Source organism: Lolium perenne, chromosome 1 (assembly GCF_019359855.2).
Source record: "Lolium perenne isolate Kyuss_39 chromosome 1, Kyuss_2.0, whole genome shotgun sequence".
NCBI classification, from domain to species: Eukaryota; Viridiplantae; Streptophyta; class Magnoliopsida; order Poales; family Poaceae; genus Lolium; species Lolium perenne.
Genome location: NC_067244.2, coordinates 160,423,515 through 160,495,118, shown reverse-complemented (window position 1 = coordinate 160,495,118; position 71,604 = coordinate 160,423,515). Strand labels below are relative to the sequence as shown.

The 71,604-nt window shown below is 44.4% G+C and overlaps 4 protein-coding genes, 2 long non-coding RNA genes and 1 pseudogene across 7 annotated transcripts in view; 4 read left to right on the top strand and 3 right to left on the bottom strand.

Moving 5' to 3' along the window:
- The window catches only part of LOC127334791 (polyadenylate-binding protein 1-like), a 3,432-nt gene extending 1,366 nt beyond the window's left edge, over nt 1–2,066 (top strand). The window contains exons 3-4 of the mRNA XM_051361333.2: nt 1,511–1,581; nt 1,863–2,066. Coding sequence (XP_051217293.2) covers nt 1,511–1,581; nt 1,863–2,066 — 275 coding nt within the window. The remainder of the gene's footprint in view (nt 1–1,510; nt 1,582–1,862) is intronic.
- Nucleotides 2,067–2,144: 78 nt separating this feature from the next.
- On the top strand, nt 2,145–3,155 carry LOC139832941 (uncharacterized). Its single transcript, XR_011747857.1, has 2 exons — nt 2,145–2,234; nt 2,873–3,155. It is a non-coding gene; the product is annotated as an uncharacterized lncRNA (long non-coding RNA).
- An 11,098-nt stretch (nt 3,156–14,253) lies between these two features.
- On the top strand, nt 14,254–20,053 carry LOC139829666 (polyadenylate-binding protein 1-like). 2 transcript variants are annotated; one of them, XM_071819468.1, is made up of 7 exons: nt 14,254–15,464; nt 15,595–15,810; nt 15,948–16,032; nt 18,254–18,324; nt 18,655–18,846; nt 18,930–19,021; nt 19,619–20,053. In XM_071819468.1, the coding sequence occupies exons 2-7, from the start codon at nt 15,691–15,693 to the stop codon at nt 19,662–19,664; spliced, it is 606 nt and encodes a 201-aa protein (XP_071675569.1). In that variant the 5' UTR covers nt 14,254–15,464; nt 15,595–15,690; the 3' UTR covers nt 19,665–20,053. The 2 variants fall into 2 exon arrangements, with proteins under 2 accessions (XP_071675569.1, XP_051196781.1); XM_051340821.2 differs by having other exon boundaries at nt 14,254–15,810.
- A 7,235-nt stretch (nt 20,054–27,288) lies between these two features.
- Nucleotides 27,289–36,152, bottom strand: LOC127310115 (uncharacterized; annotated as a pseudogene).
- Nucleotides 31,970–33,679, bottom strand: LOC139830714 (uncharacterized). The gene is made up of 2 exons (XR_011744015.1): nt 32,844–33,679; nt 31,970–32,659 (listed from the first exon to the last, which is right to left on the bottom strand). It is a non-coding gene; the product is annotated as an uncharacterized lncRNA (long non-coding RNA).
- Nucleotides 36,153–39,378: 3,226 nt separating the features above from the next.
- LOC127310120 (polyadenylate-binding protein 1-like) lies at nt 39,379–42,820 on the top strand. The gene is made up of 6 exons (XM_051340836.2): nt 39,379–39,541; nt 39,675–39,756; nt 41,280–41,350; nt 41,703–41,894; nt 41,979–42,070; nt 42,439–42,820. Exons 1-6 carry the CDS (start codon nt 39,419–39,421, stop codon nt 42,482–42,484), a joined length of 606 nt encoding a protein of 201 aa, XP_051196796.1. The 5' UTR covers nt 39,379–39,418; the 3' UTR covers nt 42,485–42,820.
- A 1,583-nt stretch (nt 42,821–44,403) lies between these two features.
- On the bottom strand, nt 44,404–46,377 carry LOC127310107 (uncharacterized). The gene has a single exon (XM_051340812.2). The coding sequence runs from the start codon at nt 45,693–45,695 to the stop codon at nt 44,712–44,714; it is 984 nt and encodes a 327-aa protein (XP_051196772.1). The 5' UTR covers nt 45,696–46,377; the 3' UTR covers nt 44,404–44,711.
- Nucleotides 46,378–71,604: the final 25,227 nt, after the last annotated feature.

Below are 71,604 nucleotides of genomic sequence, written 5' to 3'. Positions count from 1 at the left end.
TTCAGCTTATACAATTGGACCACAATACCATTTCAATCTATTTAGTTGCCTACAGTCTCCATTTGCTTGTGTATTAGCGCTTTGTTACGTCCCTGGAATGAAATCGGCTGGTGGATGCATGTCAGACTGAAACCCCCAGTTAGTTGGTGTCATGTGATTTGCGCGATTCGGCTCGTGGAATGCTGATGCTAGGTGATCGGGTTAATTTCAGTCAATGCTCAATAGGGTACTAGTTTCTTAGTTGCTGAAGAGTTCTGTGAAGCTGGTAGCCAGAACAGTTGAGTATTTGTAGGTCATGGGTGGGTGGATTTGTCAGCATTGTGCCTTTGTTCCTTTCATCTGCTCTGTTGGGTATGCATTTGAACAGTATCGTTTAGGATCATGGGTTTCTGAACAGTTCTGTAGAATTGAGTATTTGTAGGTCATGGGTTTCTGAAGAGTTCCTTTCATATGCATTTGTTTAGGACCGTTGCAGTGTTCTAAAAGGCTGTAGCCAGGCCGCAGGGTGACGGTGGCGCCTAATCATGGGCTAGGCGCGCAAAGAAGGAGGGTAGCGCCTCCGAGGCGGCTACGTGGCTGCCTTTTATAGTAGGTGTCCGCTAGACTGCAATACTAATTATGCATTAGTTAGGCTCACCTATTTACGTCGGGGTTTATGTTTCTGGTGTAGCTAAGTATTACTTCTTTGGCGCGCTTGCTACTCATGGGGTTTTTCTCTTTGGAGACAATTAGAATTTTATTTCTCTTCTATGGAGCATCCTCGGGGCATCAACCTCATCCTGGCATTCTACACATTTCCCCAAATGTTATTGGTGTCTTTACATGGAATTTTAATAGGGAAAATTAGGAAGGATATGCTTAGGTATCTGATTTGCGATAACAATACAATTCTTATTACTTATATGTAGCGCTGAAAATAATTTCATGATATATTTTGTTTCCCAGCTGGGATTTATTCGTATGGAAATTCTCATTGCCAAGTAATGCATTGAATATGACTGTTGTTTTAAATTTATTTTCAGCTTATACAATTGGGCCACAATATCAAACTTGTAAGCATAGGTTGCCATGGTGATGACAGTATGTCAATATTCTATAGAAAGCATAGTTTACTGATAATGCAACTGATGTTATATATGCTTGTGACTTTTTTTCATTTATTGTACTTGCTTACTAATGCTTCTGACACTTTAGGTTTAGAATGTATACATGTGCTGCATTTAAAAAGGATTGCGTGCACAATTAAGTGTTCGCTTCAGGTCTCAACCTTTTTGCATATTTACTCGATAAGTACGGCTCTCAATAGAAATATGGATGTTGGTTAAAGATCCTTATCGCCTTATCGGCATCCTCCTTCTTTAGCGACTGATTCTGTGTGATTTTTAGTGCCATGCCATTGTTTCATTCTTTTGAACCACCTTGATGCTTGAATGGAATCACTGCCTTCAGTTATCTATTAAGCTCGATAATCTTCTTACATATGGTTTACTCTTTTGCTCTGTTTTCCCAGAAATTCCAGCTGCAGAAGCAACAGAATGGGACAAGTCAGAGGTGGATGCTCGCTCAATCTATGTTGGAAATGTGAGGATTTCTTTTTTTTTTCCACTTATACTGAAGTAACTCAACCATTTCCACGAAAGACTTTCCAGTGTCCAGTAGCACACACGGCCAGAAAATTTTGCATTTGGCACGTCTTGATTTTATGTTTACCATCACCACTTATTCTTAGCGTTTATGCTATCCGCATTTGTTACCATGAAGACAAGTACTTATCTTGACAAAATATCTCAAATGCCATTGAATAAATCTTAGCTACTCCACTACAGCTGTTTTTAAGTAAACTATTTGCCACCTTGCTTCAGGTTGACTATGCTTGTTTCCCGGAAGAAGTCCAGCAGCACTTTAAAGATTGTGGAACTATAAACAGGGTTACAATTCTGACAGATGATTTTGGTCATCCCAAGGGATATGCTTATGTGGAGTTTGTTGAAGTTGAGGCAGTCCAAAATGCTATCCTGCTGAATGGTACCAAACTTCATGACCGGCAGTTGAAGGTTCAAAACTAGTCTTTTTAACACTATAATATACACTCACTATCATTTAAAGATATTAACATTTACTATGTGCAAATGTTTTCATATGTAGGTGTCCCCCAAAAGAACTAATATTCCAGGAATGAGTCACCCTATGGGATGGAGCCCATACCCTTATTATCGTTCCTCTCTGACATATGAGTAAGGAGTTTCTTCATGATGATATATCGCATTTTTTTAAGCTGAATTTTTTTTCTTAAGCTAATATATTGCACTTAGAATAACTTTTTAATGAAGATGGTTGTGTGCATCTATGATGCAGCGGCCGGGTTATTGCACCTTTCCAAAAACAAAAAAAAAATGCATTTAGATTTGCAAAAATCAAGAAACATGATAATGTGCATTTGGTCGGTCTTAAATTAGCATGTTTTCAATTATGACATGACTTAGGATTCATGGAATGTTGAGTTGTATTATTTTTGTAGTGACTGCTCCTAGATATTGATCTTTTCGATTGAATGGGTTATCCTGTAAATGTAAATATATCCTAAGCCTAGTCTTGAAATCAAAATCATCCCACTATTTTTTTTTTTGCATAGAGCAGAATGTCAATTTAAACCGTACAAAGCAAAATAAAAATATTTGAATAATATGACATGAGGAGGCCATTCTTCTAACGCATCCGATTAGTTGTGCTTCAAACATTCAGGGGAACTTAGGCCCCGGGGTTTCCTCTTTTCTAGAATTCAGCAAAATAGGGTATGAGAATTGGTGAAACATGGGAGCAATTCAAAAATAGTTCCCGGATGACCTTTCTGATGCTCTGTTTTTCTCTGCAGGAGGGTGCCAAGGTTCAGGAGGCCACCCAGGTACCAGCCCTACTGATTCTGTCGGGTCGCTGCGACTCTTCAGTTTCCAATGTGCCATCATACAGAAGATGACTATCCGTAGCTCCACCGATGTACAACCAATAAAGGAAAAGACTGAAAGACTGTGACTCGATGTTGTACCTCCGATCATACTAGGATAGCATCCTTGTACCTTAGGAATGACTCTGTGTTCCGAATTATCCTGTGATCAGTCGGTCTGGTGGATTCTATACCATTTCCTTTAGCCGTTAAATGAGTTTTAAGATTGAATTGTTGGTGAAGTCATGTATGTTGTATGTAGTCTGCTTGCTCTGATGAGTTCTAAGCAGTCGGATCCGAAGTGTTGAAGTGAAGTATCTGCAACCATGGTCAATATACATTAGTTGGTTCATGTTTTGTTGTCCTTTTAGTTGGTAACATTCCAGTCCGACAGCCTGATGCCTTGGTTGGATTATTTTGCTTTCTTTCTGCGAGAAGCATGGCGCTTTTCTGAGATCTCAGATTCAACATGCGCATGCCTCTTGTGTCAGCAGGACAATTGCAGGCTTACACGCAGCAGAACCCTCATGAATTCCCAAAGCTTACTTCTGGATTCTGGTTATGGTACTTCATTCTAAACCCTTAGGAATTACTTCTCTTACAGGTTTTAAAAAAGAATTATTTTCTTTTTTCGCGAATATGTAAAAAGCATTGTGTTTCGATGTATTGATAGAAAAGAAGATTATATGTACATGCCCAAGAGTGAACCAACACTATGTCATACAACTCAACCTAAAAAGCTATCTCGGGAGAAGTTGGCAAAGGCCCTGAGCACTCGCCCACGATCTTGCCTATGATTTTTAGGCTCGGTTATCAACTGTGATTGATGAGCTAGAGGCGGTTGCTGAGGGATGACCGTTGTCTTCGCATGAGATTGAACTTAAGAATCAGTCCAATGCGCAGATGGCGAGTCTTCTTCGCGAAGAGGAACTCAAATGGTATCAACGTTCCAAAGCCCAATTCATTTTGGAAGGAGACTCAAATACGCGATATTTCCATGGTATAGCCAATGGGAGACATCGGAAAAAATGTATTCACTCTCTTATTCAAGATGAAGGGTTGATTGAAGGTCATGAGCAACTCAAATCTTACATTACTAATTATTATAAAGGCTTGTTTGGTCCTCCGGATGAAAGTTCTTTTTCTCTAAATGAGGACTTAACAGCTGATATACCCCAAGTTCCTATAGAGGAAAATGGCTTACTAACTGCACCGTATTCTGAGGAAGAAGTGCAGAAGGCTGTTTTCCAAATGGAATGCAACAAAGCACCGGGTCCCGATGGTTTTCCAGCGGAGTTTTATCAAACTTTCTGGGATACTATTAAAGCGGATCTTCTAGATTTGTTCAGTGCTCTGCATATAGGACAACTATAATTATTTCGTCTAAATTTTGGTGAAGTAATATTGTTACCGAAAGTTAATGAGGCAGAAAGGATTCAACAATATAGACCTATTTGCCTCTTAAACGTAAGTTTCAAGATTTTCACGAAAGTGGCCACCATTAGACTTAATACGGTTGCAAATCATGTCGTTCAACCATCACAAACTGCTTTCATGCAAGGAAGAAATATCCTTGATGTAGTGGCGGTTTTGCATGAGACGGTACATGAGATGCATACTAAGAAATTAAATGGGGTTATTTTAAAATTAGATTTTGAAAAGGCCTATGACAAGGTCAAGTGGTCTTTCCTACAACCTCAAGATGAAAGGTTTTTCTCCTGAATGGCGCGCTTTAATAAATGATTTCATGTATGGAGGTAGTGTGGCAATTCGGGTTAATGATGACACCGGCCATCATTTCCAAACACGAAAAGGGTTACGCCAAGGGGATCCGTTATCACCAATGTTATTCAACATTGTGGCGGATATGTTGGCTATACTCATAGAGCGGGCCAAGTCTGATGGTCAGATTGAAGGTGTGATTCCACATCTTGTCGATGGTGGTTTATCTATCCTTTAATATGCCGACGATACAATATTGTTTATGGATCACGATCTCGAAAAAGCTCACAACCTGAAATTAATTTTGGCGGCTTTTGAGCAGTTGTCGGGATTGAAAATCAATTTCCATAAAAGTGAATTGTTCTGCTTCGGTGACACCCAAAATGATACAGCTCTATATACAGAGTTGTTTGGTTGTGGGCAAGGCCAATTTCCTATTCGCTATTTGGGTATTCCGATTCATTATCGGAGACTTACGATTGCTGAATGGAAAATAGTGGAAGAAAGATTACAAAAGTGCCTTAGTAGTTCGAAAGGTAAATTGTTGTCCCTGTGAGGAAGATTGGTACTCATTAACTCGGTACTGACTAACATGGTACTGTATATGTTGTCATTCTTCCTATTGCCAAAAGGAATTCTGCATAAACTCGATTATTATCGATCCAGATTCTTTTGGCAAGGGAACAGCGAGAAAAAGAAATATCGACTGGTTAAATGGAGTATAGTTTGTAGTCCCAAAGATCAAGGCGGGCTTGGAGTTCATGACCTCGAGGTCGCTCTGCTGGGTAAATGGCTTTTTAAGCTCCTTACCGAGGATGGGATTTGGCAATCTATTCTTCGGAGAAAATATATCGGCTCCAAGACGTTGTCCCAAGTGGTTTGGAAACCTGGGGATTCACACTTCTGGGCTGATCTAATGGCGATAAAGAATGTCTTTTTCCGTCATGGAACTTTCTCAATTAAGAATGGAGCACAGATACGGTTATGGGAGGATGCTTGGTTAGACAATGCACCCCTAAGTGAACAATATCCTGCGTTGTATAGTATCGTTCGTCGCAAAGGAGATATCATTGCCACAGTAATGGCTACCTCTCCCCCGAATGTGACGTTCAAACGAGTTTTGCTAGGACAAAGGCTTTTGGCATGGAATGCCTTAATTCAAAGGTTGGGGGATATTAATCTATCACCTGAACCAGATGAATTTAGGTGGAATTTACATGTAGATGGCTCTTTCTCCGTCAAATCTTTATATAACGCCATACTTCATTCTGATTTACCAGTTGATAATAATAAGAAAATTTGGAAGATGAAGATACCATTAAAAATTAAAATATTTGGATGGTATCTTCGTCGAGGTGTCATCCTCACCAAAGACAATCTTGTTAAGCGGAATTGGCACGGAAGTACTCGATGTGTTTTTTGTTATCACGATGAAACTATCAAACACCTCTTCTTCCAGTGCCAATTCGCGAGATCTATTTGGTCTGTAATCCAAGTAGCGTCTACACTGTATCCTCCGATTAGTGTGGTCAATGTCTTTGGCAATTGGCTTCATGGTATAGATCCAAGGTTCAAGTTGCTTCTTAGGGTGGGGGCGCTAGCAGTTATCTGGGCGTTTTGGCTGAGTAGAAATGACAAAAATTGCTCTTTATTGCAGGTTATTTACAGATGTACAGGTATTCTCCGTTTGTGGTTACCTCTTCAGCGCATGGAGAACCGAGACCTATTTACGGAGGTCTGTACACGGTTGGAGGCTACAACGAGGGATACTTTTTCCCTACATGGGTGGCAGCATAGTCTACGGATTGAAGCTCCATCCTTACCTTAGGCGTTATATGATTCATCGTTCCGATATGTATTCCGCCTAGTTCTTTTTTGCTTTGGCATCTTTTTGGACTTAAGACTATTAAACGGTTGTGTGCATCCTGGTTATGCAGAGGCTGGATGTAATTGCTTCTAAAAGTAATAAAGCATCCTTTATCGAAAAAAACATCTTGTCTATGCTTTGATCGTGTGGACTAGAGAGGTTAGCGAGGGCCTATCGTTCTCATGAATTACTTCTCGCCGAGGTATCCTGTATTTTCTGCGTCTTGTAATCTAACACTGCAACGCACTGAATGGTGCCTAGAAAATAAAATTCTTCTATGACTGGAACTCTGAAGAGAATCACGGTCTCTGAGATAAGCTGCCATGGTTCCTGAAGAGCCTGCCGAAGGATATAGCTGAGAGCGACAGGGCCAATTTCAAGGCGCAGGCCGCGGAGGAGATCATGCGGATCATCCAGGAGGCCAAGGCCCATGGTGACATGTCAAAGTCGTCAGCCAACGCAGCGCTGCTCGCGCGGACTTGGCCGAACTGCAGAGCGACGATGACGATGAGCCGGGAGCCGAGCAAGAGACCTACTGACTGAAATCTGCATCGCAGTGCACGAAGATGCGCCTCTGTAGCTGTTCATACATACAATCTGGAATACAGAGTACATTTTTTGAGGCAACAATGAGGCGCCGACCCGTATGATACGATTATGATACCCGTTGTAGGCCCACCTTTTTCGGCTAAGAGAGGGTAGTTTGTGGGAGAAGCCATCATCCTAGAAGCTGAAAGTAAGTCCTCCGTACTGGCGCTGAGTACATTACTGAACATTACATAAATCTAGCGTGCAAGAATAAAAGAAGATAAGAAACAACATATGGTTGTATGGTTAGGAGGATAGGGTATATGTGCGTGTACATGTACGTGTTATAACATCAAAATGAGTGATACGGACAATCTTTTGTGATTTCAATCATTCGGCTAGAAGAGCATACAATGTTGGCGGATAGTGGATTCAATCAAAGTACCAAACCACGGTTCAAAAATAAAACCACAAATAAATTTGTTTTGGTAATTGTTCATGCAATGGTATTATGATATGTTAAACATGCTTTCTCCCCACTTTATAAATAAAGCAGCTACATCCATACCAAGCTCAAGGTCACCGACAGAAACAAAAAAAAAAGTCTTTTGGACCAACAGCATAGACATAGGGGGTTATCTAAACTTCTTTCCCCAGACTAAAGGAAACGATAAGTATTTAAATTTGTGAGGTCTCAGACATTGATAAGTGTACTCAAGAGGCAACATTTTACCACTAAGTTTTAGTATACTATATGTTTAGAATATTTAAAAATTTAGTGTTCTGAAAATACTTTTCAAGACAAATATTTGCATATGATTTTCAGAATTCAAATATAAATAGTGAAAAGGTGTGGTCATTCGACATTTAAAAAGATCGATTAAAGGTGTGTTCAAGACTTCACTTTCTTAGAAACTTGAGGCATCGTACTGTTTATATATCTGGGTTTATACTTTATCTCTTTCTTTTTTCCATCGGGGGTCAAACTTTTATTCAAAGTTGTACAATGTGATTCATGCACACTTTGTTGATGTATATATATAAAACATTTCAAGAGTTTTTAAATATTTTGTGCCAAGTTTTATGCACTAGCTAAATCAACAAAAAATCCTAACTTATGAAAAGGGCTAGTGCAATCCACTTATACACTTCAACACTCACACTTATGTATGACGGGGAATACAAGTCAACATGTATAGGGACTCATAGGTAGACTCAAGAGGCCTTGTACGTGGTCCGGTAACTCACAGGTATAACTCAAGAGGCATATACATGGACATCGTGGGGCAACAACAATTTTTTAAAAAAATATAAAAGCCAGGACTCGAACTCGAGATCTTAGCTTATATCATGTCAACCTTCATGCACTAATCAACGCAACCAAAATTCTGAACTAATAAAAAAAAATAGTGCAATCCACCAAAACACTTCAAGATTTTCCACATTTATTTGAACAACGGTTAGCTTGATCTAGGGTATAGTAGCGAGTTGATGTTTGAACCAAGATATCACCTTGAGATTCATGCCGGGCATGGAAAGAGAACAATAGCCTATGCCCGGTTAAAACTTCAACGAAGGGCCGGCCCAAACGTTTAGTAAGAAAAATCTTGAATAAGCATATTCTTGGGAAGTTACACTTTTAGATGTTTTGAAAATTCGAGGATGAATAGAAGATTATCAAAACTTATGCAAATTAGGTCTATAAAATAAGTAATAAAGAGTTAGATGCAAAAAACACCAAGCACCTCCCGATCACTCATAATTGTCTTAAGGTGGTCGTAGGACCTCCGATATCTTCCTGAGATGGATCTGAATCAACCCGTAGCTGGTTAGGTGATGCTAAATATACAAATGTAAGAGATCAAGATCCCAGACCCGACTATTTGCAAAAAATATTATCTCCAAAATCGATGTGTGCTTGCTTGGTTCTTAAGTTAAGATCAATTCACACACAAATTTCTTATATTAGATGGGACCCATGAACAGAAGGATGTTTTCACATGAATTATAAGGGTATATGCAATAGCTGAAAGTAAACTCAGGCCTCAATGAGATCAAGGTCCTCCCATATAAAATAGGTTTTGGTAAAAGATTCTATCTTTGGTTGCAACGGTAAAAATCGGTGATATCGAGTTTCAAATAAATTGTGAAATCTCTGAAGCCATAAGCGGCACAACATAAATATTCTTCACGCAATGTTGTTAGTTCCAAATGGAACACAAACACACTGGGATTTAATGTAGGGTCATTGAGTCAATCTAGAACCTCTCCTGGTAATTCTGAACTGAGATTTAGTTGGACCAAAATTTCAGATGCACCACACAGGTGGATTAACATAAATTATGCTCATCACTAAAAATAGAACCAGACACATATAAACAATCTGATAAACACCCGCGCTCAAGATATGCGCAAGACCAAAGAAGAACATGGTACAACCGAACACAATAAACTAGGACTATGTAGAACAACAAGAAGGACGATTTGTGTAAGAACGGGACTCATCCGGTATCGCCAAATTCCAAAGCACATCACCCAGGGAAATTGTAAAGGATAGGGATCGTAACTCATGACATGGTGACCATTTTTGGTATACCGGTTTCGACACCAGCATGCTACAACTGAAGCTCCACGAGACTAAACCAGCTTAGTCCTGCTAAGTTTCGGCCCTCACAACATAGTCTAATCACGGTACCTCTAGTATAAAAAATGTAACACCAAGAATCACAAAAATTATGTCTTGAAGAGATTTCAAAGAATATTTTCCGAAAAAGTGATCAATCCCTAACTGAGCAACATCAAGTTTCACACACGAGCATAGATATTACCAATTTTTTCATATTCAAGTGATTCTCACGACCATGAAAACTGGCAAAAATCCATCACTTATCTTGTAGCTTCAAGTTTTCTTTCCGCTTCATCTTTTTCATGATTGAAAACCCCTAGTTATATCAGTAAATTTGGCACAAAACACTTGTGCCCTCAATTTCTCGCCATAATAAGGGTGCACTATATGCACTTTCAAGGACACACAAGAAGTTACACTAGAAAAAGATTGTTAACAATTCACTGAAAACTATAAGAGTAATGTTGTGACTGTCGATGTTGAAATTGTATCGATCTTAACATAAATTGGGGGACCACGCGATACTAGAACCCCATCGAACGACTTCAACAGGATGGATGAGACGTGAGACATAATTTAATGTAAGTTGGAGTCTTATAACATATGTATTTTTTAATTTATTTGGCATTAAATGTAAGTGTGGTTACATGCTTTTAATCTAAAATGTTGTTTGTTATAATCGACTACGATTATTCAATGTTCCAATCATCTGCATCTTATAATTGTCATTACAACATGCACAATACATATTCTTGAATGGGTGTTTATGTATGAAGCCAGTTCTTTGCCAAGTCTCATAAGGACTTTTATGTGAAAAGTATAATATGTGCATCACTTTGCTTTGACGAGAATGTTATATTGCTAGTAAAAGTGTGAGCAATTTAATCGTGTCTACAACTTTGATACTATTTGTAAGGTGATATTTCAACAAGGTATATTACACAGCGTAGCCAACAGATAAAAAGATACATAGTCTACAAAGAGATGCAATTTGTAGGAACATGTACATGCTCTAAGATGAAGTTATGTTTGGTACTAAGCTGGATTAGGACAAACAATTTTTTTAATCATATTTTCCCATTTTACATTTGTGTACCTATTTTCCTGCAGAGGATTCTAGATTAAGTTTGGCCCAATAAAGTTTAGAAAACATAAACTAAGACCATATCAGTGAACAACAAAGACATACCTTGAAACTTCACTAGTTCATCTCCTTCTAGGCATTTCAAAACATGCCAACAATTTTTACTCCTCCTTGCATAAGGTCTGAGTGTTGTGTGGTCCAACAGATCATTGAGATTTAAGTTGCCTAGATCGAGGGGGTAATAATAGACTTCCACGAACAAAGTTGTGGATTTGAAGAGTCAATGTAAGCGAACGAAGGGACTGCATCCATCATCCATCCTAGACACTAGCTGGCGGTTACATTGAAAAAAAAGGAGCTAACTCACAAGAGTGAGTTTTTGAAGTCATCTTGCTAGACTAAAATGTTGCTGATCCATCATTATGGTGGCTTACACCACAAAATGAATCCTGTGAGAGTCATCATGAAAAGGGACCATCCACACTATGGCCTAACTGACATTCATTATAGCCAAGATTAGCATAATATGGAGAACCTTTGAAACTTCTTAAAACAAAGAGACGTACATAACCAAGATCTGTTGCCACCGTTCTCACAGTTGATATCAAACTGAAGTTGGAGCTCTATGCGTCCTCTCCTCGTGTAGAACATGATCTCCCTTTTATTAGCGATGACACGTGAACACTATCTCCGTAAGCAATTACATAAAAGCATTATCATATTGTGTTGTACATAGTCATATGCTTGTGGTAATCGTTCACTACTCGCACAGAGGCATGTAGATATATAATTAGCAGATCCAGAAATGGAATACATATGATAGTACGAGTAGTTTTCTTCTTGGGTTTAGCCAAAAAATTCTTCTATTGGGCTACACATAAGACTTTAAAAAAACTCATGTAGATCCCACCTATAATATGGGTATCCGTAGAGCTAATTTTGTACTTGTGCCAGCCCGTAACTTAACGGGTACCTGCTCACAAATATGTTGGGCAGAAAATGCCCTCCAAACCCATGTGCAATAGATAACCGTGGATACATCGATTCACAGATCGATATTGTTGTCATCCCTATGTTTTAGATAGAGTAATCTTGCATCTAAACAAATTTCGTACAAATAATATATTCACCTGTACTAGTAGTATGGCTTCAAAAATACGGAAGAAAATCTTCCTCAAAATAATATCTTGTGTTTTGTTGTATTACTCGTTGTGCTCATGTTCAATTTATTTTGTTTTCATCTTTTGGGTGATGGAAATAGTCAAAAATTATGAAATTACACAAGAATATGACAGTACATTACTCATCTAGTATTTATTATGGCCGAACATAGGTTTTATTCGGTCAATTTGGTGAACTTGTAATCTAGTGACATAATAAGATAAATGTGGTTACTTGTGCAATGATTATTGTGTGGATGTACATAGTGTTGTTATGTGGTCGAAATGTAAGATGGAGTCTTGTAGCATATGCCTTTTGTGGAGCTGGTTGCTTTCAATCTAAAATTAATTTCCTTTTTTATCGACCGTGATTGTTTTGGCAATTCTCATTAGAGCACTAACAATATATAAGAAAATGAGTTTTAATGGGGAAATTTTGTGTGCAAACATCGACATGTTCTGGGCTAGGGTTGCATGTAATATTGAGTTGGATTAGGATAAGAAAGTTTTTCAATCAGATTTTTTTTTATCTTACCACTTGGATACAATTTCCTATTTTTTTTATTTCATGCCTATTTGTCTGCAACATGTTGTAGAATAAGTTACGTACAATGTAGTTCTTCAATCCCCAAATAGCTTGATCATTGCATAAGGCACAAGTGTTGTGGTAAGATGAAATATGTCGAGCTTGAGTGCATAATAATGAACTTCTACAAAAAGAAGTCATGGATTTGTAGAGTCCTTGTAACTAGATAAGGGAGTGCATCCAAATGTCAGTTGGCATTTCTCGAGCAAGCAGAGAGAAAGGGAGCCAACCCAGAGGAGCGATCTCCTAAAGAGCCATATGGTCGATAAAACACCTTCCCACCACACAAAGAATATACATGTTGGATTCATGGCAATAAAAACGACCATCTAGACTATGGTCTAATTGACGTCCATTGCAAAACTTCTCACGGTCAAGCAGTGGCGGAGCCATGATAACAACACAATGTTGTCAGTTTAATGTTGTGTAGTCAAATACATGTATTTATATAATTTATTATTATTTTTTGCACACATTTATTATTATTTTTATGTCAGTTTAATATGGAATGTCCCCAATGATTTTATCTTTAACAAAAAAAAGTTTCCCATCTTTTCTGCAGGTTATTCCACTAGTTACCCATTGGGTCCATATGTGGTCTTATCTTCAGCCGGAGGATGCGCGCCTGGACATGGATATTGGGTGCAACCGCTTGACGGTAGCAGGGGATATATACAGCCGGTGCGGTTGGCGTACTGAAAGGTGGCTCTCATGAAGATCTTGTGGCGGCTTGTTTTACTCTTTATTTTTAGATGGCTGATCCATGTGAAAACTTTATGTGATCCATGAATTGGTTTAAGATTGTAACTCAGACCTTTTAAATAAGTTTAATAAGAGGTCATATGCATCAATTGATGTAGAGGCTGGGGTTTTCCCCTTATCGAAAAAAAGTGTGGCTCCACCACTGCAGTCAAGACCTTACCGACTATCTCCCAGTAGACAAGAGAGTGAGCTTGGAGCTCTGAATGTCACCTCCCGACATAGAGTTGATATCTCTTGCATTACTAATGAGACACGACATATTATGTATTTAGGAAATTACATAGCAGCCTTGTGTTGTCCAAATTTTTATGCAGGGGCGGATCCACATGCTTCTAAAAGGGTGGATTAGATATGGGGCAGCATTTTACATGTTTCTAAAAGGGTGCATTAGATATGGGGCAGTACAAGATGTGCACCTCTAAAAGTAAGCTCGTAACACTATCAAATGCACAGTTTTTCAATATGGACACAATATATATTTACATGTGTTGAAATTTCAACTCCAAATTCAAAACAAACAAAAATAACGAATCTGCCTATGTGTATCACAAATGTAGTACTGTACTATTCAGTCTAGATTTGAATTTGGTACTCTCTCCGTCCATAAAGATGTCTCAATTTTATCTAAATTTAGTGTACACGTATATCTAAATTTTGATAAAGTTGAAACACCTTTTTATGGACGAAGAGAGTACTATATATTTATGCAATGATTTGTCTTTTTGTTTTTGTTTCTTGAGATTCGAGTGAAATCTGAATGTAAACTTTTATTTTGGTACACATATACATGGTAGATGTGCATTTTTTATAGGAAAATACTTCGGATCAGGCGGAGGTTGCATCGACACGAACCTCCGGGTCGACCGCCCACCACGTGTCCCTTTCGTGACTGAACGACCACGTCCACCACAAGGCCATGCCAACCTTATCCTCCCGACCTCTCCCTCATCCCCTTCTCTTGGTCTTCATCTAATCTCACTGCTCGCGACGCCCGCGCCTGCACGCTCGCCGCGTCGACGCCGGCTGTCTCTCTACGCTTTAGCGCCGCCTCCTCTCCTCCTCCAGCCGGCATGGCGCTGTCACTGTTGAAACAGGCGACAGTGCCTCTGCCATCTCGTAGGCGTTGCTGCCCCAAGCGGCAGTGACCTCTTAGGAGCCATTGTCGGCGCTGCCTCCTTGCTGCCTATATCAAAGCTCCGAAGAGTCGCCGTTGATGCCGCAAGCTGGCGACGCCGCAGATGCTATCAGCCATACCTCATGCTGCAAAGCTTGCGGCGATGCGCCACCGGAGCTTCAAAGGTGCCTCGCCGTAGCAGTAAATGTGTGTTGACAGTACTGCATAAGTGAGTCGGCGGAGATGCAAAGGTGCGCCGCCGTGCGCCACCGGAGCTGCAAAGGTGTGTCGTTGGACCTGCAAGCAGCGAACGCCGGAGCTGCAAAGGTGCGTCGCCGGAGCTACAGGCGGTGACGCCGGAGCTACAAAGGTGAATCACCGGAGATATAAGCGGCGCGCCGGAGCTGCAAACGGTGAACATCGGAGCTGCAAAGGTGCGTCACTCTAGCTGCATGCGGCGAACGCCGGAGCTGCAAACATGCGCCTCCAGAGCTGCAAGCGATGAACGTCGGAGCTGCAAAGGTGCCTCACCCGAGCTGCATGCGGCGACCGCCGGAGCTGCAAAGGTGCGTCGCCGGAGATGCAAGCGGCGGACGCCGGAGCTGCAAGCAGCGACCGCCGGAGCTGCAAAGGTGCATCGCCGGAGATGCAAGCGGCGGACGCCGGAGCTGCAAAGGTGGATCACTTGAGCTGCATGCGGTGAACGTCGGAGCTGCAAACATGCGCCGTCAGAGCTGCAAGCAATGAACGTCGGAGCTGCAAAGGTGCCTCACCCGAGCTGCATGCGGCGAACACCGGACCTACAAAGCGACGAACATCATCATTGTTGGAGCCACCTCCTTGCTGCAAACCCACCGCGCGGCGCCGCGCGCGGCCCTCCGAAGATCATGCGCGGAGGCACACATGGGCTTCCTGCGCTCGAGGAGACGACGGCCGGACTGTCTCCTTTTTACTCTGCAATCTGGTGCGGTGCTAGGATCCACCCACGTGGGAAGAAAGCGACTTGTGCCTCTGTTCTAATCCAACGGACGCGAGCGCTCCCTTTAGAGTGATCAGACGGCTACGGAGGCGGAGGTTCGGGGCTTTCAAACCTCCGAAGGATTATCAGCGCTCTCCTTTTTTATATGCCCTAATCTTTTTTCCAGATCTTTTAACCATGCTTAAATGCGTTTTTACCTATATGCCCCTATATCTCCGGAACCAGCCCAAGCCACGACAAGCAACAGCAGCTAGTCATCACCCAGACAAAAAAGTTACGCAAGAGAGCAGCACGCGAACCAGCGCTTGCGGCGGCGGCGAGATGGCCTCGGGCAATCGCACCACCTCCGTCGAGCACGGTTCCCAGATCCACCCTTCCTCCGGGGACAACGGCGGCGGCGCGTGTGGCACCGGCGGATTCAGCCTCTCCTCCGAGAACCAGGTGCGCCTTCGTGCGTGTTTTTTGCGTTTTGGAGCTCGCGCGTAGCCGGCCTCTTGCCGAGCGTTTTAGGGATTCGAGTTCCTGGGGAGTTCACCTTGACCGATGCTCACGAGGATAGGGTATGGCGGTGTGTGCAGGAGATCGAGGAGATGCGCAGGAGGCTGCGGCAGATGGAGGAGCAGGAGATACTGCTACCCGCCGCCACCGCCGCCGCGTTCCATGGTAACCTTTCTAGTCCACCGTCTCCATTTCCTTGCGTAATAGCGCTTTGTTTCGTCCCCGGAATGAAATCGGCTGGTTGCATGTCAGACAGACCCCCCTGTTAGTTGGGTGTCATGTGATTTGTGCGATTCGGCTCGTGGAGTGCTGACGCTAGGTGATCGGGTTAATTTCAGTGATTCAGTCAATGCTCAATAGGGTACTAGTTTCTTAGTTTCTGAAGAGTTCTGTGAGGCTGGTAGCCAGAACAGTTAAGTATTTGTACATCATTGGTGGGTGGATCTTTCAGCATTGTGACATATTGTTCCTGTCATCTGCTCTGTTGGTTTTTACCAGTAATATCGATCGTTGCGGTATTCTAAAAGGCGGTAAGAAGGCGGTGGGGTGGCGGCGGCGCCTAATCATGGGCTAGGAAGCCACCTAGGTGCGTAAAGCAGGAGGGTGGCACCTCGGAGGCGGCTGCGCGTCTGCCGTTTATAATAGGAGTGTACTGGATTTGCTATACTAATAGTGCATTAGTTAATTAGGCTTGCTTGGTCCCCAGCTAAAATAAGGATGTAGCTAAGTATTACTCTTACCATCGTTGCTGTTTGGCGCGCTTTTCGCAACTTGTTGGGTTTACTATTTGGAAATGGTTAGAATTTTAGTTCCTGTGGCCAACTATACTATTCCACTTCTATGGAGCATCATCAAGTCAATACCTCATCCTGAATTCCACATTCTCAAAATGTTACTGGTGTGTCTACGTGCAATTCAGCCTTCCGCCGGTAAATTAGGAAGGATGTGCTTAGGAACCTTATTTGTGATAATAACGCAATGCTTATTACTTATATAGCACTGAAAATAAGTTCATGATATACATTGGTCCCCAGCTGGGATTTATGTAGTATGGAAATTATCATTGCCAAGTAATGCATTTAATATGATTCTCTCCTACAGGAGCAGTGTCTCTTTTAAAATTTATTTCAACTAGCAAAATTGGGTATCAATACCAAACCTTTAAACATAGGTTATCATATGGTATTGAGTTGATGTCAATGTTCTATAGAAAGCACGGTTTATATAAACTGTTCATGCAACTGAAGTTAATTCTTCTAATTTCTATCATTGGTTGGTGCTTGCTTATGCTGCTTCTAACATTCTACTGACTGCGAAGAAAAATATATGATGATCTGGTTTAGAATGTACACATATGCCCCATTTGAAAATGATGTTGTACACAATTGCGTGTTCGCTTCATGTCTCAACCTTTGCATATTTACTTAACAAATAGGGTTATCAATAGAAAATGCTGTTTAAAGATCCTAATTGGCATCCTCCTTCTTTAATTCCTCATGTTTGGCGCGCTTTTTTCAACTTGTTGGGTTTACTATTTGGAAACGGTTAGAATTTTAATTCCTGTGGCCAACTATTCCACTTCTATGGAGCATCATGAAGTCATCACCTCATCCTTAGTTCTACATTTCCCCAGATGTTACTGGTGGGTTTACATGGAATTCTGTCTTGAACCGGTAAATTAGGAAAGATGTGCTTAGGAACCTTATTTGTGATAGTAACACAATGCTTATTACTTATATAGCACTGAAAATAAGTTTGTCATATATTTTGTTCCCCAGCTGGGATTTATAGTATGGAAATTGTCATTGCCAAGTAATGCATGTACTCCGTAATACGATTCTGTCCTACATGCGCAGTGGGCACTGTCCTATTTTAATTATTTCAGCTAGCAAAATTAGGTATCAATAAAGGTTACCATATGGTGTTGAGTTGATGTCAATTTTGTACAGAAAGCATGGTTTATGTAAACTGATAATGCAACTGAAGTTAATTCTTGTAGTAATTTTTATCATTGGTTGGTGCTTGCTTATGTTGCTTCTGACATTCTACTGACTGTGAAGAATATATATATATATATGATGATCTGGTTTAGAATGTACACATATGCCGCATTTGAAAATTGTGTTGTACACGATTGCGTGTTCGCTTCAGGTCTCAACCTTTGCACATTTACTTAATAAGTAGTGTTATTAATAGAAACATGGATGATGTTTAAAGATCCTAATTGACATCCTCCTTTTGTGCCTGATTCTGTATAGTTTGTGTGCCATGCTGTTGTTTCATTCTTTTGAACCACATTGATGGCTGAATGAAGTCACTGCCTTCAGTTATCCATTAAGCACAATAATCTTTTTACACGTTTTGCTCATTTGGTCCATTTTCCCAGAAGATCCAGCTGCAGAGGCAACCGCATTCGACAAGTCAGAGGTGGATGCTCGCTCCATTTATGTTGGAAATGTGAGTATTTTTTTTGTATTTTTTTACATACTTATACTAAAATAATTCAAGCATTTCCATGAAGGAATTTCCAACCAGAAATTTTTGCAGTTGTCATTTCTTTTGGCCAGGACTCGATTCCAGGAGAGCGCTTTTAATAAATTCTTGACTGTTATTGACACTTTCTTTCTTTATTTTACCATCGCCATTTCATCCTGGTGTTTATTGTATCCTCATTTGCTCTTTTGAAGACAAGTACTTCTCTTGAAATTCATTTAAAACAGCATTGATTAAATCTTAGCTACTTCACTACTGCTGTTATTAACTAAACTATTTGCCACCTTGCTTCAGGTTGACTACACTTGTTTGCCTGAGGAAGTTCAGCAGCATTTTGAAGATTGTGGAACTGTCAACAGGGTTACAATTTTGACAGACAATTTTGGCCATCCCAAAGGATATGCTTATGTGGAGTTTCTTGAAGTTGAGGCAGTCCAAAATGCTCTCCTGCTGAATGATACAGAACTACATGAACGTCGGTTGAAGGTTCAGAATGCATCTTTTAAATAATATGCACTCTCTGTTATTTTGAACTTCTAACGTTCATTGTGTTTTTTTTTAATATGCAGGTGTGTCCAAAAAGAACTAATATTCCAGGAATGAATCACCCTAGGGGAAGGCGTTCATATGATCCTTATTATCCCTCGTATCCAACATATGGGTAAGGAGTTTCTCCATGAAGATATTAAGCTGAATTTTTTTATGAAGCTAATATATTGCACTTGGAAGAACTTTTCAATGAAGATGGCTGTGCGCATCTATTGATGCAGAGGCCAGGTTATTGCCCCTTTTCGGACAAAACAAATGCATTTAGATGCGCAAAAATTAAGAAACTTGATAATGTGCATTTTGTTGGGCTTAAATTAGAATGTTTTCAATTATGATGTGACTTAGGATTCATGGAATGTTGAGGTGTAGTTCGTAGATATTGATCTTTTCTATTGAATGGGTTATCCTGATTCCATTGTAAATATATCCTAAGCCTAGTCTTGAAATTAAAATCGTCCCAGTAATTTGTTTGAATAGAGCAGAATTTCATTTGTAAACGGTATAAAGCAAAATAAAAAGATTTGAAGAATATGACATGAGGAGCCATTCTTCTGAGGCATCTGATTAGTTGTGCACCAAACATTCAGAAGAACTTAGGCCCTGGGATTTCCTCTTCTCCAGAATTCACCAAAGTAGGGCCCGAGAAACATGGGAGGAATTCCGAAGTAGTTCCCGGATGACCTTTCTGATGCTCTGTTTTTCTCTGCAGGAGGGTGCCAAGGTTCAGGGGGGCACCCAGGTACTGGCCGTACTGATTGTGCCAGGTCGCTTTGACTCTTCAGTTTTTTGGTGGCGAATTTCCAATGTGCCATCATAGAGAAGATGACTATCCGCAGCTCCACCAATGTACATCCGATAGAGGCAAAGACTGAAAGACTGTGACTCCTTGTTGTACCTCCGATCATGCTATGATAGCATTCTTCTGCCTTAGGAATGACCATCTGTTCCAGACTATCATGTGATCAGTCGGTCTGGTGGATTTTATACCATTTCATTTAGCCATTAATGAGTTCTAAAACAGAATTGTTGGTGAAGTCATGTATGTACTCTGCTTGCCCTGATGAGTTCTAAGCAGTCGGATTTGAAGTTTGTAGCGAAGCACCTGCAACAATGGTCAATATACATTAGTTGGTTCGCTTTTTCTTGTCCTTTCAGTTGGTATAAGGTTCTAGTCCGTTGGCCTGATGTGTGCCTCTCCTAGATTTTCTGCTTCCTTTCCGCGAGGAGACATCCCATTTGTCTTGAGATCTCATGATATGTTTTTTCGATAAAGGGCGCTTCATTAATCAAAAGGTTTAAGCATTACACCCAGCCTCTGCATAACTAAGATGCACACAGCCGTTTAAAGTATCAAAAAGATCAAAACAAAGAAGTACATAGTCGATAGAAAGATAAACGCTAGATAAACCGGCATAGCCTAAAAAGCCTGAAGACGCCTATTATGCTGCCACCCATGTTGGGAAATAAACTCCTTTGCCGTGTTCTCCAATCGTGTAGACACCTCCGTACAAAGGTCGCGATCCTCCAAACGCTGGAGTGGCGACCATGAACGGAGCAAAGCCGTAGCGCGGTACACAACCTGCAAAAGAGAAGAATTCTTGTCATTAAAAACCTTGTCATTTCTACATAGCCAAAGCGACCATATAACTGCAATCGTGTCCATCCTGATAAGTGTTTTATACCTAGTATCAACCCCGTTTAGCCAGTTGCCGAAAATGTTTGCAACGCTACGGGGAGGGTATAGGGTAGAACCTATCTGAATGATTGACCATATAGACCTAGCAATTCTACAGCTGAAGAAGAGGTGTTTTATTGTCTCATTTTCATGACAGAAAACACATTTCGTACAGCCATGCCAATTGCGTTTGGCAAGGTTATCTTTAGTGAGAATCACACCCCGACGAAGATACCATGCAAAGACTTTTGTTTTCAGAGATATCTTCATCTTCCAGATGGATTTGTTATTAAAAACCGGTTGACTAGGTAAGATTAAAGCTTTATACATGGAACTAACCGAGAATTTACCATTCTTGGTAAGATTCCAACGAAATTCATCGGCCCCCTGAATCAGCTGGATTGAAGCTAACCGTTGTAGCAATTCATTCCATGAAGCCAGCCTGGGACCAATGAGATCACGCCTGAACGACATAGAGGGTGGAGAGGTTTCCATCACCTTCTGTAAGATATCTCTTTTATGTCGAACAATATTGTACAAAGCGGGATATTGTTCTCGAAGAGTAGTTGCACCCAACCACCTATCCTCCCAGAACCTTATCTCAAACCCATTCCGAATGGAGAATGAACCGAATGGGAAAAAGTGCTTTTTTGTGGCCATGATGCCAGCCCAAAAATGCGAATCACCAGGTTTTCATAGAACCTGAGATATTGCTTTGGAGCCCACATACTTTTTCCGCAATAGTTGTTGCCACCGACCATCCTCAGTTAATAACCTGGCCAGCCATTTTCCAAGCAAGGCCCTGTTTTTAACTTCAAGATCATGAACTCCAAGCCCACCTTGATCCTTTGGTCGGCAGACAACACTCCATTTGGTTAACCGGTATTTTTTCTTTTCATTATCCCCTTGCCAAAAGAATCTTGATCGGAAATAATCCAACCTTTGCAAGACTCCTTTGGGCAATTGGAAGAAAGAAATCATATACAGTACCATATTTTTCAGTACTGAATTTATGAGAACCAATCTTCCTCCAAGGGATAATAATTTACCTTTCCAACTACTCAGGCGTTTCTGGAGTCTTTCCTCCACAATTTTCCATTCGGCTAGCGTGAGCCTCCGATAATGAATCGGAATGCCCAGATAGCTAATTGGAAAACTCCCGAGGCCACATCCGAAGAGCTCGGCATATTGGTTGCCATCGTCTTTAGCCTCACCGAAACAGAACAATTCACTTTTATGGAAATTTATCTTTAGACCGGACAACTGCTCGAAAGCTGAAAGAATTAACTTCAGATTCATTGCCTTGTCCAAATCATGATCCATAAATAAAATTGTATCATCGGCATATTGAAGGATAGATAAGCCCCCATCCACCAAATGGGGAACCACACCTTCAATCTGGCCATCAATTTTAGCCCTCTCGATTATAATAGCTAGCATATCCGCCACAATATTAAATAATATTGGAGATAGGGGATCGCCTTGCCTCAACCCTTTTTTTTTTGTCTGGAAGTATCTACCAATGTCATCATTGACTTTGATTGCAACACTTCCTCCAAAAACAAAGTTATTAATCAGAGCACGCCACTCATCAGAAAAGCCTTTCATCCTGAGTGTTTGTTGTAGAAAGGACCATTTAACCTTATCATAGGCTTTCTCAAAGTCAATTTTGAGTATTAATCCATTCAACTTTTTACGGTGCATCTCATGAATTGTTTCATGCAAAGTGACAACACCATCTAGGATGTATCTACCTTGCATAAAAGCAGTCTGAGATGGAAGCACCACATGATCAGCCACCGAATTCAGTCTAATAGTCGCTACTTTGGTAAAAATCTTGAAGCAAACATTTAGAAGACAAATTGGTCTAAACTGCTGAATCCGTTCCGCGTCAATCACTTTTGGTAAAAGAATGATCTCACCAAAATTGATAAGGAATAGATCCAGTTGACCCAAATGAAGTTCACTAAAGAGATCCATTAAATCTACCTTAATAATATCCCAGAAGCTTTGATAGAATTCCGCAGGAAAGCCATCCGGTCCTGGTGCCTTATTGTGTTCCATTTGGAAAACCGCTTTCCTAATTTCTTCCTCGGAGTAAGGAGAAGTCAGAAGCGCATTTTCCTGTGGAGACACTTGAGGTATATCATCAATCCTGGACTCGTCCATAGAAATATCAGATTCCTCAGGGGCACCAAACAGGCCCTTATAATACGAAGTAATATAGGACTTTAGCTGTTCATGACCTTCAATCACGCCCTCTTCCTGGACTAGAGAGTGAATGATTTTCTTTCTGTGTCTGCCATTGGCTACACTATGAAAGTATCTCGTATTCGAATCTCCTTCCAACAAAAATTGGGCTTTTGATCTTTGGTACCATTTGAGTTCCTCCTCCCTTAGTAGACCAGCTAACTTTGCGTTGAGTTGACTTTTAAGTTCAATCTCATGCGTAGTCAATGGTCGTACCTCAGCGAGTGCCTCTAAATCATCTATTTTCGATGATAGGCTGAGTTTCTCTTTTTTTAGTTTCCCAGTCATGTGCTTAGTCATGTGCTTAGACCATCCACCAAGGTATCTACGCATTGAGCGTAACTTATTGTTCCACCTTTGGATTGGAGTGTTCCCAGCAACCGGTTTGTCCCATATAAACTTAACCATATCAGAGAAACCTTCCCGTTGTAACCATCCAAGTTCAAATTTGAACGGACGTCTACGCATAGGAGATGGTGCCCCTGTTGAAATTAGAATAGGGGCATGGTCCGACAAAGCCTCTATACGAGGCAAGACCCGTACCGAGACCAGAGGGAACTTTAATTCCCAATCCGAGTCCATTAGTACGCGGTCCAACTTCTCGTAGGTAGGCTCTGGGAGGCTATTGGCCCAAGTAAATTGCCTCCCAACCATTGAAATCTCTCTTAAATCCAAGCTGTCAATGACGGCATTGAATAAAAAAGGCCAATGTGTATCGAACCGTCCCTTGCTCTTCTCCTGTGGAAAACGAAGCAAATTGAAATCACCCCAATAATGATCGGGTGCGGATTGTCCTTCGCTAGGTTAACCAATTCGCGGAGAAAAGCAGGTTTTGCCGTGTCCTGAGCAGCCCCATAGACTGAAACCAAGCTCCATATGAAATTATCGGATTTATTCCGGATGTGAAGCTTTATATGAAAGTCACCACCGGAATTATCCAAAATTTCCATAGTAGAAGTTCGGACCCCGACTAATAGGCCCCCAGAACGTCCTCGGGGTGGGCGGGATACCCAAGCAAAGTCTTCCCCGCCTGAAAGGCGATTTAGAAAACTTGTTGAGTAATTCCGCTTGCCCGTCTCAGAAATGGCAATAAAGTCTAAAGCATGCTCCCTAATGCTATCGGCGATGTGTAAGTGTTTAGCCAAGTCTTTTAGACCTCTGCTATTCTTAAACATACCAATCATTTGGAAACAATAGGAGATTTATTCACCTTAGCCTTTTTATTTGGCCAAGCATTTCTCTTAATAGAGGATGATCTAGATTTACGTTCCGCTGCTTGTAGTTCAATGCATGAACCAAGCGCCACGTCATCCAAACCAACCTCGGAAACCTCTCCAACTAGATGCGAGAGAAGCTGTCCGTCTGAGACGGAATACACTTCCTCATCATCATCGTCGGAGACAACAAAATCAGGCTTACTCGAAATCGTAGGAGTAAGTTTGATTCTATCAAACTCCATACGTCTAAGAGCATTCGCCGAAACAGAAATAGCATTAACGGACTTGCCCAACGAAACACCCACTTTGCTAAGATTTGCAAAAATTAGTGGTGTTGGGAAAGTTAAAAAAGACTTTGAACTATTATTTATACCTGCGAAGTCGAGGTTCGTAGCCGCCTTACGCCTCATCGCCTTAGCAAGAGAGTCCTCATCCCACGCCGCAGCCCCATCAGGACCCACACCGTGGCGTGCACTCCGCCTAGACGGCGTTGCCACCCCAGGCCCGGCTGGAGCCACCTTCCCCTTCTGACGGGTAGGGATCGGGGCCACGAGCCCTGGCCCAGAAGGTGTCGAAGAAGAAGCTGTGCCCGCCAAGTTGGCCATGGGAGGGGGTGATGATGTCGTAGAGCCCCCTCCAAGACCAACCAAGGCCGCACCGCCCCCCGTCGCATGAGTAGCCGAAAGCGGCGAAGCCGAAGGGGAGGATGTAGCGGGTGTAGAACCCTCCCCGCCAGCCATAGCCGCAGCATAAACATCCGCATGCACCTCCTCTAGAGCCCCCACGGACACCATTGCCGCGACGCAACGGTCGCGAGCAGCTGCCGGCGGGACGCCCGCATCCTTGTCTTGCCCCGGCTGCACCGGGCAAGACGAAAACCGGGAAGCAGCGACCGCCACGCTCCCAGCAGCCACGGAGGCAGCCGCATGAGGAGGGGGCGGAGCCACCTCGTCCCCACTGGCCCCCGGTGTCGACGAAGAGGGGGCCCAGGAAGGTGGTGAAGCCGACGCACGTCGCGACGCTGAGTGGGTCAGCCGTCCCAACGTGTGGACACGACCCCGAGCCGGCCTATCCGACCCCGATGACCCCAACGCCGAAGGAGTACCCTGCATAAGAGGTGGCGACTGTGGAGTAGCCATAGATAGAGCCATGTGGAGGTCCTCTGCAGAAACAAGAGGCCGAGACTGTGTAGACTTTCTCTCAAGACCAGGACTGAGTACCCTTAGCTTGGCCACCATCTCTTTATCCAGAGGGGTTTGCGGATTGGGGTTGAAGGGAGTGACCGCAAAACTCGCCGTCTGCACACCCCCAGTACCCCCAGAACTGGAACCACCTGTCTGAGGCTGCGGAGTGACAACCGCTGGAGGCATAAATCGTGCCTCAGATGTGTCCATAGCATCATCATCAGGTCCATTACCGCTGCCCCCCTCATCGCCATCATCCTTCTTCACCCACACAAGAGGAATAAAATCACCATCATGCACAAAATCAGCAGGCTCCCGACGAAAACGAAAATCAAAACCTTTGAACTTGACCAACACATCAGATTTAACAAACACATCTGAGTCTTGTAGCAGCTTCTGTAGAACCATGGAATCCAACATGGCCACCTGGATGCGGACAATCCCCTTGCGTCTGAGAGTGGCAAGGCCTACATCCACCGTCTTGCCCACCAAGGACCCAACAGCCCACAACCCCAAGAAGTGACGCACACTATGAGGCACCCCATCCACGTGAAGCCAAATCTTCTGGAGCTCAAACTTGTGAGGTACTTCAGCGGATAACCATTTGGAAATAGCTAAGGTAGAGCCGAAACCTGGAACCCCAACCTGAATGCCATCAACTCTATCCAGATCCGCAAAAGAAGGCAGGCTAACCAGAAACTCGTTCTCCCCATTAGGCACAGCTTCCCACTTCCAGTCCTGACGACCAGAACATCGCCTCGCTACCTGCTTAGCAACAACATCAGCTGGTACCTCATCTCCAGAAGTGACGATCCTGGCAACCGGAGACTGACTGGGCACCAAGTCATCATCAACCACGGAATCTGGCAACGATGTGAAATAAGTCTCAAGTGCACCCGTCCCCAAAACAAGTGCGGAAGGTCTGGGAGCTCGAAGAACTGGGCATCCCTGTGTCGGATGGGCACGCTTGTCACACACATAACAATAATGCTTCACCTTACAGTCCTTGGACGCATGGGTATCCGCTGAGCATTTCCAGCACCACACCCCTTTCTTGCCCTTTGCAGCATTATTGACCACCGTCTCTACTGGAACTACCACCGGCTGCGCAGGCACAGCCGTCGGTAAAGGCTGCGGCTGAGACGTAACCTGCTGCTGCTGAGGAGCCACAGGAGGCCCTGCATGCGGAGGCATGTACTGCGGCATGAACTGGCCCGGCTGAACAAAACCATGCGACTGAGGGATGGCTACCGACACCCCGGCATGTTGCGGCATGTATTGAGATTGATACTGACCCTGCTGAAGAAAATCTGCCCTCGGCACACCCTGACCCTGCGGCACAAACGCAGACTGCTGAACACCGGCAACACCCTGTTGAGGAGGGCCCTGACCAACTTGCACTTGAGCTGCTGGTTGCGCCGCTCTCTTCTTCTTATTCTTCTTAGGCTTAGGGTTAGCCCCAGGTGCAAACACAGCAGGCTGCTGCAAAGCCGGCCCGTACCCCTGCAGATGTTGAGGCAGCTGACTCTCATGCTGCCCACTTGGAGGAAGGACCTGTTGGGGAGCCATGAATGCCGGCGGCCGAAACGGAGGTGGCCTGGGCTGCTGCACCGGTGGCCTTGGCTGCAACGGCATGATAATTGCAGGCTTACAGACAACAGATCCTTCATGAATTCAGATAAGCTGCTGGTTATTGTACTTTATTCTGAACCCTCGTGAATTTACTTCCTGCCGAGTTCACCCAGCTGCAGAGCGATGATGCGAGGAGCCAGGGTGGCGATGAGGAGTCATAGATGCGCCATGACCAGGGGAGCGACCGAGAGGTACAGACTACTGCTCTCCAACAGCATTCATTAGCAGGTTGCGGTGCTGGCCATCTCCATGAGCGACCTCATCACAGCCACTCAGCCAGCCTCCTCCGTGCTGGCCTGTCAAGCTGTTCATGCAGGTGCAGCTGTGTAGCTGTTCATTACGGTTTGCTGAAACAGCAATAAGGTTGGATACCTGGCGCTGTGTACATTACTGAACATTGCACAAATTTAGCAAGAAAGAATAAAAGATGACATCCCTGGTTGGATTTGATATACATGATCATGTTCCAATCAAGTGATACCCAGCTGAATCAACATGTCACCTCAGAGAACGACATCAATCACAAGGTTGAAGATCTCAACAGCAGTTTCTACTTCCTTGCACTATACGATCAGTATGCATATGACAAACAAAATTCGGGCCTTCAGGGTTGCAGCGACAGACACAAAAAGAACCTACAGCTTAACAGGGTACCAACCACCACGTTCTTTAGCACGCAGCAAGCGATTTGTCAAAAAAAAGAGTGAGACCTCACACTCGTTAGTCAAAATGCTCTCCTCAAAGGAACACATGTGCTTCGCGATATTGTACTTCTAAGCCGTTCTTCTTATCAGCGTGAGATTCTTTCAATAATCTCAGAGCTTCCCTACACATTCCAGATAAGACGATCAGCAAAAGATCTGAAATGCCTGTGGAAGTAGACCAAACAGGCAAATGGAACACAATCGTGAAAAGCATTTCTACATATTATTGATGTAGTAAACAAAGGTTCATGCAAAGATATGAGATATGCATATCTGCACTGTACAAAAACAAAATACTGTACTCATTTTTTTGTAACACAAGTTCATTTATTTCATTGTGTTTGTACAGTTTCGACACACTACATAACTTTATATACATTGCCATAATAAATGAATCATGAAAGCGATGCAAGTTAATACTCTGTACTATATATCACAACAAACTGGACTTTGAATAAAGAAGGCAGCTAAAGTAGATCAAGTATGCTACCTTAACGCCTTCTCAATTCCAGTAAATCCTGGCTTCAATTTGAGACCATCAAGAAATGCATCGCATGCCTTCTCATACTCCTAAGAATAACGATATAGAGTTGACTGGATCGTCAAAAAGATTTAGCAATAAGATTTAATCAAGTACGAAATCGTGATTCCTTATCACCTGTAGCTGCACATATGAGTAGCCCTGCAGCCAGCATGGATGTGCAGAGTCAGGTTGCATTGTCCTGCAGAATTGGGCATCATTTAAAGCACCCTCTCCATTGCCCACATGAAGCCGGCAAAAACCCCTATTGCCAATCAAGATCACATCTAAATTTTCAGTATTAACCATCATAGCCTACAGTCAACAAATCAAACAAACGATTACATATCTTCTGAAAAATCTGCATATAATCGTCAGATTTCTAGGACAAAGACTTGGTAACTAAATGAATGAGATATACATGGTACCAAACAACAAAGAGAACCTCTTGTATCATGAATAACCAGATAAATCACATATGGTGTCTCCTTGAAAAGTGAAAACAGTTCAAGTCAAAACTGCTGTTGGTGCGTATGTCAAGGAATTATTCTCATCATGTTCAGCAGAAGACTTGAAGACCCAACTGACGATGTGGTTCTCCAATTGTGAAGTAAGCCCGGCTAATTATGCAGCACACGAACTAGCCAAACTGGGCAAGTCTTGTATGCCCAATCACGTCATGTATTGGGAGAACGAATGTACAGCAGAGATAGCTGGTTTTGTATCGGGCGATTTAGCCCTGATGGTTGATTAATAAAGCTTTGCTTTACCACCCAAAGAAAAGGAATTTCTTTGTTCCCAATTGTGTCATTTCTTTATCGCATGGGATGTTTACACACACACACACACACACACACACACACACACACACATCTACAGTTCACAAGGTAAAGCTAAAACCTTCAATTCTTGCTCGTAAGTTCCAGTATGAGGATACCCAACCCAAACATACTATCAAAGATTTGAAGATACATCCCAAGAAATATAAGAAGCAGCGATATGGCATACTAAAGCAAGCTATTAAGATTTTGTATAGAAGAGGCATAAAAAAGTAAATGAAAAAAAAAAAGATACCGTTCGATCATCTGCCAGGCATGAGCTGATCACATTTTCCCATAATTGTCATCATTCCATGAGGACATTGGACTTCCCCTTATAACAGGGAGTGCAAATTCAAATACTAAATGTAACCATGAAAAACTAACATGACAGATCATTTTATTATTTCCTCATTCTAAACGATCTACTACATGATATACTATTTTTCATTTATGATCGAGTCTTTGTACCTAACCTTAACCAACAAAGCCCAACACTACCCAATTCCCAAACTAAAACCACTGTGATGCAAGCGGTCATCATGATCCACCATGGTCTCAGTGAAGGACCGTCTTAATTTCAGGACATATGCTCAGACGGTTTCTGAAAGTGGTGTGGTCATATTAGCAGAGAAGTGGCCAGTGTAGGCTTGTGCCAGGAACCTGAGTGCTCATTGATTACACTGTGGTGCTATCAACGCCACTTTGAAGTTAACACTGCTCGGAGATGTCAATATGAAAGTCTTACAAGGCGGGTAATCACTCCAGCGATGACATGCTCAAAAGCAACTTCATTGTGCAAGCCCGCAGGCTTATTTGTGCTGGCACTAACAAGGGCACCCCATAGTTTTGAGTGTCCATGAGCGGGCCTTGTGATACATATTTGTTCCTTGGGCTATGCAATACAATTAGCTGATCATGCTTGCACTCCTCTCCTTATATCAAGAAATACAACATTAAGAAGAGTGGGAAAATACGAGTGAAGAGAAATAAAGCAAATGTATAGTTTACCGGAGCATCCATAAATACATCAGATAATGATATAAGCAATTGCAATAGATACAAATGAGACAACAATTGTACGGGAAAAAGAAATGAACTTCAGGAGAACGAATAGTGCAATGGCATACCATGTTATAGAATTTTAATGCCGCATCGTAGTCCTCTTTATCCAAAGCTTTGTTTCCTTCTTCTTTTAACTTAGCTACTGACATTTTAGACAAAGGGTTATCCTGACAATTTAAATAGAAATTAAGCAACCTCAAGAGTCCAGACATTTATGTACAAAGAACTTACAATGGAAAAGATATATTTTCAGATTTAAACGTGTTATAATTTCACTTATTTCTTACGATTGCATGTTATCGTAAATAAGCACAAATTCAGGTACCACATTAACCCAAACCCCAGAAGCTCAGCTTCATGATTACATTTGTCATACTCTGACACATCCCACAGGATCTCACTGTATGCATCATTCCTTTCTTATTTTTCTTCATAAAATTTTCATGGCGCATCACAATTTTGAATGGAACGCCAAAAATTGAGAATGTCATCTAGTGTCAAAAATAGAAGTTTTATAGTTCAAAAGTGTGAAAACCATAATTCATGAAAAATCCAAGATCAACAGTCTTTACATATGAGGAGATGAATATTTAGTTTCTGGCCTAGTTTCATTCAAATTTACTTAGGACTATGGCACATAAGTAAATATATTCTAATATGCCAATGATGCTCTTGCTCATACCTCCAACTTTGGCTCTGACTTTATATAACTAATTATTCCATCAACGCTCCAATCATGTACAGCTTCAATACGAGAAGTAGTAACTTCAAACAGGATCTCGACATCTTCACGTGTACCAAAGCATGCCGCGATTTGTATTGGCAAGTGACCAAACTGTTAAGGAAAAGAAGATGTATATCACCGATTTATTCGGAGGAGAAATAAATTAACAAAATAGCCACATGCAAGGTGTACATGGACAATAGTATGACCAACAGTACTCCATTCATGCCACAAAGTAGGCCATAAGATGAGTTTGTCCTTATCCATAAGGCAGTGCACATGTCTATATAATCCAGCAAGTCCCTTTTGTCATAAACTATTGACTGTGTGCATCCTAGATGCAGAGGCCAGGAGTTAACTACTTAACTCATCCATTATCTAAAAAAACAGGCAGCAATTCCTTAATTAACTTTTCATCACTAGCATTTTTATAGTATCTTTATTACTAGTTGACTAATTGTATATTACCTTTTATTTTCCTTTCTACGTCTTGGTTTGTGTGGTTTTTGTTGGGCTTCATCTCTATCCTACATCAACTTGATTGGGACTAACGGTTTTATATACAAGACATATTATTTGGAAGATTGAAAAAGAACATGTTTTCCATTTCACAAATTCAAATTAGAGGGGAAGAAAAGGCATTTAAAATTGGCAGGGTAAATCAACCAAAATTATTTCTTTGAAATTGTACTAGTGCTAAAAATATTGATGGGTTCTCGTTGCAAAAGATTTGATCTTCAAGGAATGAAAAGGTTAGTAGGTGACAAAGTATCAGCAGGCATGAAATTGTAGTACTCCCTCTGATCCAAATTAATTAATTTGGATCGGAGGGAGTATTACAATTTGCATGCCACTACTACAAGTTTACCTGACTGAGTTTACATTAGTCCACGTAACCTGAGTTATACATATAATTTAGATATGACTCACTATGGGACTTGTATTACCAAAGTTTAAGCATGTGCACCAAACCTGAGTTAACTATTAGTTACATACTAGGAAAATGCCCGCGCGTTGCTGCGGAAGAGCAAAATATGTTGACACTAACACAGAAAATAAAAATATTCTCTAGCAAAATTTTAGACTAAGCTAAAGTTTTACATAAATAAGAGAGTTTGTAATATGGCTGCAGAAAAGAACTAAGATCCTCCCCATTCCTTTACACTAAAGCTTTTGTGCGGAAGCGCAATCAACACTTGTGTCATGGCAGCATTACTAACTCCATACGTGCGACGATCTACATTTTTTCTAGTCACCTTCTGCTAGCAGCCTTTATATAGCAGTCACCAGAAAAGATGTTTATTTGGTTCCATATCGAACACTTAGCACCAGCCCAATCTGTTGACCCATTCAATTACAAAATACAGATGAACATATATTTCAGAATCTAGAGCCTAGAAAAATTGGATGGTACAACAATTTCGTAAAAGCATTCTCAACGATGGAACAAATGCATCATCATTATTATTGTCGTCACCACTATTATCGTTGTCATTATTGCTATAATTTGCTTGATCAGGCATAATTATCCCAGCAAATCCGATCCAAACATGTACAACATGGCACTGTTTCTCTGGTAAGAAGACGATGTTGCAGAACGCGACCGTCTCCAGGAATTTAGGAAGTAAATATGCGATGCAATCCTTGAACAGAGACTTCATGGCATCGCCAGTGCCTCGGCGTCAAAGGCCAACAATGGCTCGTCGTCGTCTTCGGTGAGCATCTACTCCAGCAGCTCCTGCGCGGCGGTCTTTATCTATTGCCCCGCCAGCCCGCTAGCAGAACAAGAGAAAGATGGTGAGTCCTGCGCCAGGTCGATCATAACGGGCGCCGCTAGAGCACATGTCAGCTTTGAGGATCTCCTCGTTGTCAATCTCATCCCGCGGGCGAACTCTTGGTAGTCGGCACAGCGACAGCTTTCCGGAGGCAGAGGTGCTTGGCCAGGAGCATGCCGTGTGCGCCTATATCCAAATTTCAACAAAATCCCACATGCAAAATTAATCTAAATAAAATCTAACACATTTTTTGAATTAGTTAATCACATCAAATCTGACCCACCCGTACCTTCTACAAAACAGCCTCTCTCTCTAAGCTCCAAAGTACACATAATAACGAAAGCAATGGATTTAAGATATGGATACTTGCCTGCTCTGGGCAAAGAACACGGACATTGACTTTTTCCAAACAGATTCATCAGGGGAACCAACGCGGACAGACTGAAGAATCAGGCGTCTGCAACCAAATACAGCCAGCAACTTCAATACATCTGGCCGCCTTCCCCTTGCCCTGTTTCCTGGAGAACATCTGACGAGCGTTCCACATCCTGTTTTCTGCACAGCTCACCGGCGACCGAACCCCTCGCCTGGACGAAAATCTCGGCTCGCGAGACTCTGACCCGAGATCTCAGCTTCCACTCCGTCTCCCGGCCTGCAAGATCCTGCCCCGGCTAATTCCACCTGATGGGGTCCCCTCTGTGAATCAGCGCTCAGCAATCTAATTCTCCGCCGCGAAACAACGCGCAATCCGGCGAATTTATGCGGTTGAATTGGTGGGGAATTTTCTAGGTTTTTCGTGGGAAGCGCACGCGGAATAGAGGAGCTATATATAGGTGGATTTTCGTGAAGAGAAAGTAAGAGATTGGACGGAAATCTATCGTGATCGATAGCAATCGTGTTGGGTACGAACTCAAGGAAAGGAATTCCAAGTTTAGACGACGGACGGGAGAAGAAGGGGAGGAGCGAACCGGTACATGGCATCTGCCCGTATTATGTATTTTAGTGGGAGGGCAAAACCGTCTAAAAAAAGTTGGACGAAAATTTTGGCAGAAACCTTAGCTCCTTTATTATTAGGTATAGATAACTGACTATGGGACTCGTTCTACCAAAGATTAAGGATGGACAATGCTTAGATATTTAATGTTACACCCACATGTGTAAACAATCAACCATGGTGTGATTAAAATATATGCCGGTGAAACACAAAACTTACTTCATTCCGAACATTGGGATCTGCTCATCTGCACCAGCATCCAATAGGGTCTTGAGGACGTCAGTTAGGCCATTTCTTGCAGCAGCTTGCAAGGGGGTCGTAGTACGCATACCCTTCACATCCGCACCAGCCTAGCATATAACAGAATCGTAGATTGTTCCTCTGAGTAATATGTGTCACAATTTATCTGTCCACATTTCGCCAAACTGGGATACATTTTCAGCTTAACGCATAAGATGGAGCCGTACCTCTATCAGCAGGTTTACACATTTCACTGAGTGACTACACATAGCAAGCATGAGAGGTGTACTGAAACATCCTACAATCTTGTTACACTGAAAAGAGATGCAAGTAATTAGCACACCTGATAAATGACATTATCAGATACATAATAAAAGATAATATGTGTATGATAACAAAAAGATGAGACCATGTCAGTGTGACAATGAACCCTAGTGAATCAAAGAAAAATAGGGTAGTTGGTGCAGAATTGCAAAAAAGAGATGAGGAAAATTTACATTATCAACTTGCTTGGGAAAAATGCTTTGATGTTGTTGTTGATCAACAGTTCAACATGACAATATTTGGTGGCGTATCATTCAGTGCATCACTAGCGAGTTCTTCACTATTAGTATTTAAATCCATATGACAACCAACAACTCTTCCGAGATAGAAAGATAACTAAGACTTATGGCCTGCTTGAATCACCAATTTCCCGTATTTTGGGTTATCACATCTGAAAAACAGGCCCAACAAGAAATACATGGGGACCTTCACAGTTGTGCTTCGGTACACCATACAGCGGAACAAGTTCAGAATCCGGGTAATGTGAGCTTTCTTTTTAAATGTAGAACAGTTCGAGTTAGTGAGGTTCTGTTTTTTGCAACCAACTTCGAGTCCACCTCCCAACCCCATACAAGTTTGACCTTTACTAATCAATGTGTCCCACAACACCACCATTCGCCTTTGCTCCCTTTTTTGTATTGATGCTCACACCTGTTGCCCTCCTTGTTCTCTAGCTCCCTTGATGCTCCACAGATCTTTGTACTGAATCTAACCATCTCCAACACTTAATCCTTTTAGCATGGCCATAGCAAGACCCACAAGCAAGAAAGCTTCATCAAGTAGATCTTATATCCAATATGATAGGACACCAAGTGCTGATCATTTCTTAAACCATAATTATCCATTTGTGGGACTTATTCCTCTATTCTCTGATATAATTAGAAGCAGTAAATGTGGCTATTTGGGTGGGATATTTTGGGGTTGAAATATGTGAAATATCAGATTCCCAAACAAAATGCACAAGGTCTATCTTTATTACAGGTGTAAATGAAATGAATCTTGTATTAGAAATTTATTAATGTTTTTCGGTTCGGTCACAAGAAGGGTAAAAATGTCCAAACAGATCAATTAATTAAGCTACTTCTTGTCGGGGCAAGTAGTCCACATACAGAAACTGCATCAGAATATCAGTGGTTCAGCACATGCAAACATCGATCTTGAAAATTTGGACATGGAGATAATAAAGGTGGAGACAAGAAAGAAACTTCAATGGAAATGAAACTTTAGTGGAGGTCTATATATGGAAGGTGCTATAAGATAATCCTTTTCAACCTTAGAAGGTGAAAATATGTGTACATGAGAACGTAATACATAGAAAGGGCCCACGACTCTCTGCTTACTGCAGAACAACATGTACCATGAAAATAGTTTATCAGTATCACTTAAAATTTTGACGGGACATGATTGTGCAACCAACTAATGAGTAAAAGGAGGAAGTTAATTTAATTTCCGAATGTTCACAACTCTCTGCAGTTCTCCAGATTTCAGAGAAAAAATAGCAAAATACTAACTAAACTTATCTTACTGTCAAGATTCAACAAAAAGTAAAATGGAGAAAGCAGACGGACAAAGATTGTCAAATACAACTGTGAGAAAACTATAAAGAAACATAGAATGGAACTTACATCTGCATGGTGATCCAACAAAATCTTCATGGCGCCATCCTGTTTATGGATAGCAGCAACATGCAACGGTGTTCCATGCTCTGATGCTCAGTAGAAAACAGATCGACATAGGCGCCTCTGGAGAGCAAGAGTTCTACTACTTCACAGTGTCCTGAACAAGACATTTGGAATGTAAATATAATAAACTACATGAGAAATCCTTTTATCCACAATTCTTCTATGCTCCACTTCAGTTCTTTCGACTCATGACAACTGAGTTGTGAAACGAATCAATTCTACAAAACCATAGATCTCTACCTACCTTCACGGGTGCCTTCCGCATATTCTATGTCAGAAAAACTATTATCTGTACTTTCTACTCTAGCACAAATACAGAAATCTAACTCCTGCAGCTGAAATCACTTGCAATGTGTTTTGTCTCTATTCATCCGCCAAATGAAGACACCATAGTATATGAACATTTTCACAACATTCATCATGTTGATGACTGTAATGGTCACAGTATAATACATGTGAATACCAAACTAGGGGAGAGAGAGAGAGAGAGAGAGAGAGTAGAGATTAGATGATTGCCTGCTTTGGTGGCCTCATGGAGAGTAAACCCTGTTTCGTCGACATTATCTGGATTGGCGCCGTGATCAAGAAGATACCTGACAATATCCAAATCCGCGCGTCCACCTTTACAAGTAATTGCCCAAACCAGAGGTGTTCTACCTGTCAAGAACACGAAAAGGGGAAGCTTTCGCATTTGCATCAGAACAAAGAAGTGAAGTTCTCTGTGCATATATTCAGTCTTTGTATATGAAGGTAGCATGTTAACTGAGAGAGCAGACCCACCGTTTATGTCAAGGGCATCCACATCCACCCGGACATCCTCGACCAGGTACTCGCACACTTCCGCCTTCTTGCAGGCGGCGGCAAGGTGCAGCGCCCCAACGCCGCGATCTTTGACGGATTCCACCGCCTCCGCGAGGCGGCCGCGACCACCGTCGAGCTTCCTCGCAGTCCCTGCACGTACGTATGTACGGATCGATCGCCCCCCCCCCCCCCCCCCTAGCAGCCAGCACAAATCAAAAAAAAAATTAAAAATCAGGGACGGCTCACACACCACGTACGGCCAGAGCGAGGAGAGGTGGGGGAGGGGAAGAAGCGTACGCTCGAGGAGGGCGAGGTCTCCTGCGGTCGCCGCGACGAGGAGCCGCTTCTGTGCCGTTCCGAGAGCTGCAGGGAGCGGAGAAGCCGACCGAGTGAGAAACGGTGAGGGTTTTCGGCGGCGGAGGGGGAGGGGAGGACGGCGGAGAGGCGCTTACCGTGGCCGATTTCGTGGCTAGGGCGCGCCATGGCGGCGAACTGGGAGCGAGTTGGTAGGATTTGGGGGTTTGAAGCGGAGAAGCGGGAAAGTTTCGTCGGAGTGGAGAGGGAGAGTGGCCGGGGGACTGCAGATGGGAAATTTCTGTCTAGGGACTAGTTGGCCATGAAATTGCTTTTCTTTCTCTATATTAAAGAGTGAAATTCTACTTTTTTTTACCTTCTAGATATGCGTTTGTGACATTATTACCACGCCGAGTGAAAAATTGTGTAGATTATCCCTTTTAGAAGCATTGGACCCCTTTCTAATGTGTGTCTATTAGGAAAGTAGTCAGGTGATCGTCCTCGGAATCCAAAAGTATTAAGACAATAGCGAGGAATGGACCATGTGGATGAAATAAGTCATCGACATAATCATGGATGGTACCCTACTATATCTACGCATTTTGTCGCGCCACATTGACGCACCATGCCTATCCTATCTAACAATTACAGATAAAATGCTAAACTGAAGTTGAACCGTGTGCAAAGTCTCCTAAAACTGGATACTTTGGTAGAAGTTCTACTAAATGGTGTAATATGTGTCACAAATACATAATTATAGGGTAAAAAGTGGAATCCAATCCTGTTAAACATATATGAGCATAGTTTTTTCTCCAGTTCAAAATAATTACTTAAAAGTGGATGTATCTAAATATATATATATATATATATATATTGTTTTCGTCCGATTCAAAATAATTACTCAAAAGTGGATGTATTTAAATAGATACATTTCCACAATTATTTTTATATATGAGAATGAAATATATATTTTTTTTGGCTTAAAATAATTTCCCAAAATAGATGTTCATCTTTGGATAATTATTTTAAACCGAATAGAGTAGGTAAAAGATATAATGGGCCATAAAAATGACCCACTAACAAGAAAATAATCTACCTTTAATCTTTTTCCAGTTAAAGTGGCCATATAAAACAGGGGTTGACTCTTCTAGAAGAGTCCCTCATACTACTAGATATGTCACCATATATTCATACGTATGCTAGTAATTTTATTTTGAAACACATAAGAAATATTTTCCTCAAAATAATTGCATGTGTTTTCTTGCATTGCCTACTCTGATTTGGTACAGTATTTTGTTTTCTCTTTTGTGTGATGGAAATAGTGTGAAGGCAGGAATTACAGTGACATTCCATGACACTACATTATTCATTCGGTATTTGTTGCGGTCGGGCATAAGCTTTATTGAGTAAATTTGCAAACAAATAAATTATGGCGGGTATCTGAACTTGTCGGCGGGATTCGATTAGGTCATCTTACACATGAAATATGTGACTAAGATCACCGAAGATGACCGTCATGCGCAGTTAACGGTATTTAATGATGGGCAGTAGTGTATCTAATAGTCGCGTCAAGACAAGAAATTTGTAGTACATAGGGTTTTTCTTTTTGCAAAAAATGTCATTCCTCTCCGCCCTTCCCTGCTAGCATGATGCCATGGCCACAACTGCTCTGGTAGTGTTCCTGACGTCTGAGCTGGTCTCCGTAGTCACCACCCCTAGTATCGGTTGTGCCTCCATACCTAGCACCTCGTCCTAGGCAGAGCTCCAGCTGACAAATGACCTAAATCTATTGTTGTCGCCGCCAGGAAGGGTGTCCACGATGGAGCTCTGTCTAGGAAGGGCGATAAATGTTGACACTTTTTCTAAACAGTCGGTTAAACTTTTTAAAGTTTGCATTTGCGAAAAAACTATATGCATCCTATTTTGGGAAGGAGGGAGTACTTAATGATCACATTTTTTTTCTATTTTTACATTATTGACACGACATATATTCACCATGTCTTAAATTTCAATTCTGAATTCAACTGACAACTAAACGAATAAAATGTCAAATAATAGTACCAATGTGGTATTATTCGATCCAAATTTGAATTTGGTACTATCTATATATACTGATTTGTTCTTTTTATTTTTTGAGCTTTGAGAAGAATTTGAATGTAAAAAATTTAATACCTTGTAGATATCCATCGTGTGGAATACTACCTCCATCCCAAGGCTTAAGGCCTGTTTTTTTTTCAGAAATTCAAACTATGTTAAGTTTGACTAAGTTTTTATCAAAAATCATTAACATGAAAAGTACAAATCAATATCATCAGATAGATAATGAAATATATTTTCATATGGTATCTACAAAATATCATATTTATTCATAAACTATTCTAAAATTTTGGTTAAATTTTACTTCGTTTGACTTTCTGAAAAAAAATACTCCTAAATGCCCTAATATTTTCCCAAGAGTTTTTGACCATGCCTAAATGCATTTTTTGTTGACCAATATGCCCCTGTATCCGTAACCAGCCCAAGCCACGACAGGAACGACAGCAGCTAGTCATCACCCGGACAGTAACGGAAGAGAGCAGCAAGCGAACCAGCGCAAGCGGCGGCGGCGAGATGACCTCCGGGAAGGACAATCGCGCCTCCTCCACCGAGGACGGCGAGATCTACCCTACCACCGGAGACAACGGCGGCGGCGCGAGTGGCAGCGACGGATTCAACCTCTCCTCCGAGAACCAGGTGCGCGGTTCGTGCGTGTTTTTTGCGTTTTATAGCTCGCCGCGTAGCCTCTTGCCGAACGTTTTAGGGGTTCGAGTTCCTGGGGTTCATCATGTCCGATGCTCACGAGGATAGGGTATGGCGGTGTGTGCAGGAGATCGAGGAGATGCGCAGGAGGCTGCGGCAGATGGAGGAGCAGGAGATACTGCCCGCCGTCACGGCCGCCGTGTCCCATGGTAAAATCTATTTAGCAGCTAGCATCGTCTCCACTTTGCTTGTGTATTAGCGCTTTGTTTTGTCCCTGCAATGAAATCGGCTGGATGCATGCCAGACTGAGCCCCCTGTTACTTGGGTGTCAGACTGTCATCTGATATGTGGGATTCGGCTCGTCTAATGTTGTCGCCAGGTGATCGGATTAATTTCAGCCAATGCTCAATACGGCACTAGTTTCTTAGTTTCTGAAGAGTTTCTGTGAGGCTGATAGCCAGAACAGTCGAGTATTTGTAGGTCATGGGCCGGTGGATCTTTCAGCATTGTGCCTCTGTTCATTTCATTTGCTCTGTTGTTTGTACAAGTAATATGCATTTGAATAGCATTCTTAAGGAATAAGGATCGTTGCAATGTTCTAAAAGGTGGTAGCCAGGCAGGGGTTTCTAAAAGGTGGTAGCCAGGCAGGGGTGGCGGCGGCGCCTAATCATGGGATAGGCAGCCACCTACGCGCCCAAAGTAGCAGGGTGGCGGTGTGGCGCCTCCGAGGCGGCTACGTGGCTACCATCTATAATAGGGTTCTTTTGGATTTGCTATACTAATGGTGCATTAGTTAATTAGGCTTGCTTGGCCACATCATGGATTATGTTTGTGGTGTAGCTATACCGTTGTCGTTTTGCGCGTTTTTCGCAACTTGTCGGGTTTACTATTTGGAAACGGTTGGAATTTTATTTCCTGTGACCAACTATTCCACTTCTATGGAGCATTATCAAGTCATCAACCTCATCCTGCATCCACATTTCCCCAAATGTTACTGGTGTGTTTACATGGAATTCAGTCGTTAGCTTGGTAAATTAGGAAGGACGTGCTTAGAAACCTGATTTGTGATAGTAACGCAATGCTTATTACTTATATGTAGCACTGAAAATAAGTTCATGATATATTTTCTTCCCCAGCTGGGATTTATTTGGCAATTGCCATTCCAAGTAATGCCTTTAATTAATATGATTCTGTCCTAGGTGTGTGTCGTGTGCAGTGTCCTATTTTATTATTTTCAACCTGCAAAATTGGGTATCAATTGCAAACCTTTAAACATAGGTCACCATATGGTGTTGAGTTGATGTCAATGTTCTATAAAAATCATGGTTTATATAAACTGATAACGCAACTGAAGTTAATGCTTGTAATTTTTATCATTGGTTGGTGCTTGCTTATGCTGCTTCCGACATTCTACTGACTGTGAAGAAAAATATACAAGGGTGTGGTTTAGAATGTACACATATTCGGCATTTGAAAATTATGGTGTACACGATTGCGTATTCACTTCAGGTCTCAGCCTTTGCATATTTACTTAATTACTACAGTTACCAATATAAACATGGATGTTTTTAATGATTCTAATCGGCATCCTCCTCCTTTTGTGCCTGATTCTGTATGCCGTTATTTCATTCTTTTGAACCACCTTGATGACTGAATGAAGTAATCACCTTCAGTTATCGATTAAGCGCAATAATCTTTTTACACGTTTTGCTCATTTGGTCCGTTTTCCCAGAAGATCCAGCTGCAGAGGCAACCGCATTCGACAAGTCAGAGGTGGATGCTCGCTCCATCTATGTTGGAAATGTGAGTATTTTTCTATTTTTTTCTACTTATACTAAAATAATTCAAGCATTTGCATGAAGGACTTTGCAATATCTAGTAGCACACAGTACCAGAAAGTTTTGCATTTGTCATTTCTTTAGTCCAGGAATCTGGATTTCAGGGGAGCGCTTTTCATAAACTCTTGACTGTACTGAGTTGACACTTTCTTTCTTTATTTTACCATCAGCATTTCCTCCTGGCGTTCATTGTATCCTCATTTTCTCTTTTGAAGACAAGTACTTCTCTTGAAATTCATTTAAAACAGCATTGAATAAATTATAGCTACTTCACTCCGGCTGTTATTAACTAAAAATTATTTGCTACCTTGCTTCAGGTTGACTATACTTGTTTGCCAGAGGAAGTTCAGCAGCATTTTGAAGATTGTGGAACTGTCAACAGGGTTACAATTTTGACAGACAATTTTGGTTATCCCAAAGGATATGCTTATGTGGAGTTTCTTGAAGTTGAGGCAGTCCAAAATGCTCTCCTGCTGAATGATACAGAACTACATGAGCGTCGGTTGAAGGTTCAGAATGCATCTTTTTTTTATAAAAAATGCACTCACTGTTATTTTTATTTTTTAACATTAACTGTGTTTTTTCATATGTAGGTGTGTCCAAAAAGAACTAATGTTCCAGGAATGAATCACCCTAGGGGAAGGCGCCCATATGATCCGTATTATCCCCCTTATCCAACATATGGGTAAGGAGTTTCTTCAAGAACTTAGATGTGCAAAAATTAAGAAACATGATAATATATATTAAGTTGGGCCTTGGGCGATGTATTTTCAATTATGATACGACTTCGAATTTATGGAGTATTGAGGTGAATCGGTTTGATCTTTTCAGTTGAACCGTGGTTTATCCTGATTCCATTGGTAATTTAGCTTAGGCCCAGTAAATTCTTTTGAATGGAACAATATTTCAATCATAAATCGTATAAATCAAAATCCATGGGGTCCCCTCTTTTTTAAATTTTACCAAAAATAATGCCTGAGAATTGGCGAAACATGAGAGAAATTCAAAAATAGTTCCCAGATGACCTTTCTGATGCTCTGTTTTTCTCTGCAGGAGGGTGCCAAGGTTCAGGAGGCCACCCAGGTACTGGCCGTACTGATTCTGCCGGGTCGCTGTGACTCGTCAGTTTTTTGGTAGCGAACTTCCAATGTGACATCATACAGAAGATGACTATCCGTAGCTCCACCGATGTACATCCGTTAGAGGCAAAGACTCTAGAAGACTGTGACTCCTTGTTGTTGTACCTCCGATCATTCTATGATAGCATCCTTGTACCTTAGGAACAACGCTCTGTTCTGAACTATCCTGTGGTCAGTCGGTCCGGTGGATTTTATACCATTTCCTTTAGCCGTTAACGAGTTTTCAGATTGAACAGTTGGTGAAGTCATGTATGTACTCTGCTTGCTCTGATGAGTTCTAAGCAGTCGGGTCTGAAGTTTGCAGTGAATGGTCAATATACATTAGTTGGTTCATGTTTTGTTGTCTCTTTAGTTGTTAAGATTCCAGTAGGATGGCCTGATGTGTGCATCTGCTAGAGTTTTTGCTTTCTTTCTGCAAGATAGCATGGCGCTTGTGTGAGATCTCTCAGATTTGACACGTGCCTTCTATGTCAGCAGGTTAATTGCAGGCTTACTGGCAGCAGAGGAGTTCGTTTGTTCCCATGAAGATGATGCTTACTGGCAGCAGAGGAGTTCGTTTGTTCCCATGAAGATGATCGAATGGTTACGGTGCTTTGTTCTGAACCCTCATGAATTCACATATAAATTGTTAACAGTTCAGAACAACAGATATTAACATACAAATTAGTTACAGATGCAGCTTGCAATTTTTATGTTGTCTTTGATGTTTAAAAGCTTAATCAATCATGGCTTTGGCGCCTCTTTCAGTCGTAGAAATTTCATACGAAAAGCAGTCCAGTTCCCGCAACAAACATGAAACATACCCGCAAATCAAAGTGGCCCTCAATTGCCTTCAGGAATTACAAAATTCTCAGATTACACACAGTTCATATCTACCACACGCGCACAATCATCCATTACAAACTCTCTGTGAGTAGAATGATGACTACCACTATCAAACCGATCATAACAACATCAGATTTGATATCTGGAGCCCTTTTAAGTCAGCAAGATAATTGCAGGCTTTTACTGGCAGCAGAGGAGTTCGTTCATTCCCATGGAACTGATCTTCTGGTAATGGTGCTTTGTTTTGAACCCTCGTGAACTCACAAAGAAATGTCAGTTGGTTCATGTTTTGTTATCCCTTTAGTTAGTAATGTTCCAGTCCGGCGGCCTGATGTTTGCCTGTACGGCTCTACTGCATTTTGTACTTTCTTTCTGCAAGAAAGCATGACGCCTGCTTGGGCCTGGGATCTCAGATTTGATATGTGGAGGCCTTTTATGTCAGCAGGATAACTGCATGCTTACAGGTTTTGGTTTCTTCTCATGAAATTGATCTTTCTAGTTTATGGTGCTATGTTCTGAACCCTCGTGAATTCACAAACAAATTTTAAAGGTTCAGCGAACAGACATCCACTTATATTGGCTGCAGCAGCAGGTTTATCCTATCATGGTTTCAACGCCTTTTTGATTCGTAGAGATTTCAAATGAAAAGCAGTTTAATTCCGCAGGAAACATACCCGTGAATCGAATAGGCCCCAATTGCCTGCAGGAACTACTAGCACTATCAAAACAATCACAAAAAACAGTAGGTGTTTAAGCAAAGCAATCCATTACAAAATCTCCACGAGTAGAATGATGACCACCACTAGCAGTCTAGCACTCTCAAAGCAATCACAATAACAGCAGTCAGCAGCTTTAAGAAATCGAAGAAATGATATTTGGAACAAGCTAAAGCTGGAATATTTCCCCAATTGCCTGCAGGAACTACTAGCACTAGCAAAACAATTACAATAACAGTAGGTATTTAAGCAAAGCCATCCATTACAAATTCTCCGCGAGTAGAATGATGACAACTGCTGGCACTATCAAAGTAATCACAATAACAGCAGGCAGCAGCTTTAAGAAGCCGAAGAAATGATACTATTTGGAACAAAGCTAAAGCTGAAATATCTCCCCACCATAAACAGCAACTGAAAACACAACGCTGATTACAACTGAACACTTCTAATCTTCCTTCCTGTCCACAGCCATATCCTACACCTACACATTCTTTCCCCTTCTTATAATTATAAGCATATCCAAGCACAAGAAGAGTAAAAAAACATCACAAGTCATGAGCTGACAACAGGTTAACAAGCAAGCCAGAGCCAGAGCCAGTAGACATCATCAACAGAGAGTTGAGCTGAATGACCGGAGCTGTAGCTATTAGTCCTCGTCCATGGCAGCGGCCGAGGAGGAAACGAGCTTGGCCCTCTTGTGGTGGTGCTGGTGCTTACCGAGGAAGGCCTCGACGAAGAGCTGCTGCGCGTCGAGCATCGTCTGGGTGCGCTTCATCTCCGCCTCCATCCTCTCCTTCTCCATCTGGAGCGAGAGCTCGAGCCTGCGCTCCTCCATCCTGAGGAAGCCCTCCCCGACGGCCCTCAGCGCGGAGGCCACCTCCGCCATGGCCTCCGCCTCCGGGTCCTCCTCCGGGTCCGGCTTGGCGGGAAGGTGGTCACGCGAGGGCGGGGCCCCGGGCCTGGTGCGCGAGCCCTTGGGGATGGTGAAGCGCAGGCCGCTCCCGCCCCCGCCGTTGGAGATGAGCCCGTGCAGGCTCCGGCTCCGCCCCGCCTCGTCGGAGGAGGTCGGGGAGGAGAGGAGCGAGGACGGGGAGGCCGGGGTGGGGGTGGAGGAGGGGTTGTGGTGGCTTCGGGGTCGGATCTTGATGATGGGGTTGGCGCTGGGGTCGTGCGCGCCGGTGCCGCCGGCGAGGTCGTGGAGGAGCGCGAAGAAGGGCCACTTGGGCCCCTTGGAGCGGCCGGCGGAGCGCGAGCGCTCGGCGCGGTACCGCTTGCGCAGCTTCTCGATCTTGTGGCGGCACTGCACGCCCGACTTGTAGGTGGCGGTGGGGAAGCGGCCGCAGCGCGCGGTGACGGCCCCGGCCACCTCGTCCCAGTCCGCCGCCCGCAGGTTCCCCTTCTTGAGCGCCTCCCACTTGTCGCGGTAGGATTCGATGAGGGCGAGGGTCTCCTCGTGCGTCCAGCAGGGTGGGGGCAGACGGCGGCCGGAGCCGATGGCCAGCCCGCCCCCGCCGGAGGAGGCCGCGGCCGCCGCCGCGGCGGCGGCGGCGGCGATGCCCGGCGCGGCTAGCGGGGGGAGCTCCGGGGAGGAGGCGCCGTCGTCCTGCTTGAGGGATGAGGAGGAGGACATGGTCGTCGTCGGCGGCGGCGGCGGCTAGGGTTTGGTGGTGGAGATTGGGAACGGAGGAGGAGGGGGAGGTGGGGAACCGGTCAGGGCTATAAGGAAGGAGGAGCGGTGCGGTGGAGGTGGGCCGCGCTGGCTCGGCCGCTGGCGCGGGGTGGGTGGGCCGCGCGCGCGCGCGGTGAAGGACCGGCTGTGGAGGGGAGGCGGCAGCCGCGTGGGCGTGGTGGTGCGGTGCGGTGGTGGTGGTTTTTGCTTGTGGCGGGGTTTGTCGCGTCGCGGCCGCGGGCAGGTGGGCGGGCGGCGGTTAATGGCACGAGCACGGGGGGCCTCGGGGGTCACCGCACCGCACGGCGGGCCGTGCCGTGGTGGGCAGTCGAGGCTCCTTCCAGGCCACCACCACCACCCACCGCTATAGCAGCCCGGCGCGGCCGCGTGGCCGTGTGCCGTGTAACCTCCACCTCCTTTCCTTTCCCTCGGCGGAGGCCGCGCCCGTTTCCCTTTCCTTTTTCTTTAATCCAGATTTCGGATTCCAGCCAGCACCGCCGTGCCCATCCCATGATTGGAGAGGGATTCCCATCCTCTCTCTCTCTCTCCCGGCTTAATCATTGGACACGGCGGGGCGCACCGGCGGGCGGCGACCACGTCTACCCACTGCGCCTTGCCGTGGCTGGCGGATCGGCTTTCGTCGGTGGGTGGCCAGCGTCGCACTCCCACGACGGCGACAGCGACAGCGCCGGAGCGATCTGCGGTTCCGGCCGCCCGCTGCTAATCCCTCTCTACAATTCTCATGTCTTCTGTTCAATGTTTTGACAATCACGAGATATTTTCTGCTTCCTCTTACTTTTTTTTTTAGAGCAACCACATATTTCATTAATCAAACACCAAGTCAACACATGTGGAAACTAAAAGACAAACCGGGATAAAATGATTATCCTGAATTTGCAGATAAAATCCTAAAAGATCGAGAAATACAAAACGATCCCTAGAATTTCCTGCAACCACCGTAGCCAGCGGCCGCCGTCGAAATCCAACGCCGCCGAGACGAACGCAAGAAGAGACGCCGAGCCTCCATCGTTGCAAGATCCAAAAAAACACCATCGCCAACGAGGCTTTGTGAGTCAATGAACAGGCCTGCTGCAAGCAGCGAGGCATATGTCGATGTGGCACGTCGACCGGGGGACGTCCCCATGCTGTCTTGAACCAAGATACGCCGCCTTCCATCGATGAAGTCGGAGAAGAACGGCATAACCACCACCTCCGGACCAACATCTTCGCTCCAGAAGAACCACCTCGCCTCGGTCCCCAGCGCCGTCGTGGACAACGACAAACGCCAGTGACACGTCGAGAAACAGATCTGCCAGATCTGAAGAACGGCGAGAAGACCAAGCTGCCGACCTGAAAGATCGACAAGCACACGTTGCCAACAACTCCGAGACGCCGCCGTAAAGGTCGCCGCCGGTGTGGGAGTGAAGTTGTGGCAGATTTATTTGCCCGGGCGCCACTCCCACCACCCCAACGATGCACCATAGGAGACAAAAACTAACCCTAACTACTTGCTCGTATAATTCTCGCGTTTTTCTTGCTTCATGTGCTTTTTAATGGCCTCCTCTATTTATCACTATTTTCAAATATGCATGATTTTCAATGTGGAATAATACATATTTAGCTGCTTTATTGGGAAAATCAAGTTCTTTTATAGTTTAGAAGACGAGTCACATGGTTTCCACACGAACGAAGGAAAAACGACTTATCACTTTCAAACGAAATACTTACAAAGCAGATCATGGAGAAAAAAAAAATCTTTGGTTTATGATTTCATGAAAGAAATCTTTGCTTTTCAAACGGCGACAACTATGGCTTGCCGCCAATCTCTACGTCTTCATGTGGTCGTCGTGCATCAGGAGATCTCCAGCGGCGCGACGCAAAGTAACCGGGCCGTCTGTGGAGACGCAAACCTGCCGCAAATATGCGTCAGGTTTTGCGTCTATGCGGACAATCAGCGGGCGCGCAAAGTGTCCGCTCGCGTCTCCACCGGGCCCGCCTGGCAGCGAGTCTGCATCGAGGGCATCGCTTCGGCGGTCAGAGCTTCCGCGTCTGCGTCGCAGCCTTCGTCATCAATGGCGCGGCTGCCTGTTCTGCACGCGCACTGGCGGGCGGCGGCTGGGCTTCTGCGTCGCCTTCAATGGCATCGTATCCCGCGCGCGGCCGCCCTTAAAAGACCACCGGCCGCGTTTCTCCTTCCCCCACACCTCCACTCGCACCACCACCGCTGCAACGCCATGGGGAAGAAGAACGACTTCGAGGCCTCCGGCAGCGGCAGCAAGAGGGTGCCGCTCCCCGTCACGCTGGGGAGGCTAATGCACGGCAAATGGTTGCCGTGCTAGGCCTGGTCCGGCGTGCAACTGCCTGGCGGATGGCGGCTCAGCTGCCGCCGGGTGCCTATCCCTCCAGTCCCTGCCCGCGGAGATCCGGCGAAGGAGGCGGTACCTGCCGCCGGACCTCCTCGCCGAACCGGCATACGCCATCGACTCCGACAGCTGGCGTACGTATCTGTCGACCGAGACGGATAAGAGAAGAAGGGCGGGCTTCATGGGCGATATGGATTTTCCCTTCGGGGCTGCACCGCCGACTCGTACACGAAGATAGGAGGCACTGAGGCGTCGTCAGCAGGCGCCGACGCGCGCACAGCACAATGACGATGATGGTCGCGACAACCACGACGACGACGCCTACGCCGCCTACGACGACGAGGACGACTACATCGAGGCGCTCGCGTACCATAACGAGGAGGTGAAGGACGACAGCGACGACTACGTCGCGGCCGTCTTCCACGAATGGCAGCAGGCCGTGGCGGAGGGCCGCATTTTCGAGTTCCCGGAGAACATAACGGACGACGAGATGGCGAAGCTCGGCGTCCTCGTCTCCGAGAATGACGCGCCTGTGCAGCCACCGCTGCCCCGCTACGCCACCGGCATCATGCCACCGGGCCTGTCGGAGGATGAAGCCCTTCGACTGGCACTACAGGACTCGGCGGCGCCACAACCGCAGCCCTGGGCGCCTCCTCCACCGCCGCCACAGCCGCAGCCCTGGGCGCCTCCTACACCGGCGCCACAACCATATCCCTGGGCGCCTCCACCGCTGCCACAGTCGCAGCTCTGGGCGCCTCCACCGCCGCCACAACCGCAACTCTGGGCGCCTCCACCTCCACGTCATATATATGAATTTGAATGTTGTCATGGCACAAAAAGTTCCCGAAGGCATCAACTTCAATGGATTTAGGGTTGCCTAATCTGGATCTGATGTGGCTCCGTCTCACAAGATTCATGGCACGCGAGTGCGAATCGGCGGCGGATGGCACCTCTGTTATTAGTGGTGACATGCAGGTGAAATAGAGTTTGTGATCTTTGTTCATATCGATATAGTTTTGTACAGATATACCAAAACCAGATCCACATCCATATCTATTAGCATTGTTGTTCACGCAGGTATCGATGGGCATGATTGTTGCACCGAATCAAAGCTAGATGGATTTCCGGGTATCCATGGGTTTACGCACTATGTACATGAGCATAACAATATTATTTTTCTTAGAACAACGTTACAACATCAGTTCAACAACATTCTGGAGCATTTCAATATGAGAATTTTTTCACTACTAATAACATATTGACAACAATATAAGCCCTACATAAGCATTTTAGCAATAATTATATGGGCAATGCATATAGGAGTACCAAAGCAGCAATATTTCTACCATGTAGTACTTAAAATGTTAATTCCCATGTCAACCCGATATCCATTGGATATCCACGGGGTGGAACCTCCGTCCATGCCCACCCCATGAGTTAGCGGATATCCGCCCCATGAAATCCGTTGGCGTAACCAGACCTCCATACTCGTGCCTATTGGGATGGATATCCAGGGATACCCCTGAGGAAAAGAATTGAGTTTCCACCGAGCTGGAACAATATGCTGATGGTTCTAGTAAACCAAAACTATCATTTTTTAGCTACTTGGCTTCCTTATTCCTTTTTTAACAAAAGAAGATTTAGTTACGATTGGAAATAAACTTTTTTGTATCTTCAACCATAGATCCTTTACTCATATTTTAAAAATTGGAATACTTAAATCCAATGCAAAATTATGCTTCGCGACTCTGTACTCATAATCCAATTTGTATTTTGGATGCAATTTCCATGAGTCTTTGGATACAAATCGCGAGAATGTATATTCTTCCTCAATATGCTATTGAGAGGAAAAGGATTAAATCCTTTATAAGAACTAAAGTTTTCATTGGAATAGAAAAAACTTAAGGATGCCTTAAGTATATCATTTCAAATTCAGTTATTAATAGAACGAATCACACTTTTACCACTGAACTATACCTGCTACATGTAGATTCTGATATAAACAGTACCCTTTGTCAAGCATATCCAAAGGTTAATGACACTGAGCCGTTGGTATTTCTACTTGGATCGCTAGCCTTTACTTTAGGATTTAGATAGCCCATCCCCTTGGGTATATAAAATAGTTACATCTTTTCTTACCATGCCAATAGCTTCTAAATCAAATATATGTATTTCAATTAGGATCCTATTCTACGGTTACGACTACAATGATCATTATTTACTTTGCGAGGACGTAAGTGCGCGAGACTGCTGTATTGAATAGTTTTATTATTCCTCCAATATACATACACCATGGGATATAGGAGGTAACACTGTCCCTATAAATTCCTTTTTTCCTTTCCTTTTTTGTTCAATTCTAAACAAAAAAATTGTGGAAGATGCCCCCCCCCCCCCCCCCCCCCCCGCTTATCATGAAGTCTGAGCCGTAGAGAAAGTCTATAGCTTGATAGAAGTAAGAACCACAGAGTCATCAGTTAAAGAAAAAACAGACATGACCGACGGATTTATCTGATGTTAAAGAAGATCCTAAAAGTATCCGGTTAGTCGATTCTCTTCATGTATCACTTTCCTCTCTCTCCTTTTTTCCACTAACTCAATTCTAGTTTATTGGATTCTTGTTTAAAAGAATCAAAATAGAACTAAGAACACATAAAAAAGAGCATAGAAGATCAAGACCATTACCAAATGTTCCCCCCAAGACTCATATTGGGTATCTATTCCCTTTCTTTTCCCGTTAGGATCGGAAATCTTAGAAATCTTATATTTTGCATATCCATATACCATTGAATTCTTAGGGTTCCAGAATATGCTTATTTTACTAGTCTTCGGAAACGGAAAACCCTGAACCAAGAAGATTTAGGTATGTAGGATATGATTTTTTTATTGTGTCCACTCTTTCTTCACGTATTTTATTATATAAAAATAAAAAACCTCTACTTTAGTTTTGAGTTTTGTGCAATTTGTGCAAGTTATAAGCAAGATTTTGGGCTCTCAAGATTTTGAACCTTGTCACGACTAAACTTCTATATATCGATATATAGATATATAATCTCTACATCTCCATGTATACATATATTATGTACATTATGCACTAGATCCATAATGGAAATCAAAGTGGCTATTTTTTATAATAAAAAGCCCTTTTAACTCAGTGTTTAATAAAAAGCCCGTTTAACTCAGTGGTAGAGTAATGCCATGGTAAGGCATAAGTCATCGGTTCAAATCCGATAAAGGGCTTTTAAAATTAGTGGTAGAGTAATTCCGTGCTAAGACGTAAGTCCTCGGTTTGAATCTGATAGAATACTAGTAGGGAAAGGCTCATCTGTGGCGCATCTAAATGCATATTCTGTGGCGCACGGGTGGTGCGCCACAGAATCCTCGCCATAAAAATTGGCGGTTTTCTTGGTGCGCCACAGAAACAGGTGCGGCACATAATTAGTTACCTGTATACACGATTTTGTACTGCTTGCTATATACATACATGTTATATACAATAATATACATATATTACATATGTTATATACAACAGTATACACATATAATATAAATAGCATGTACATTGCACATCATCATCACATTACTTAGAGCCCGATCGAGATATACATATAGTCTTGATTCATACAAATTTTTACATACAAGTCTTAATTCATACAAAGTTCATCATCTCGAGATACAAATAGATGATAGTTACTACGAGCATCATCGCGATGAAAGTGGTCTTCATCCGGTTCCTCCTCTGATCCCTCCTCTCTCCTGACAGGCTCGCTTGCACCGCCCCCGAGTGTGTAGTGACTAAAATGGAAGAAATACCAAAATATACGAAGAAGGTCAACACAAATAAGAGCCAAATAGGATCGAATAAATAAATGCCTCATACATTGTTGGTCAAAAAGATATTAACATTTAGGGATGGCGTAAGTGAGGCCAAGTTCGATGCACAAGAGTTTGATATTTGTGCCATCTTACCAGGCTCACTTACGCCACCCCCCGGAGTGTACGGTGACCAAACACTCTAATCATCGGCACTATCTCGAAGAAAGACCAAAATAAACGAAGAATTCCAACTAGGATCAAATAAATAAATGCCTCATACATTGTTGGTTGAAACAAATATTAACATTCAGGGATGGAGTCAGTGAGGCCAGGTAGGATGCACAAGAGATTGATATCTGTGCCATCACACCAGGCTCACTGGCTCCACCCCAGAGTATACGAGTGACCAAGCATTTTAATCATCGGCACTAAAATGGAAAAAAGACCAAAGTTAATGAAGAATGCCAACTCAAATACGGGCCAAGTAGTATCAACTAGATAGCATATGCCTCATACTTTGTTGGTCTAAATAAATATTAACATTCAAGAATGGTGTAAGTGCGGCCGGGTAGGATGCACAAGAGATTGATATCTGTGTCATCACACCAGGCTCGCTTGCACCACCCCTGAGTATACAGGTGACCAAACATTCTAATCATCGGCACTAAAATGGAAGAAAGACCAAAATAAACGAAGAATGCCAACTCAAATACGAGCCAAGTAGTATCAACTAAATAGCATGCCTCATACTTTGTTGGTCGAAACAAATATTAACATTCAGGGATGGGGTCATCACACCAGGTTCACTGGCCCACCCCAGAGTGTACGGGTGACCAAACATTCTAATCATCAGCAAGGAGGATTTGAAGGATTATTTCTCTCAGCCTTGAACAGCGGGGTTGTTCACAATCATCATAGAGAATTAAAAACCAAGTCATAGTATTTGTTCTTAGTTTACAAATTTGTGCCTCAGCCTATGCATCATTGGCTAGGCTAAGATAACAAGCTTGTATATGTTCTTATCAGTGTAATTGTCCAACATCAATTCTAACCATGCATGGACTGGATATCATCACCTTGCACCACACATAAATAAAAGTCCTATAATCAATGATCATCTATATCCAACAACCATGCCACCATAAACAAGCATACAAGCTTATAGAGAAAGCCAACCAAGTAGTACATAGCCACAACAAAGCCACATCTAGCAAACCAGCAAGCTAACATCAGGGAATAAATAAAAGTACTCAAATCCATCTACCCTTCAACTAGACCTTGCCTAGGAGGATTTGAAGGATTATTTCTCTCAGTCTTGAACAGAGGTGCTGTTCACAATCATCACAAAGAATTAAAATTCAAGTCATAGTATTTGTTCTTAGTTTACAAATTTGTGCCACGGCCTATGCATCATTGGCTAGGATAAGATAACAAGCCTATATATGTTCTTATCGGTGTAATTGTCCAACATCAAGTAGATTTAGTGTTGCAGTACTCAATACAATGCAGCTCATGCTCACCCCCAATTTCCAAATTAGAGTGCAATATTTTGCTCTACATTGCACAACTTGAACCAAAACATAGTATACCAAAGAGAAAACCAAAAAAAAAAAACTTGAACCAAGTTACCCCTTGCTGGACATAGTTCCTAGTGGAAAAGGGAATTGAAACTAAAAACATATAAGCTAATGCACCATATAAGCTAATATGCAGCATATTTTTGAACAAGTAATTTTTAACAAGTATTTTCTCTGTATTCATAGGGGGGTTATTTTTCTTTAAGTGCATACTCATATGTTATTTTTTATTTAAGTGTTTCATAGCATGAATTTCCTTCAAATGCTGGAAGTACACAAATGCATAGCTTAGCAAATATTTACTGTCTTACATTTAACCCAAATTAATCAGCAGCATAGCTTAGTATATAAATTCCAAAAACCTCTAGTGCATTCAAAATCCTCTAATGCATTTTATTTTTTCAGAGAGAATGATCATGTAAATGGGGCAGTAGCTAATCAAATTGGAAAGAAATGATTTCTTTAATTGATACATATATATACCATGGAACTATGGCTTAAATGAAATGATTTCTTTGATTTAACCAGTGCTACCTCTATATGATCATGTAACTCAACTAGCTACTACAATGTTTATACACCATAAATAGCTGGTACAATCTATCCTCTTCATGCAACTACATAACAACAACACAACCAAAAAAAATTGAGCATTGGCAACCATTTCTTCCAAACCAAACTGCCATGATAGATAATCTGACACAAATATACCAAGCAACCATTTTAATATACTCTGAGTTGTACTCCTCATATCTAAGATTAGTAGAATTGTGCCAAGCAACCATCAGTAGCCAAATTATGCCTCAGTAACCATAATCATCATGCCATTTTCATCAGATAACAGCACAATCAATTTCATCAGATAACACAAGCACAAGCACAACACCAATTCACTAATCGAGTGGGGAGGGGTAGAGGAGGCATGGGATCGAGGACAGGGGAGTGGGGAGGGGGAGAGGTTGCAGGGGAGGACAAGGGAGTGGGGAGGGGGAAAGGAGGCTCACCGAACGGCGAACGGTGTAGGTGGTGGCAGGGCTCGAACGACGGTGGCCGGAGAGGGAGGGGGCACAGGGGAGAGGGAGGGCCACAAGGGATCTCACCGACGGTGGAGCAGAGGGTGTCGAGACGGGGATCGGTGACGGAGATCAGGGCGGCGTCGGAGCCCGGCGTTGGCCGCCCCCATGCCCTCCTCGTCCTTCCCGCCGCCGTCCGCACCCTCGCCTCCGCGTCGCCATCGCCGGGTAGGGTGGAGGATTTGTGAGGGTGGGGTGGGGATTTGCGTACGGGCAGAGATATAAGGACCGGGAGCACCTTATTTTTGTGGCACATCTTCCTTGGTGCGCCACATAATGCTTTATTTTTTGTGACGCATCCACCTTGGTGCGCCACAGAATGTCTTATTTCTGTGGCGCATGTGGTCCTGTGCGCCACATAAATAGTGAAACCAATGATTGGGGCTAGCCGATTGTGGGGCCCATCTTATTTCTGTGGTGCATGCTTGTTGGTGCGCCACAAAAATAAGCTATTCCTGTGGCGCACCGTGTTTGGTGCCATCTATAGCTAGTTTCCTACTAGTGTTATCGCCTGCTTTCTTAAGAGATAGGTGCACCTTGATGTCTACGCACGCTTCTATTCCTGTAGACAGTGTTGGGCCTCCAAGAGCAGAGGTTTGTAGAACAACAGCAAGTTTCCCTTAAGTGAATCACCCAAGGTTTATCGAACTCAGGGAGGAAGAGGTCAAAGATATCCCTCTCAAGCAACCCTGCAATCACGATACAAGAAGTCTCTTGTGTCCCCAACACACCTAATACACTTGTCAGATGTATAGGTGCACTAGTTCGGCGAAGAGATAGTGAGATACAAGTAATATGGATATATATGAGCGGTAATAGCAATCTGAATAAAATATGGCAGCGAGCAAACATGCAACAGAACAGTAAATAAACGGAGATTCGATGTGTGGAAACAAGGCCTAGGGATCCTACTTTCACTAGTGGACACTCTCAACAATGATCACATAATAAAACCACTCTACACTCTCTTGTTGGATGACAAACACCATTAATTGTGTAGGGCTACAAGAGCACCTCAATGCCGGAGTTAACAAGCTCCACAACATTCGATGTTCATATTTAAGTAACCTTAGAGTGCATGATAGACCAACACAATTATACCGAGTACCAACATAACATACACACTGTCAACAACAGCTATGAAAGGGGGAATAGATTGCATCAATACCATCATAGTAATAGTTAACTTCATAATCTACAAGAGATCACAATCATAGCTTATACCAAGTACCACATGATGCACACACTGTCAACATTACATCATCGAGGAGGAATAAACTACTTTAATAACATCACTAGAGTAGCACATAGATGATATTCAACTAGATCACAAAGAGAGAGATGAACCGCATAGGTACGGTAGAGCCCTCAGCCTCGGGGGTGAACTACTCCCTCCTCATCATGGGAGACAGCGATGGCGATGAAGATGGCGGTGGAGTCGATGAAGATGGCTCTGGGGGCAATTCCCCGTCCCGGCAGGGTGCCGGAACAGAGACTTCTGTCCCCCGAATTGGAGTTTCGCGATGGCGGCGGCTCTGGAAGGTTTTCTGGTGTTTCGTCAATCCGTGCCGAAGATTTAGGTCAGGACGGCTTAAATAGGCGGAGAGTCGGAGTCGGAAGGGGTATGGGGCCCCTCACAGTAGGGGGCGCCCCCCCTAGGCCGCGCCGCCATGTTGTGTCACCGCCTCGTGGCCCCACTTCGTAATCTCTTCGGTGCTCTGGAAGCTTCCGGGAAAAATAAGGTTCTGGGCGTTGATTTCGTCCAATTCTGAGAATATTTCCTTACTAGGATTTCTGAAACCAAAAACATCAGAAAATAGGAACTGGCACTTCGGCATCTCATCAATAGGTTAGTTCCAGAAAACACATAAAATCATCATAAAATGTGAACAAAACATGTAGGTATTGTCATAAAACAAGCATGGAACATCAGAAATTATAGATACGTTGGAGACGTATCAGCATCCTCAAGCTTAGTTCCTACTCGTCCTCGAGTAGGTAAACGATAAAAAGAATAATTTCTGAAGTGACATGCTACTTACATAATATTGATCATACTATTGTAAAGCATATGAGATGAATGAAGTGATTCAAAGCAACGGTAAAGACAATGAGTAAACAACTGAACCATATAGCAAAGACTTTTCATGAATAGTACTTTCAAGACAAGCATCAATAAGTCTTGCATAGGAGTTAACTCATAAAGCAAAAAATTCAAAGTAAAGGCATTGAAGCAACACAAAGGAAGATTTAAGTTTCAGCGGTTGCTTTCAACTTTCAACATACATATCTCATGGATAATTGTCAACATAAAGCAATATAACAAGTGCAATAAGTAAACATGTAAGAATCAATGCACAGTTAACACAAGTGTTTGCTTCTAAGATGGAAAGAAGTAGGTAAACTGACTCAACATAAAGTAGAAGAATGGCCCTTCGCAGAGGAAAGCATGGATTGCTATATTTGTGCTAGAGCTTTTATTTTGAAAACAAGAAACAATTTTGTCAATGGTAGTAATAAAGCATATGTGTTATGTATAAGACATCCTATAAGTTGCAAGCCTCATGCATAGATTACCAATAGTGCCCGCACCTTGTCCTAATTAGCTTGGATTTACATGGATTATCATTGCATAACATATGTTTTAACCAAGTATCACAAAGGGGTACCTCTATGCCGCCTGTACAAAGGTCTAAGGAGAAAGCTCGCATTGGATTTCTCGCTTTTGATTATTCTCAACTTAGACATCCATACCGGGACAACATAGACAACAGATAATGGACTCCTCTTTAATGCATAAGCATTCAACAACAGATAATATTCTCATAAGAGATTGAGGATTGTTGTCCAAACTGAAACTTCCACCATGGGTCATGGCTTTAGTTAGCGGCCCAATGTTCTTCTCTAACAATATGCATACTCAAACCATTCAACTCATGATAAATCACCCTTACTTCAGACAAGACGAACATGCATAGCAACTCACATGATATTCAACAAAGTGTAATAGTTGATGGTGTCCCCAGAAACATGGTTACCGCTCAACAAGCAACTTATAAGAAATAAGATACATAAGTACATATTCAATACCACAATAGTTTTTAAGCTATTTTTCCCATGAGCTATATATTGCAAAGACTAAGGAATGAAATTTTAAAGGTAGCACTCAAGCAATTTACTTTGGAATGGCAGAGAAATACCATGTAGTAGGTAGGTATGGTGGACACAAATGGCATAGTGTTTGGCTCAAGGATTTGGATGCACGAGAAGTATTCCCTCTCAATACAAGGCTTAGGCTAGCAAGGTTGTTTGAAGCAAACACAAGTATGAACCGGTACAGCAAAACTTACATAAGAACATATTGCAAGCATTATAAGACTCTACACTGTCTTCCTTGTTGTTCAAACCCTCACCAGAAAATATCTAGACTTTAGAGAGACCAATCATGCAAACCAAATTTTAACAAGCTCTATGTATTTCTTCATTAATAGGTGCAAGGTACATGATGCAAGAGCTTAAACATGATCTATATGAGCACAACAATTGCCAAGTATCAAATTATTCAAGACATCATACCAATTACCACATGCAGCATTTTCTGTTTCCAACCATATAACAATGAATGAAGCAGTTTCAACCTTCGCCATGAACATTAAAAGTAAAGCTAAGAACACCAGTGTTCACATGAACAAGCGGAGAGTGTCTCTCTCCCACACAAGCATGAATTTATTCAGAGAATGAAAATAACAAAACGAAAATAAAAGCACACAGACGCTCCAAGTAAAGTACATAAGATGTGACGGAATAAAAATATAGTTTCACTAGAGGTGACCTGATAAGTTGTCGATGAAGAAGGGGATGCCTTGGGCATCCCCAAGCTTAGATGATTGAGTCTTCTTGAAATATGCAGGTATGAACCACGGGGGCATCCCCAAGCTTAGAGTTTTCACTCTCCTTGATCATATTGTATCATCCTCCTCTCTTGATCCTTGAAAACTTCCTCCACACCAAACTCAAAACAAACTCATTAGAGGGTTAGTGCATAATCAAAAATTCACATGTTCAGAGGTGACACAATCATTCTTAACACTTCTGGACATTGCACAAAGCTACTGAAAGTCAATGGAACAAAGAAATCCATCCAACATAGCAAAAGAAGCAATGCGAAATAAAAGGCAGAATCTGTCAAAACAGAATAGTCCGTACAGACGAATTTTTTAGAGGCACCAGACTTGCTCAGATGAAAATGCTCATATTGAATGAAAGTTGCGTACATATCTGAGGATCACTCACGTAAATTGGCAGATTTTTCTGAGTTACCTACAGAGAATACTACTCAAATTCATGACAGGCAGAAATCTGTTTCTGCGCAGTAATCCAAATCTAGTATCAACCTTACTATCAAAGACTTTACTTGGCACAACAATGTAATAAAACAAAGATAAGGAGAGGTTGCTACAGTAATAACAACTTCCAAGACTCAAATATAAAATAAAAGTGTTGTAGTAAAATAAACACATGGGTTATCTCCCGAGAAGTGCTTTCTTTATAGCCATTAAGATGGGCTCAGTGATTTTAATGATGCACTGATACGTCCAAAACGTATCTGCTTTCCCGAACACTTTTGCTATTGTTTTGCCTCTAATTTGTGTATTTTGGATACAACTAACACGGACTAACGCTGTTTTCAGCAGAATTGCTCTGGTGTCTCGTTTTTGTGCAGAAATCCAACTTTCAGGAAAATCCCCGGAATTTATGTCGAAGGTCTTATTTTTCCAGAAGAATTACGGATCCAGAAGGGCAAGCCAGGTGGAGGCCCGAGGCCCCCACACACTAGGCCAGCGCGGCCCAGGAGGGGGGCGCGCCACCCTAGCGTGTGGCCCCCTCGGCTGCCTGATATGTCTCCAACGTATCGATAATTTCTTATGTTCCATGCTACTTTATTGATGATATCTACATGTTTTATGCATACTTTATGTCATATTTATGCATTTTCCGGCACTAACCTATTAACGAGATGCCGAAGAGCCAGTTGCTGTTTTTGGTTTCAGAAATCCTAGTAAGGAAATATTCTCGGAATTGGACGAAATCAATGCCCAGGATCTTATTTTTCCACGAAGCTTCCAGAAGTCCGGGGAGGAAACGAAGTGGGGCGACGAGGCGCCCACACGCTAGGGCGGCGCGGCCCAAGCCCTGGTCGCGCCAGCCTGCTGTGTGGGGCCCTCGTGGCGCCCCCTGACCTATCTCCTCCGCCTACTTAAGCCTTCGTCGATAATAACTCCAGTACCGAGAGCCACGATACGGAAAACCTTCCAGAGACGCCGCCGCCGCCAATCCCATCTCGGGGGGATTCAGGAGATCGCCTCCGGCACCCTGCCGGAGAGGGGAATCATCTCCCGGAGGACTCTTCACCGCCATGGTCGCCTCCGGAGTGATGAGTGAGTAGTTCACCCCTGGACTATGGGTCCATAGCAGTAGCTAGATGGTCGTCTTCTCCTAATTGTGCTATCATTGTTGGATCTTGTGAGCTGCCTAACATGATCAAGATCATCTATCTGTAATGCTACATGTTGTGTTTGTTGGGATCCGATGAATATGGAATACTATGCTATGTTGATTATCAATCTATTATCTATGTGTTGTTTATGATCTTGCATGCTCTCCGTTACTAGTAGAGGCTCTGGCCAAGTTTTTGCTTGTAACTCCAAGAGGGAGTATTTATGCTCGATAGTGGGTTCATGCCTCCATTAAATCTGGGACAAGTGATGAGAAAGTTCTAAGGTTGTGGATGTGTTGTTGCCACTAGGGATAAAACATCGATGCTATGTCTAAGGATGTATGTGTTGATTACATTACGCACCATACTTAATGCAATTGTCTGTTGTTTGCAACTTAATACTGGAGGGGGTTCGGATGATAACCTGAAGGTGGACTTTTTAGGCATAGATGCATGCTGGATAGCGGTCTATGTACTTTGTCGTAATGCCCAATTAAATCTCACACTACTCATCATAACATGTATGTGCATGGTCATGCCCTCTTTATTTGTCAATTGCCCAACTGTAATTTGTTCACCCAACATGCTATTTCTTATGGGAGAGACACCTCTAGTGAACTGTGGACCCCGGTCCATTCTTTTAATCGAATACAATCTACTGCAATACTTGTTTTACTGTTTTCTGCAAACAATCATCAAACGCACTATACATCTAATCCTTTGTTACAGCAAGCCGGTGAGATTGACAACCTCACTGTTACGTTGGGACAAAGTACTTTTGTTGTGTTGTGCAGGTTCCACGTTGGCGCCGGAATCCCTGGTGTTGCGCCGCACTACACTCCGCCGCCATCAACCTTCAACGTGCTTCTTGACTCCTACTGGTTCGATAAACCTTGGTTTCTTACTGAGGGAAACTTACTGCTGTACGCATCACACCTTCCACTTGGGGTTCCCAACGGTCGCGTGCTGTACGCGTGTCACTGCCCTCTGACGCCCTCCTTTGGACTACTTAAAGGTTTCGATCTAAAAACACGAGGGGGGAAGTCGAAGTCGCCAGAAACCTCCCAGTACACCGCCACCGTCGCGAAACTCCATCTCGGGACCAGAAACTCCGTTCTGGCACTCCGTCGGGACGGGGAATTGGAGGAGATCATCACCATCATCACCACCGACGCCTCTCCATTTGACCAACAATGTTTCCCCCATCCATGTGTGAGTAATTCCCCCGCTGTAGGCTGAATGTTGAGGGGATAACCCCCGGTATGCCAAAGGCATGCCAAACCGGATGGTTTGAGCCATCGAGATACCGGTTTAATGTTCTTGCCGGAAGCCTAGTAGGAATCCGGGAGAGCAAGGCTAAGCCGGTATCCCCAAAGGGGTATGCCGGGACCCGGTATAAAAGATACCGGAAAGGAGAGCCTGTCGGCAGGACTGGTCAAAGATTCTCTTCAGAGCAAGAAGACAAGGATGAGCTAAGCCAAGTAACTTTATTCAGAGCCCTGGCGCCAAAGAGAGAGGTGACGGAGAAAGAAGCTGGGGGACGTCAGCTTCTATGATAAAAGAAGGCCCCGGTGTCATCTATGATTAAAGTAGCTTTGTACAGTAGCGATTAAAGTAGCTTTGTACAAGAACTCAGAAAGTAGTTTGTCCAGTCAAAGATGCCATTAGGGTTTCTTGCAGTGTAAGCCACCCTCTCCCCTATATAAGGAGAGGGGGCAGCCCATCTTCACGGGCAAGTATGTACGCGTGTATGTAGGAAGGCAGAGCCTGTAACTCGTGTGAATCTATGAACATGGTGATCTAGAGGGAGTTCTTCCTTGTGTCTTTCTTCTTCAACCTCTGGCCTTGGCCAAGTTCTTGAGGAAACCATCCGGAATCTCTTCCCACCTGATCGCAAACCCTCCCCCGAATCCTCTTGCGTCCATTCGGCCCCAATCTAAGCCATCCTATGGCATCTGCTCGTTCACCACGACGACAGTTGGCGCCCACCGTGGGGCATGAAGTGGCGCTTGATGGAGTTCACATTCGGGCGGGCGTTCTCGAGATCTCCGGCGAGCGTACGGTGTCCGCGTTGGTGCAGAGCATCTACGCCATGGACTTCATCAACGACAACGCGGGCTGCTTCGCCAACGGCGGCGTCTTCCCAAGAACGGCCGCATCATCGAGTTCGGCAGCCATCGCGTCTACTTCGGCACCGTCCCCGTGCGCCAGCGCCTCTCGCCGGTGCTGGTGGCACCGGACCCGCCAAGATGGCTCTGTGCTGGCCGCGCCGCCGGCAGCGTCGAGGTAATGATGACCGGTGTGGCTGGTGCAGGAAAGGAGGTTGCGGCTGAAGGTGCCGGTCGCGCGGTTTCGACCCGTGCGGCTAAGCCACCGCTGGAGCGCGGCGCAGCGCAGCGGGAGCATCATCCGCGCCACCGGAGACACCGCTCCAGGCGGCGATGAACGTCCTCGCCACCCCCATCGCGCGTAACATCGATCCGGCAGCGGCTCGGCGGAGCTGGAGGCGCAGCGCCGAAGATCTTTGGAGAGCGGCAAGGACATCGTCGGGGCGCAGCGAGCTGAACCTAACCGTACGTGAGTATAACGCTGCCCATGGCTTTGCTTCGTTAGCGCGCATGCTGCTAGGATGCCGGAAAACCGGCTAAAAGCTCGCAACCTAGATCAAGATTTGCGCAAAGAGATTCTTACCGGCAAGAGCGCCTCGCATCTGTTAGCATCGTGGAAAAGCCTAAGTATAGCAGCCCGGATAAAACTATAAAAGCTGCTAAGGCCGTCAGAGAGCTGTGCGAGTCGCTTTCCGGAGAGGCTTTGGTAAAGCAGCAAGAGCGTGTTAGAGAGCTGCTGGAAACCATTGAGCAACAAAATGCTGAGCAGCTGGCTAAGCCAGAACAAGGCAGCGGCCTCAAAATCCGCGCGTTCAACAAAGAATGCCGGTAGCAAATCCCATGGGCAGGCTTCGTCCCCCATCCGGATAGAAGGAGAGAAAAAGAAGTGAATGCGCAGCAGATGATCGTGTACGATCCGGTTCTTGCCGGAAAGCAACAAGCCGGGCAACACGATGCCGGTAGAAAAAGCCAAGGGGCAGAGCGAGGCTACGCCGCAGGCTATGCCGGAAACAATCATGCCGGTAGATATGAGACCGGGCAAAACTATCGAGCTGCAAGGGCAGCGTACGAGGAGGAGGAAATAGATCCCCCAAGGTATCGGCAGGCAAGGGCCGCGATGCCGGAATGTCACGATGAAGCCGATTCCACGAGACCGGCAGCATACCGGAACCCATTGGGAGAACGCCTGGGAGAGAGATACTTACCGGAACGGGATGCGAGGCACCGTCTGGATAGAGTATACTTGTCAGAAATGATCGAGGAGGAAGGTCCTCCAGGTCCAAAGTGTTTTGGCCCAAGGATCATGAAAGAAAAACCACCGATTCGCAACTTTATGTTGCCCCGTGACACAAAGACGTATGACGGCACCACGAAGCCGGAAGATTGGCTCGCGGATTACGTGACCGCGTATACGTTGCCGGCGGTGGAGGAACCGTAGCAGAGGAGGAAACCGGCGTTGGGCCGTGAGGATCATACCATCGTTTTGGTTGGACCGGCAAGAATCGCTAAACAACTTGCCGGCAGGAAGCATAAATGGCTGGCTGGATTTTGAGGAGGCCTTTGTGAGCAATTTCAGCAGCACCTATCGTAGGCCAAACAGGCCGCGGCAACTTGCTCTGTGCGTGCAGCGCCGAACGAAACAGACCGGGATTATCTAGCCCGGTGGAACACCACAAGGAACTCCTGTGAGGGGGTGATCGAGGCACAAGCCATTGCTTGGTTTAGCAAAGGATGCGAGAAGAGGTTCACCGTTGTGGCAAAAGTTGCAGCGCAACATGCCGACAACGTTGGCGAGATGATACGTGTGGCGGATAGCTATGCGTTGGGAGACCCAACGCAACCGGCAAAGGTCTAACCGGAGCCGGAACAGCTGCGCCACGAACAACACCGGGACAACCGGAATAACAAAAGAAGGGAAGATTTTCCGGATCGAAGGTACGGTCCGCAGCAAGTTGCTTCTTTGTGCAGGAAAACTTTGAGGCCAGCGACAGCCGAGAGGCAAAAACCGGATCGCAGCCATGGGCGGGTCCTAAGAAACAATGGGTGGAAAAGAAACCCTGGGTCCAGAAGAAGAACTGGCAAGAACCCGCGAAATACACCATGGAAGCTGCCATGGATCAACCTTGCCGGTGGCACACGCCGAATCCGGCACATCCGTCAAACCATCTGACGAAGGATTGTACCTGGACCAAGTACTTGATGCAAAAAGGAACAGTGAAAGATGCGCGGCCACCGCAAGACATGCCGCGGCAGCAACAACAGCTACCGCCACCACCACCACTTACCGGGGCAAACGCCTTACCGGTGCAGCCAAACCGCAGCGTATCAGCAAGTTAACCGGGTGGAGCAAAATGATAACCAGCCACCTCCACCGGCACCTTTAGGCCGGAATGTTTACGAAGATCCGCATCTGTGCTGTGTTGTCTTTGTCACTGAGCCAACGGACCGGCAAAGTGTACACCGGCGCTCCATGGAGGTCAATGCTGTGATGCCGGCGGCTCAAGTACATGATGTGGTCCAATCAGGAAATTACCTGGTCATCCAAGGATCACCCGAAGATCATGCCGAATCCGGGTGGATATGCTCTTGTTGTGGACCCGATCATGAAAGGGCCGCAAACTCGAGTGAAGTTCAGCAAGGTGCTGATAGACAATGGCAGTAGCATCAACATCATGTACAAGCACACCATGCAAACGCTGGGCATAACAGAAAACATGCTTCAGCCAACGCGCACAACGTTCCATGGGATCGTCCCTGGCTTGTCCTGTGCCCCGATAGGAAAAGTTCGGGTGGACGTGGCATTTGGAGGACGTGACAATTGCCGGGTGGAAAATCTGGAGTTTGAGGTGGTGGATCCGGACAGTCCCTACCATGCATTGTCGGGAGACCGGCGTTATTGCTTTCATGGCCACCACTCATACGGCTTACCTCAAGATGAAGATGCCGGCACCTCGTGGGCCATTGACTATGGTGGGAAACTATAAGATCTCACTGGAAACTGCATCTGCCGGATCAAACTTAGCAGAATCGCTGGTGATCGCGGAGGAAAAGAAAAGAATGCAGACAGCTGTTGCGCTGGCTCAATCCTCACAAATGAGTTTGGCGGCAATGAGTGAAAACATGGGCACACCGGCATTCAAGCCAACCAATGAAACAAAGAACATTGTGCTGGATCCGGCTTACCCAGAGCGCACCGTTCGTATCGGCGCCGGCCTTGATCAAGCATAGGAAAGCGCGCTCGTCGGCTTCCTCCGTGAGAATCGGAATATCTTTGCCTGGTCAATCGATGATTTGGTAGGTGTTCCGAGGGAGCTGGCTGAGCACTCTCTAAACGTCCGGAAAGATGCCAAGCCGGTGCGGCAACCACTGCGTCGGTTCGCTGAAGACAGAAGAAAGATCATAGGAGAAGAAGTAACCAAGCTGCTTGTTGCCGGATTCATTGTGGAGGTCACGCACACAGAGTGGCTGGCCAATCCGGTAATGGTTGAAAAGAAGAAAGATGAGAACACTGGAGGCAAAGCTCCGAAGGTGTGGCGCATGTGCATCGACTACACCAACCTGAACAAGGCTTGCCCAAGAGATCCTTTTCCTTTGCCACGAATCGATCAAGTGATTGATTCAACTACTGGGTGTGAGTTGTTGTCCTTCCTGGATGCCTATTCCGGTTTCCACCAAATTCCCTTAAAAAAGGAAGATCAAATAAAAACTGCGTTCATTACCCCGCACGGGGCTTATTGCTATGTCACTATGCCTTTTGGGTTGCGCAACGCTGGTGCAACGTACCAGCGCTGTATGCAAAAATGCTTGTTTGATCAAATTGGAAAAAATGTGCAAGTCTATGTGGATGACATCGTGATAAAAACTAAGGTAAAAAACACTTTAATCGATGACATCCGGCAAACATTCGATAACCTAAGGCGGTTCCGGATGAAACTCAATCCGGCAAAATGTACCTTTGGTGTCCCCGCCGGCAAGCTGCTCGGTTTCCTGGTTTCAAGCCGGGGCATAGAGGTTAATCCGGTAAAGATCCGGGCGATAGAAAGAATGGCTATCCCTCGAGAGTTAAAAGATGTGCAAAAGTTTACCGGAAGCTTGGCATCGCTGAGCCGGTTTGTAAGCAGGTTGGGAGAAAAAGCTCGCCACTCTATGCTCTCATGAAGAAATCGACACGTTCGTCTGGACCCCTCGAGTGGGCACGCAGCGTTTAAGGAGCTAAAAACGATGCTAGCCACAAGACCCATAAGGCTTCACCTCTAGAAAGGGAGCCTATGTCGTTATACATAGCAGCAACAAACCGGGTTGTGAGTGTAGTGGTTGTGGTTGAAAGAGAAGAGGAAGAAAAAACCGTCCAGCGGCCGGGATCCTTCTTGAGCGGGGTGCTGTCCCTCTCAAAACAAAACTACCCTCACTTCCGAGAAAATGACTTATGGCGTGTACATGGCCGCCACAAAACTCAAGCACTACTTTGAGGAGCACCCCATGAAGGTGGTGAGTGAAGCACCAATTTCCGACATCATGTGCAACAAAGATGCCAGCGGCGGATTGCAAAATGGGCGATCCGGATATCACCGTACGTGCCGGTATATGAAAGAAGAGATGCCATAAAATCACAGGCTTTGGCTGATTTCCTTGTTGATTGGGCGGAGATGCAATACAAACCGCCGGATCGTAGGATAGAATACCGGAAGATGCACTTTGATGGATCTAAGCTCAAGGAAGGTCTAGGTGCCGGTGTGGTGCTTACTTCACCAAAAGGAGACCACCTCCGGTATGTTTTGCAAGTACATTTCAGGGCATCGAACAATGTCGCTGAATATGAAGCTTTGATCCATGGGCTTAAGGTCGCAAAAGAAATCGGTGCACACCGGATCATTTGCTATGGCGATTCAGACCTTGTGGTACACAGCAGTTGCTCGTGAGATTGGGATGCAAAAGACGCCAACATGGCCTCGTACCGGTTTCACGTGCAAAAGATTGCCGGATTCTTCGAAGGATGTGAGTTTCACCATGTGCCGCGAGCAGAAAATGAAGCCGCGGATGCTTTGTCCAAGTTGGGCTCATCTAGGCAAGAAATGCCTCCCTAATAGCTTTGGCTCACCTAAGAGTGCCATCGATCAAGCCGAGCCCGGAATCGAATCAATTTTTTGAACGTAGTCACACGTAGTACCCATGGATATCTATTAAGGGAACCCGGGGACTGCTCCGGCAAGCTCGGGACTGCTCCGGTAGGCTCGGGACCGCTGTACCCATACCGGAAGAAACGATGCTGGTAGATAGCATGGAGATAGATGCACCGGTGTTTTTGGTTCGAGAAATACCATCATGGGTTAAACCTATTAAGGAATTCCTGATCAGCGGCACCTTGCCGGCCGACGAAAATGAATCAAGGAGGATACAAAGAAGGTCCAAAGCTTACACATTCATCAATGGTGAGGTGTACAAGAGAAGCGTTACCGGTGTCCTTCAAAGATGTGTGGAACCGGAGGAAGGAAAAGAAATGCTTGAGGAAATTCACCAAGGAGAATGTGGGCATCATGCTTCATCAAGGGCTTTGGTAGCAAAAGTATTCCGGCATGGGTTCTATTGGCCCACTGCTTTGGAGGACGCCGAGGATTTGGTAAGAAAATGCAACGGCTGCCGAGGTACGCCAAGCAAAACCATACCCCAAAGATCCGGTTTAAAGACAATACCGCTAACATGGCCATTCGCTGTTTGGTGCCTTGACATGGTTGGACCATTCAAAACTGCAAGAAGCAGCATGACTCACATCTTGGTCATGGTGGATAAGTTCACCAAGTGGCTGGAAGTAAAACCTATCGCAAAGTGTGATGGGCATACAGCTGTGAAATTCTTGAAAGATGTCATTTTGCGGTATGGATACCCGCACGCATCATCACCGATAACGGAACCAACTTTGCTCAAGGTGAGTTCAAAGGTTCTGTGAAGAAAAGAACATCCGGTTGGATTTGTGCTCGATGGCACATCCACAGGGCAATGGCCAAGTAGAAAGAATGAATGCCTTGGTGCTTTCCGGTATCAAGCCTAGACTCATTGATGCGGTGGAAAAGTCACCGGGATGTTGGCTCGATGAGCTACCATCGCATCTTGTGGAGTATAAGAACAACTCCAAACCGGTCTACCGGATACACTCCCTTCTTCATGGTTTATGGAGCGAAGCGGTGATACCAACCGATATCATCCATGATTCACCAAGGGTACAGCTCTATACTGAGGAAGAGTTCAATGAGGCCATAGAAAACGATGTGGACTTGCTAGAAGAAGCAAGAGAGCTGGCTTTGGCAAGAACAGCCATTTACCAAAGAAACCTAAGACGCTATCATAACCGGAAGGTTAACCCAAGAGTTTTCCGGGAAGGAGATCTTGTACTTCGCACAGTGCAACAGATCGAAGGCCGGCATAAGCTTTTGCCACCGTGGGAAGGTCCCTTCATTGTAAGCAAGGTGCTTCACAATGATGCATACTACTTGATAGATGCACAGAATGGAAGAAAGGAAAGGCGGACAGGTCCGGCGAGGAGAGCAAGCGTCCATGGAACGTAGCTCATGTTGCGTCCTTTCTACTCTTGAAGTGGTGGTGTAAGAAGTTCCTTTTTGTACCTTATATGCTATGAATAAAAGATGCCGGAACCTTGAGTGAATCTCGGGACTACCCCAACTTAAGTTGCATGTAACTTGTCTATTTTTTCAGTTTACCGGTTGCTTATTGAATGTTTTTTCTTTCCGGTTTAGTAGTGTGCTAAATCCTACCGGAGTCTTCGACTCTGCTGCTGTCCGCAAACCGGCTTCATGGCAAGCAAGATAAACCGGTAGGGGATAAGCACATGAACTGCGAAAAGGGAGAGCAGGAAAGAACAATCTGAAAAATTTAATTAACCCCGGTTAAACCGGTTTTTTGCAAAATTTCAAAGTTATTTCTAAGTTCAAGAAGATGCTTGTTTGGTGAAAGAACCTTGTGCTCATACGCCAAAGAACGCCCAGAGAAGGCAGGCAGAGCCAAGGCAAAAGAACCAAGTATGCATCAAATTGGATGCGGAGGCAATTGAGAAATCTTTGCGGTGCGGTGATAAAAGCGGAACCAAAAGCAAAATATGCTAAGGCAAACTCATAAGTACGTCGCTACCGGTATAACGTACCGGCAGGAAATGTTGGAGCACAACCACAAGCAAACTTAAGTTTTACTTCAGAATCCCCGGCAGTCCGGTGCAGAATTTGCGTATATTGTCTTAAAGCAACAGGACCAACGGATATAATGAGCAAACACTTCAAAGGAAATCATCATGCAGCAGGGGCTTCCGGAGGAGCATCGCCGGCACCAGCATCGCCCAGGACCTCTTCTTCGGCTTCACCCTCCTCCTCGTCGAGATAATCCGTGACGCCAGGAGGGGGAGGGATGAAGGTGCGCATGTCGGCATACTCCGCGATGCGGTACGCGCGATCCTGCCGCTTGGCGGAGAGGATCGGGTCCAGATCCGTTTCGCGCCTTCGCGCACGCCGCAAGGGCGTCCGATTGAGCTCCGGGTACCAGGAGCAGGCGACGCGGAGGGCGGAGTCCGCTCCAGCGCGGGCAGCAGAGCACTGCCACTCGCGGATCCTCCTGCCGGCACCTTTCAGACGGTCGTTGATGAGGGAGAAGGTGTCCGGCACCTCCTCGCCAGGCCATAAAGTCCTGTATAGCTGGGTAGCTACATCAGGGATGTCCGAAAGATTGCGGTCTATGCAGCGCATATGGGACACCCGCGCGTTAAGCGCGACCAGATGGTCCTTGGGCGTCCATGGCACGGTAAGATCCGCTTGGCCTTTGTCCTTGCGCTGCGCGTCGACCTTCTTGACGGCATACCTCTGCGAGTCCGGAAAGAGGCCTGTGCAAAGAAAGAAAAAGCTTAAGGAAAAGAGTCCGGAAGAAAAAGAGACCGGAAGAAAAAGAGACCGGAAGAAAAAGAGACCGGAGAGAAAAGAATCCGGAAGAAGAGAGACCGGACGGAAAGATAGCGGAAACAAAAATGGGGTCGAAGGAAAAAAGGCTCGTATGCAGTAGTCAAAGTGTAAAAGAAAACAACTTACGGAGGGCAAGTGTGTCGGTCTGCAGGATCAGCTGATCGCACTCCTTGTGCCCCTCCTCCGGCCCCGCGCGGCCTTCTCCTCGGCACCCTTCCGGCCTTGGTCATCTCCTCCAGCTCTGCCCGCAACACCACGGTGGCATTGCAGCATTCTCCGAGCCTCGTCCAACTTGGCCGCTGCGGTCACTTCAGCGGCCTTGAGGGCCTTGGCGTGGTCAAGCCCCGCCTGAATCAATCGAGACTTGAGCTCCTGGTAGCTGGTCTTGAGGGCGTTCAGCTCCTCCCCGGTGCCGCCGGTGAGCTCATCCTTCTCCCCGTAATCGGAAAAATGAGTGTTAGCAAGGTTACACTAGTAAACCGAAAAGAAACCAAGTTCAAAGGACAAAGGAAAAAATAGTACGTTGGGCCGTGGCGAGCTGCTCCTTGAGAGCATCGATGGAAGCTTCCGGGATCACCGTTGAACAGAAATTGTAAATATCACAAGGAAAAGAGGTTTCCGGTAGCAAAGATGCCGGTGAAACGAAAACTTACCTTGGCACTTGTCATGTGCCTCAGCGAGCTCCCGGTGCTCCCATAAAAGCTCCTCGAAGAGGGCCTTCCGAGTGTCAGCGGTGACCTGTTCAAGAAAAAGAAGAAATAAGGTAAAGTTTTGCGCTAAGAACAAAGTTCTTAACCCGAAACTCGGGGACTGGCAGTGCCGGTTTTGCGTTTCTAAGTTAAGTTTTGCGCTAAGAACAAAGTTCTTAACCCGAAACTCGGGATCGGGCAAGGCCGGTTTTGCGCATTTCTAAGGTAAATTATGTGTTAAGAAGAAGATGTTTAACCCGAAACTCGGGATCGCGGTGCCGGTTTTGCGCTAAAAACTTAAGTTAAGTTTTGCGCTAAGAGCTGCGCTCTCACCACAAAACTCGGGACCGGGAAGATAGACAAGAGAGAAACCGGCATGAAACTAAGGAAAAGATAAAGCAGAACCGAAACGAAGAAACCGGCAAAGGTTGAAAGTTAATAGAACATACCGTCGATTGTTCGTGGAATCGTACCACGCGCTGTCAAGCTCTTTTACGGCAGCCCGGAGCCGCATGAAGTGCTCCTCGTAACACCGATCCCCGACAGGATCGGGTGCCGGCAGCCGATCCTTGCCCATGCCGCGGGTCGCCGGAGTGATGTCCGCGGCGTTCCACTTTTGGGCATACGGCAGAGGTGCCCAGTGTCCCGGCCTTGGCGCTGGAACTCCGTAATGCGGCCGAGGAGGCCGGTGGCCTTCATGCTGGCGCTTTTGGCAGCCTTGGAGACGTGCAGCACCAAGGGCTGCTGGCCGCCCGAAGGGGCGCTGGAGGCCGTCGCCTTCCCCTTGATGAGCTT

What these genes read in the sequence shown, in the direction of transcription:
- LOC139829666 (XM_051340821.2), top strand. Translation starts at nt 15,547, where the DNA reads ATGCTTAAATGCGTTTTTACCTATATGCCCCTATATCTCCGGAACCAG. An exon ending in GCTCCATTTATGTTGGAAAT is followed by an intron (nt 18,325 to 18,654) that starts GTGAGTATTTTT and finishes ACCTTGCTTCAG; the next exon opens with GTTGACTACACTTGTTTGCC. An exon ending in CCCTCGTATCCAACATATGG is followed by an intron (nt 19,022 to 19,618) that starts GTAAGGAGTTTC and finishes TTTTCTCTGCAG; the next exon opens with GAGGGTGCCAAGGTTCAGGG.
- LOC127310120 (XM_051340836.2), top strand. Translation starts at nt 39,419, where the DNA reads ATGACCTCCGGGAAGGACAATCGCGCCTCCTCCACCGAGGACGGCGAG. An exon ending in CACGGCCGCCGTGTCCCATG is followed by an intron (nt 39,757 to 41,279) that starts GTAAAATCTATT and finishes CCGTTTTCCCAG; the next exon opens with AAGATCCAGCTGCAGAGGCA. An exon ending in GCTCCATCTATGTTGGAAAT is followed by an intron (nt 41,351 to 41,702) that starts GTGAGTATTTTT and finishes ACCTTGCTTCAG; the next exon opens with GTTGACTATACTTGTTTGCC.
- LOC127310107 (XM_051340812.2), bottom strand. Translation starts at nt 45,695, where the DNA reads ATGTCCTCCTCCTCATCCCTCAAGCAGGACGACGGCGCCTCCTCCCCG.